Raw genomic sequence first — 72089 nt, 5'->3', positions numbered from 1 at the left:
GACTAGGAGTTGTATTGATTATCCCGCCTCCACGCGTGATCATGTTGGGTACCTAGCGTTGGAAATTGATCTGGTGGGGCGCGCCTATGCAAGATAATTGCAGCCATATCTGAACCGCATAAAAAACAAAATTTCTACACCATCAAGTCCCGAGGCATCTCAGCATATGTTGCTGCTACTACTTCCTAGCGGGGAAATGAAAGGAAAAAAATACAACTTATAACTAGTACGTGATGTGAAGCTACGCATCAAATTGTTTAGTCTTCAATTACTTCCTCTGACAAAGACATGCGAGCAGAAGCGTCAATGCAAGCCGAGTGAGCATCCACAATTGTAGCACCAGCTGTTTGCAAGTCGCCATCGCGGCCTCACCATGTCTCTGCCAGAGTCCACCATCACTGGTCTCTGCCTCAAGATGACCAGCACCTTTGTGGCCTCATCCACGCCATCCAAGTCACCTCGGCCGCTTCCAAGCTGCTGAAAACCGCCGCTGTCATCGCAGTGACGCTCCAGCGAGTCGTCACCACCTAGCCAAGCCACTGGAGCCACATCTTCCTTCCCATCATGGACATGCGCCTCTGTTGGGCCGCCTTCAAGCCGTTGCGCCCTGGGACGAAAGCCGCCCCTATGGCTGCGGCCTTGTTCACGAGCCGGACACCATCAAGCCGCCGTCTCCACGGCCCTGCCATCTGTCTCTCTCGTTGCCTCCGAGCCGCCCCTAATGATGTGGAACTGAGCCGAGGCCTCGGCCATGCGGCTGTCACCTTTGCTCTCATGCTGCATCCACTGTGGCCGTGTTGAACAACCTACCTCTAATGAGCTGCCCCCATGGGTTCATCCGCCTTGATCGACCCCAATTCATCAAACCATGCCACAGCTAGCTTCACCCTGGTCTTGTACTGCTGTTGCGCGAGCTTCCGTGCATGGTGCCTCTACGTTGAGGCAGCCCTGCTTCAACTCGCCTCTGCCGTGCGTCGCTGTCGTGCCGGGTCACTGCTCCAATATCGAGCCGTAGTTTCCGACTAACGCTGACTTGCGCCTCCCACTGCTGCTTCCGTTATCGCCGAGGATCAGGTCTTGAGGCCGAAAATCACTTCAAGTTACGAAGTAGTACTCCTTGAGTACTGTTTACATAAAGGCCAAGTTGACAAAGACAACCAAGTTCGATGCGCTGCTCGAGGGGCATGACTCACTTAAAAATTGGATGGATGCGTGGTTATTTGTTTGGACGTGAAGACCAGAAAATTGTCATGCGGTCACTTCATCTGAAAGAATACATCAGGTGATACCCATCCTATCTATTTCATCTGTATATAATAATATGTTTGCGAACAATTACTCTGGCTTGCAATATTTTATGCAAGACAATTATTCATGACAAAGGGGATGTTATGCCACGGATACAGAGCACGCACCAGTATTATTCTGCATTGGTGTTCGCCTGTGCCGCGTTGTTCAATGAATGTGCGCACACCGCAGCCTCTGCGGCCCAATTTACATCAACACGACACGTCTAACTCGCCCGTCCGCACGGCTTACCGTGCCTGCGATTGACTCGCCCGTAGTTGATTTCAGCTTCACTGTGGTAATCACCAACTCCGAGGTGGATAATTTCTGTCTTAACATATCAGGTGAAATCCATCCAATATATTTTTATACTATATATTGCTTTCTTTAAAAGAGCAATTACATTGGCTTGCAAGTACTCTAAATGCAGGACAAGTTGTCTACTACGAAAGGGACTATTATATCATTGAGCTATTGAATGACTCGTACCGGTTTATATCACGGTCAAATATGGAGAATCTCACGCCAACTCTTTGAGTCGCCTTGAGACTTGGGGGCTATGATGAGACGGCTCAGTAAATGATTGCCAGTTTAAAGCAGATTCAAGAACTTCGGGTCAGTGGAGGGAAGATAACCCGGTCTCGGAGGATACTGCTATATTGATGAAAATTTTAAAGGCCGTCAGAAAATTTCTGGTTGGAAATGAAGAATGCCAGTTTAAAATCCGGTTCAAGAGAAATCTGTCTCTCACAAAGCTTTGAAGCTCTCAATATCCGGTTTAAAATTCCGGCTCAAGAAGAATTTATCTCTCGCAAAGTTCGAGTTCTCAGGAAAAAATAAAGGGACCAAAGAGAGTCTGTTGCAAAGCACAACTCAAACATAGGTACCTTGCTTCAATGGTCACTTGGGGGCTTCCTGTTCAAACATAGGTATATTCACCAAAGAGAACATAGCTGTCGGTACCCTCTTGATCGGCGCAATGCCAAAACTCATGGTCATTTGGGGGCTTCTTTTTCAAACATAGGTGTATTCACCAAAGATAACATAGCTGTCTGTACCCTCTTGATCGGCAATGCCAAAACTTATGGTCATTTGGGGGCTTCCTATTCAAATATAGGTGTATTCACCAAAGAGAACATAGCTGTCGGTACCTAAGGGAGTTCCGGACTAGGGGGTGTCCGGATAGCCGGACTATCGTCATCGGCCGGACTCCAAGACTATGAAGATACAAGATTGAAGACTTCGTCCCGTGTCCGGATGGGACTTTCCTTGGCGTGGAAGGCAAGCTTGGCGATGCGGATATGTAGATCTCCTACCATTGTAACCGACTTTGTGTAACCCTAGCCCTCTCCGGTGTCTATATAAACCGGATGGCTTTAGTCCTTAGGACGAACAACAATCATACCATAGGCTAGCTTCTAGGGTTTAGCCTCCTTGATCTCGTGGTAGATCCACTCTTGTAACACACATCTTCAATATTAATCAAGCAGGACGTAGGGTTTTACCTCCATCAAGAGGGCCCGAACCTGGGTAAAACATCGTGTCCCTTGTCTCCTGTTACCATTCGCCTAGACGCACAGTTTGGGACCCCCTACCCGAGATCCGCCGGTTTTGACACCGACATTGGTGCTTTCATTGAGAGTTCCTCTGTGCCGTCACCATCAGGAAGGATGCCTTTTCCCGTCTTTAAAGACGGTGCCATCGTCAAGGGAGCTTTGGCCGCCGGCCAGACTATCCGGCTTGGCGGTTTTCTCATGACCGCCTGTTCGGCCACCGCCCCGACAATGACCTCTCAAGTCATTAAAAGCGATCTTCACGTCAGCTCGGAATTCGCCGAACAGCGAGATCCGATTCAGCTCTCCTCCATAAACGAGCTCTTGGATCGCATCGACGCCCTGGGAGTCGCTACTGACTACGATCAGATTGGGCTTAAAACCGATCTGAGAGAAATAAACTCTCCCCAGGTTACCCACCATGTTGTCGTGGTAGAGGAACAATGCGGTGACTCTTCTTCTATGTTAAAAACAAACTACGTCCGGATTCCAGATCCCTCCATGGTGGATTCCCGCGGAGGGATGGATGCTAATCAAATACTGAACCTAAAGTCAGGCATCGGACCAGATTTGTTGGAAAGCGCTCAGCAAACCAAGCTTCCGAATCCGGAAGCTTCTTGGCCTTTGAGCCTCAGATCGGGTGGGGTTCCGAACTTAATTCCACCCGCCCACCCAAACATAAGCGATCTATCTCAAATACGGCAAGAGCCCGATGAAACAGTACATCATTACTGGGCCAGATTCCTCCTGGTTATGAACAGGATAAAGGACTGCCGTGAAGAAAGCGCGATTTCAATGTTCTACAACAACTGCACGGACAAGGGAATCATAAACGCCATGAGTCATCGCGAAGTTACACGCTTCGCCGACCTAGCGACCATTGTACAAAAAATGCACGATGGAGAGTGCCTGGGAAACCGAAACTAGGTTTTGGGACAATCCGTCCCTGAATACAACCCCAGTTCGAAATAAAAGGGTGCGTCATACTCAAGCACCTAGGTTAAACACCAAAAAGCAAAAACCCCCTAAAGGGTACGGAACCGTACTGGAGGGATGACTCAACGGACCCTGCAAAATCCACAGCATGGAGGGTGCCACTCCAACACATAGCCTTCGAGCATGTTGGATACTACGGCAGGTGGCCAAAAGTGGCGTAGGCTTTTTAGCCTCGGGCAACCAACCCAGCAGTACCAGTACGGTACTAACAGTCTTGGAGACTTTCGCATCAAATAACATGCGGAAACGAACAATCCGCAGCCCCGCCGAAGTCTACCAAGTAGCAACAACAAATCCATGGAGCGACACGGCTATCACCTTCAATGCCAGCGACGAACCTAAATTCCAAATAGCTAGAGCACCAGCCGCATTGGTCCTCAGTCCGATAGTGGACGGTTTCCGTCTTACTAAGGTGCTCATGGATGGCGGCAGCGGATTAAACCTCATCTATGAGGAAACCCTTCAAAAAATGGAAATTGACTGGAACCGCATTGAGCGAAGCACCACAACCTTCAGAGGAATAATCCCTAGTCGAGAAGTATGCTGCACAGGAAAAATCACACTAGATGTAGTGTTTGGCTCACCGGACAATTACAGGTCCGAAGAGGTCACGTTCCAAGTGGCCCCATTCGGTAGCGGATATCACGCTTTGTTAGGGCGAGAGGCATTCACAATCTTCCAAGCTATACCCCATTACAGGTACATGAAGCTCAAAATGCCCGGACCCAATGGAATAATCACTCTCGCCAGCGATCCAGATACAACACTCCGCGCTGAAAATAAGACAGCCGCACTTGCCCTAGAGGCATTGTCCGAAGCCCTAGTGGCAGAGGAACTAACTGCGCTGCGCTCCACGGTGGATAGGGACGATGTGATACTCGATAAGAGGTCCAAGTCCACCTCTTTTAAACCAGCAGACGAAATAGTCAAATTTCAGGTCCCTCCAACAGACCCCACAAAGACGGCCTCCATTGGGGCACAATTAAGTCCTGATGTCGAAGCCGCACTACGAGAATTCCTTCGGGAAAATTGGGACATTTTTGCCTGGCACCCTTCAGACATGCCAGGAATCCCACGCAGGCTGGCAGAGCACAGCCTAAATATCCTAAAAGGATTCAAGCCAGTCAAACAAGCTCTTCGGTGATTTTCCGAACCCAAAAGACAGGCAATGGAGAGGAGCTAGCCAAACTCTTAGAAGCCGGATTCATCAGAGATATAAAACATCCGGACTGGCCAGCCAATCTAGTAATGGTACCAAAAAAGGACAAATCCTGGCGCCTCTGCGTCGATTTTAAAGACCTTAACAAGGCCTGTCCAAAAGACCCTTTCCCTCTCCCCCGCATCGACCAAATCATTGATGCCACCGCAGGACACGATTCATTGTGCTTCCTCGACGCATACTCCGGATACCATCAAATCAAGATGGCGGAGAAAGACCAGGCCGCAACGGCATTCATTACTCCATATGGGCCATTCTGCTTCAACACAATGTCGTTCGGACTCAAAAACGCTGGCGCAACATATTAGCGCATGATTCAAACATGTCTGGCTACCCAGATATGCAAAACAGTAGAGGCATACGTAGACGATGTGATCGTCAAGACCAAACACGTCGAAACTCTGGTAGAAGACTTGAGGGTCACATTCGACAACCTCCGAGCATATGACATTAAGCTCAATCCGGAAAAATGCGTCTTCGAGGTACCAGCCAGAAAGCTCTTGGGCTTCATTGTATCCGGTAGAGGAATTGAAGCAAACCCGGCCAAGATCCAAGCTCTGGCACAATTGGATATTCCAAAAGACCTCAAGCAAATAAAAAAACTAACCGGATGCGTAGCGGCCTTAAGGCACTTCATCTCCCATTTGGGAGAAAAAGCTTTGCCCCTCTACCGCCTCCTACGGTGCACCGAACGTTACGAATGGACGGATGCTGCCACAGCCGGACTCGAAGAAATAAAGGCCATACTGGCAACAAATCCGGTCCTGGCCGCGCCCAACCTAGGCGAACCTATGTTATTATACATCGCAGCAACACATCAAGTCATCAGCGCGGTACTCGTCGTCAAACGAGAAACAGAAGGGCACAGATTCCCTCTTCAAAAACCAGTGTACTACATATCCACTGTTCTAACTCCATGCAAGTCCCGGTACCCACATTATCAAAAGATAGCGTATGCGGTGTTCATGGCATCCCGGAAACTGCGACACTACTTTCAAGAGTGTTCCATAACGGTGGCCTCCGAAGTACCTCTCAACGATATTATAAACAATCGCGACACAACGGGCAGGATTGCAAAATGGGCTATTGAGCTCTTACCATTTGACATAACCAACAAACCACGGCGAGCTATAAAGTCGCAGGTTCTGGCTGACTTTGTCGCCAAATGGACCGAAGCCGAACTCCCTAAAGAGTACGGTGCGTACTCCAACTGGATCATGCATTTCGACGGATCCAAAATGTTGGCTGGCTTAGGGCTGGCATCGTCTTGACGTCCCCAACTGGAGACACAATCCAATACGTACTTCAAATAATGTACATGGACTCCAACAACGTAGCCGAATACGAGGCCCTTCTACATGGCCTCCGGATGGCAATCTCCATGGGCATTCAACGCCTAGAGGTGCGCGGGGATTCAAACCTCGCAATATCCCAAGTAAATGGAGACTTTGACGCTAAAGATCCAAAAATGGCAGCTTACTGCAACATTGTCCTAAAAATGTCAGCTCGGTTCGAAGGACTCGAATTCCACCATGTAGCCCGGGATAATAACTAGGCAGCAGACGTGTTAGCACACATCGGCGCGAAACGAGATGCCGTCCCTCCAAACATCTTCCTGGAACGTCTCTTTAAGCCATCCGTATTATGGGAAGAGGAGTCCGGAAACAACAATCCGGAGCCAGCTGCATCACCTAACTCAGACCATTCTGACACAATCGGCGGCTCAGCCAATGAAATAACACGTTCAGCCCACGAAATAATGGCAGTAATTGCCCCATGGACAGAACCATTCCTAGCCTACTTAATCCGGCAGGAACTTCCCGAAGACCAAAATAAGGCCCGCCGCATAGTTCGGCGATCTAAAGCCTACGAGGTTCATGAGGGAGAACTTTATAAGAAAAGCACAACTGGAGTCCTTCAAAGGTGTATCTCCGAAGAGGAAGGGCGAAATCTCCTGGCTGAAATTCACGCCGGACTCGGCGGGCACCACGCTGCAGCCCGGGCCTTTGTAGGCAAGGCCTTCCGCACAGGATTTTATTGGCCAACAGCCCGGGCAGATGCCCAGGACTTAGTCCAACGATGCGTCGGTTGCCAGCTCTTTGCTAATCAGGCAGCCACATGCCACCCACCGCCCTCAAAACTATACCCATCACCTGGCCATTCGCGGTCTGGGGGCTTGACATGGTTGGACCCCTTAAAGGGGGAACCCACAAGCACAAATACTTATTGGTCATGGTGGACAAATTCACCAAATGGATTGAGGCCAAGCCGGTTAAAACGGCAGAATCCGGACCTGTGATAGACTTCATATCCGGGGTAGTACACCGTTTCGGCGTCCCCCACAACATCATCACCGATAACGGCACGAATTTCACGGCCGACGAGGTTAAACTCTGGTGCAAAAACATGGGCATCAAGCTCGATTACGCTTCAGTCTATCACCCCCAAACTAACGGTCAAGTCGAGCGAGCAAATGGTCTAATCATGAGCGGCATCAAACCCAGACTAGTGCGGTCCCTCAAGGAATCTAACACGCACTGGGTAGAGGAGCTCGACTTCGTACTCTGGGGGCTGCGGACCACGCCAAACCGAACTACTGGATTCACACCATTTTTCATGGTATACGGCGCAGAGGCAGTTCTGCCCTGCGATATAATTCATGACTCACCTCGTGTGCGCATGTACGAAGAAAGAGAAGCTTAGTTGGATCGGCAGGACAGTTTGGACGCCTTCGAGGAGGAGCGGGACGTGGCAAAGGCTCGTTCCGCATTTTATCAGCAGCAGGCTCGAAGATGTCAAAGCAGAGAAGTATGGGCCAAAACTTACAATGTTGGGGAACTTGTTCTACGCCTGCCGGACAAGAAAAAGGACAAACTTAAGCCCAAGTGGGAAGGTCCCTTCATCATCGACCGAGTCTAGACTGGCAGAGCATACCGTCTACATAACGCATCTGACAACCAACTCGAGCCAAACCATGGAACACAGCCCGTCTCCGGAGATTCTACGCCTAACGCCGGACTCAGAGTTCGTCTCACTCCCCCGTCCACCTTCTTATATTTTTTACTGTCTCTTGTCCCCCTCCTTCTTCCCACTTTTTTTTCAATACCTGTTTTAGCCTGATTTGCACTTTGTTCGCACACACTTGATGTGCTCCTAGCACTCATTATACCTGGGGGCTTCTTTAACAGAAGCTTATTCACACGGGCTTCATGCCCAATACATGTGTCATACTTCCGCATGTACCTTTTATTCACCATTATATGCATCGATATGACTTAAGTTTTGGCCAAGCTGGGTTGCCTGGCTCCTGTGCTTACCCCTACGTTCCCGATTGTTCGCCTAGGAGGTAAAGGGAGCACCTCTGCGATTGTTACTGCCGGGTCAGCCAGATGTGTACCTCAGACTGGGTGAAGCCGAAAGCTAGCGTTCTTAAGAGAATATTTGGTCGGTGACTTGAAAGATGATTTGTTACTTACTTATTTATCTGCCCCGAGATGCTTTTTCTGCTATTTTCGCAGTCCGGCATTGCACTTTAGGGCATGCCTCCCAGGGAAAGGAACCCTTAACGGAACTATTCTCCCTGGAAGATGTTTCTTACTAACCATGTAATATAACATAGCTAGTTGGGCACTTGTCTGATAAAGCAATTATGACCCCGACGCCTTGTCTCCATGCATGCCCCGGTTCTTTTATAACCGTAAGGGTATTCGGACACACTCCGGACTGTTGGGTCCCGAGGTTGAAGCAAAACGGTCCGCAAAGACAAACGATCTACAATCCGGCTAGAAGGCATTCTAAATGTCATTTAAAAAAAATTACATCGTCAAACTGACTGATTGTACTCCTCTTCAATCCCATCTAACAGGCTGTCTAACTTATAGTCCTGTTGGGAATATTTCGCGGCCAGCTCTACCTGGCCGTACATCAAGCTCACAGGGATCTCCTTCCGATCAGGCCCCGCAGGTCCGACCTCGGCCATGTGGTTCGGGTCAGCCTTCGATTACCGCGTCTTCACCATGGCCCAGGCCTCCCTGGCGCCTTGACGGTAGGCCGATATCTTCCACAAACGGAGGCGTCGCCGTGCTCCCTGAAGCTTCTCAGTAAGCCCTCCAAGGCCCTCGGGTAGGGAGACGGAAGGCCATAAGGCCTGAACGATGCCACTCATCGCCTACCGAACACGTTCGAGCAGTTGCACCAGCTCGGGAAGTTGGTCACCCGTTGAACCAGGCATTTCCTCCGCAGGGCGACCTGTGAGCACACCTAAAGACACATTTTTGTCAATCGACTTCCTCGCTGAATTCTTCTTTTCAAAGGAATTTGCTCAAGCACTTACTATAAATGCCGCGACAAAGCCGCTGATTCTTCTTCACGGAGCCAGACAGCTGGGCCCGAACACCTTTCAGCTCTTCTCCTAGCTGGGTGGGGGCATCTTGGAGCTTGTTTCTCTCCTGCTGCACCTTCATAAGCACCCTCTCGCCGGCCTTTAGCTGATGCAGTAGTTTTTGCTTGTTCGGATCTAGTCCGGCGCCCTCTGCAATATTATTGTCAGATTTACGCACACGCCACACTTTGTTAACTACTTATCTTTTCGAAGTACGTATTACCAGCGGGGGCCTTTGTGGCTCCCCCTGGGCTGGCTAGTGCGGCCTCAAGTTGGGCCTTGCACTCTTGAAGCTCCTGGGTGGGTATTATTCTCTGTAAGATCCTGCATAATAAATGATCCTTAAATCAGTTGTTTTAACTATTTTAAGTCTTGGGGGCTACTAGCATATATAACTATTAAAACTACTTACCCGTATGTCCTTCACATACTACTTCGTGGCTCTGGTTAAACCATCTTGAGCAGCACGGACGTGCGTGTTTCCCGCATCAAAGGCATTCAACGCCTCCGGGGAAAAACATGCGTCACGAAGAACTGTCCGGCGACGCCTGTGATTCATGGCGCTCTCCACCTCAGATCGGGTGGCGGACAGCCTATCGGCATCCTCTGTCGGAGGAGCATCCGGCTCTTCCCTTGTGTTCGCCTCCACTTCTGGACCACGCGATGGAGCATGGCTGGCGGAGGCTTGATTGGCCACCTCTCTGGACACTGTTCGGCGAGCGCTCTTCCTCCTGGAAAGAGTTATGAGTGTTAATATACCTCATAGGGATCCTTGCCTTAAAAACAACGGTGCGCCGTACCGTTGCGGTGACGTTTCGATTTGTGTCGCACTCCTCTTCCGCCTGCTGGGCCGAACTGACCCTTGCTGGTCAGCCGCTGCAGGTTCGGCTTCCCACCTTAAAGGCGCCTCCTGCGATGCACCATCAATATAGGATGGTCAGAATTAAGCATGGATCAAATGATGGTGTCAAGACCTAGGTCGTAGTCAGCTGGGAGGCCGGAATCAATCCGGGGTAGTCAGCCGTAATGGCGACTAGAGCATTGTCCATGCTAAGTTGGTGGAACACCCCATCAATCAGCTCCACCTTTATGTCTGAATCCTCTTCGGAGGTCGGATCAAGGGATCGTTCCGGATCCTCGGGCTATGGAGTTAGGCTTCGTATACCCTCCACATCTCGGCGCAGCTCCTGCGCCGAAATAACAAAGTAAAATACTTGACATTGGAAGTATGGATCGGGTAGATAAAACGCCCGCTTACCCAACTCCGAGGGTTATTCATGGAGAATCCGTTCAATGGATTCGTGCGGAGAAAGTCCTCCTCCTCCCCCTTGTACAAGCTGGACAGGATCTTTGCCAGATCGGCTGCCGAGCTCGGCCCTTTGCGGCCATGACGGGTGGCGTCGTCTTCCCTGTTGAAGTCCCACATAGGGTGGCCCCTATATTGGAGTGGCTGCACCCCTCGCATAATGCATGTGGCCATGATTCCAATCATGGTCAATCCGGAGTGGGCCAGTAACCTAATCCGGCCCATCAGATAATGGACGCTCCCATCCTCCTCCCATTGAGGGCTCCGCGGGCACCAACTTAGGCGTTTCTTCAAGGGAGCATTGCTGAACTCCGGGAGGCCGATCCGAACTGGATCCGACAGAGGGGCGTCCTCCATGTAGAACCATTCCGAAGGCCAGTCTTCGGACGCCTTCTTCGGGGTGCCGGATAGATATCCGGTCCCAGCGATGCGCCATATTTCGGCTCCGCCCACTTGATATATCGATCCCTCGTAGGAACGGGGTACGAGGCAAAACAATCTCTTCCACAGCGCAAAATGGGGCTCGATGCCCAGGAACAGCTTGCAAAGAGCTACAAAGCCCGCGATGTGCAAAATGGAGGATGGCGTGAGCTGGATCTAGATCCTCGCCTCTCTTATAGGCGGCTCGTTCGCACGGCTAGGGGGTAAAATGTAAAGATACCCTAGCTTTTCGCATTCATATGACACGTGGAAGAAGGCCATTATTGGGCGTAGAAGCCAAGGAGCACAACATTTATAAGGAAGCCGGACACTATCTAACAGGAACATGAAGTTTGAAGGAGAACCCGCCTTGCAACGCCGAAGATAATATACGCGCCGGACTCGTCGTCGCTAAAGCCCGGTTCGGGGGCTACTGAGGGAGTTCCGGACTAGGGGGTGTCTGGATAGCCGGACTCCAAGACTACGAAGATACAAGATTGAAGACTTCGTCCCGTGTCCGGATGGGACTTTCCTTGGCGTGGAAGGCAAGCTTGGCGATGCGGATATGTAGATCTCCTACCATTGTAACCGACTTTGTGTAACCCTAGCCCTCTCCGGTGTCTATATAAACTAGATGGCTTTAGTCCTTAGGACGAACAACAATCATACCATAGGCTAGCTTCTAGGGTTTAGCCTCCTTGATCTCGTGGTAGATCCACTCTTGTAACACACATCATCAATATTAATCAAGCAGGACGTAGGGTTTTACCTCCATCAAGAGGGCCCGAACCTGGGTAAAACATCGTGTCCCTTGTCTCCTGTTACCATCCGCCTAGATGCACAGTTCGGGACCCCCTACCTGAGATCCGCCGGTTTTGACACCGACAGTACCATCTTGATCGGCGCAATGCCAAAATTTATGGTCACTAGGGGGCTTCCTAATCCTATTCGAATCATAGCTGTCGGTACCCTCTTGATCTGCGCAATGCCACAAACCACTTGGGGGCTTCCTGATCGTATTCGAATCATAACTATTAACCCTTTTGGTCCGGCTTCCTGCTCATATTCGAAGCATAGCCTCGTTTTTTCTCTTTTTGCTTGGTTTTTTGAATGTTGTTTCCGGTTTATCTTACTACCATCTTGACATATGATTTAAAGTGATTTAGGCCATGTAGCCTTAATTCTCATAGCTCATATTTGAAGCATACCTGTGGTTTCTGTTAACCTAGCCTGGCTTTGGACGATAAGCCGCCAGTATATGATGATATTAAATACTTGGAAGTATTGGTTTCTAAGTTTTGGGTTATCACCCTTACTGCACTGGCATGATAAGCCGGCAATGTTCATAAATATCGCAGGATGATATTTTTTTTGTTATCTGAGGTTTGATAAACCGCCCTGGCTTTTGACGTTAAGTCGCCAAGGCATATATTTGTTTAAACTCTGTAGGATTTGCAGAACTATGACTTATTGAAATGATTAAGTTCAAGCTCATCACCAAAATTGATGTTTCAAAAGGGTTATCCATTCTAGATTTTCTCAAAGGCTATAAGCCGTCGGGTTACAAAAATTCCGGCTTACAATGAATGCGCATTAAGTCACCATCGGCCAAGAGCCACCGGGTATTTAAACTATAGATTTACTTGTCAGTCAATAAGGTATTCAAATCTTTAATAGCCAAACTCGGCTGGATTGTCATGATAATATTGAATGATTGAGGTTTTCATACTGGATTATATTATTCAAATCTTAAATAGACAACATGGCTTTATTATGGTTATCAATAACCAGTATTATGACTGAAGTTTTCAAAGTCGCTTTAGCACAATGGCTATTATTTTATCAATGGATATGATTTATTCTACAATGGAAGGAATAGTCCCGAGTCGCTGCAGGCTTATGAACCGACACTTGGGGGCTACATATTCAAGTTGAGATTACATCAAATATGCAAGTCTCATGTCACTGCCAGCATGCACCATGGCACTTGGGGGCTAATGCAAAGTCATATTTTGCGCACCTTATTGAAGACCCGACTCATCACATTGTAATGAGCCGGCCCTTGCGAACTACCAATTGCTCCTGTAAAAAATTCAAGGTACACAGGCCTTAATTCATTATATTGAAGGGTCCACTCCTCAGTTGGTAGAGTAAAAATCTCTTAACCTTATGGACGTGGATTCTAGCCCCATGGTGGGGGTTACATCATATGATGTTATTTTCAATGAAGTATATATAAAGTCCCAACTTAGTATTATCTTATTGAGCCGGCCCTTGGGGGCTACACGTTGCTGCTCAAGTCTACATGATCATATTTACAAAGTCCCTGCTCATTATTTCATAATGACCCGACACTTGGGGGCTACACATGGGAAGTCCAAAATGTGTAGTCTATGATTGGCGGCTTATAGGAACAACCCGGATTTCTCCAAATTGCAGCATTTATATTAAAGCAAGTCTTGAGCTATCACTATGTTCTCCCCTTATGACTTGGGGGCTACAGGTTATATGCATATAAAGGAGGAACGTCTTCAAATTCTCAGTTTTGAGCAAATCAGGAAGATCAAGTGTGACCCGGCATTGGCAACAATCATGAACCGAAATCATCAGTTTTTATAACCAGACGATTTTGGAAATCATAATTCAGCAAGTTCTACAAGCCGGCTGAATATCAGTTGAATATTTCAAGACCAATATTTTTGTCAAGTCAGAGCATTGAAGGCCGACTCAAGTGGATTCTTTATTCACAATATTTATTCTACACGCAAATTGATTATAAAGTTGGTCTATTGACCCGGACTTTCCAGAAGGAGGAAATGACAAGGACTTAAGGATGATCAGGGTCAGTTTAACATGGATAAATCAAAATTAAACTGGGGTCTAATGTCGGGGATATACCCCGCAGTACGACCCGGCTGGGACTTGGCATTTCATTGGTAACCCGTCGGAGGATGGGTGACTCACGAGTCTGGCGGCTCACTAGTCTGACGACTCATGAGCCTGGCGACTCACTAATGGCCCCGACGGCGGGTAAGTTAGAGGACTAGGCCCAGGGCCCAGAAGTCCGGCTCATGTTATGGTGGGCCAGCTTAAGATGAAAGCGTAAGGAATGTTCCCTTACAAAGGAAGCAAGACTAGGACTCCACTTGTAATAGAGTAATCCTAATCCTACTAGGACTAGTCATGTAACCCGCCCCTTCAACTTATATAAGGAGGGGCAGGGCACCCCAAGAGGGAGAGGCAAGAAATAATCTGGAAGGCTAGACACAACTAAAGGGGAGCCAGCTTATGCGGCAGCTCCCTCATGAGCATAATGAGACCTAGCCACAAACAACATGGAGGGCTATTACCGGATGATGTTTCCCGGGGCCCGAAGATGTCTAAATCCTTGTCTTGTGTGTTGATCCGCCTCGCGTCTCTCATCGCAATCAACCCCTCGAAAGCTACCGCATAGATGCGTTGGCCTCACGACTAAGTCCTCACACTAGGACATCTCCCGTGACAAATCCACGACAATACTCCTTTGATTTTTGAACTAAGATATGTTCGGAAACCAAAAAAATTACCGAGGAGGCCGGGTGATCGCAGTCGAGGCTGATGCCGTCGGTCATCTCCGGCCATGACTTCTAAGCCTTGAAAAGCAGCTTCCAGATCTCTTCGTGCGTCGTGCCGAAGAATTGCTGCAGGGTCCGCGGCCCTTCCGAATTGAACCCCACATATGGAGAGGACGTCGTTGGTAGGGAAGGGTCCGACGGAATAGCATCACCTGGATCACGTCAGTTAGGCTGGTGTTCTTTTCTATAATGTTTTTGATGAGCTTTTGCAGCATCAACACCTCATCGGTTGAACCCCAGTCCAGACCCTTGTTGATCCACGACGCGAGCCGCATCGGGGGTCCGGATTTAAACTCAAGAGTAGCCACCTAGTTGGCGCCACGGGGTTTGGTGATATAGAACCACTCCTGTTGCCATATCTGGACAGTTTCCATGAAGGCCCCTTTGGGCCAGATGACGTTCGAGAGCTTGCTCAGCATAGCACCTCTGTAATCTGCGTGCTGCCCGTCAACCACCTTCAGCTTCACGTTGAAGACTTTGAGCCATAAGCCAAAGTGGGGAGGGAATGCGGAGGAGCACTTCGGACACGATGATAAACGCCGAGATGTGGAGGAAGGAGTTTGGGGCTTGATCCTGGAAATCTAGCCCGTAATAAAACATGAGGCCACGGACAAAAGGGTGGAGTGGAAACCCTAGTCCGCGGAGGAAGTGGGAGATAAATACCACCCTTTCGCCGGGCTCCGGAGTGGGGATGACCTGCTTCTTAGCAGGGATCCTGTGCACAATGTCCGCTCTCAGGTACCCCGCCCCCGGAGCTCCTTGATGTCCTTCTCCATGACGGAGGAGGCCACCCACTTGACTTAAGAGCCGGATCCGGAAATGGCCGGAGAGGTTGGTGGCGGTGGGGAAGATCGAAGCTTGGGCACTGGAGCTTGAAGATGGGAAGGCTGAGGAAGGAAGAGGGCATGGAGTAGAAAAGATGGATCTTTATCCGCTTATATAGGCTGTGAATACCAAGCGCCCGCCCCACTAGCCTTAAAACCTCGCCTGTTTCCGATGCGAGTATGTGCTGCAGTCGGTTGGATAACCCAAAATCTTATTGATGACACGACCCCGTAATAAGTGGGGACGATCTCTATTTTGACGGGATGTGCCAACGAAGCATGGCCTCAAAACACGGGACGCGGGGTGTGAAAACAGTTCAAAATGCCGAAGGGTCAAGTCTAACGCCTCGCTGAAAAAGGTGTTAGTAAAATACACTGTTCTCATTTTTTTATATATCCTGCCTTCGCGGCTAAGGGTTGTGATCATTATGAAAAGCCGGATACAATTCTTTTACAGAGGAAAGCCAATGTGTATTCGTCAAGGAACCCGCCTTGCAATGCTGAAGACAATCTAAACACTGCATATATCATCATTGAAAACTAGTTCAGGGGCTACTGAGGGAGTCCTGGACTAGGGGACCCTCGGGCGTCCGGTCTATTGATGTGGGCCAGACTGATGGGCTGTCAAGGTACAAGACAGAAGCTTTTCTCTCTTGTCCAGTGGGGACTCTCATATGCGTGGATGGCAAGTATAGGTGTCCGGATATGTTATTCCTTTTTGTAAAACCGACTTTGTACAACCCTAAGCCCCTCTGGTGTCTATATAAACCGGAGGGTAGATCGGAGGCAGGATCACAACGTTGCTAGGCTAGCTGATCTAGGGTTAGCCAAATCGATCTCGAGGTAGATGAACTCTTGTAACCCCTATACCCTCGAATATAATCAAGAAGGAGTAGGGTTTTACCTCTATTAAGAGGGCCCAAACCTGGGTAAACACTGTGTCCTTTGTCCATAGTTACCATTGATCCTCAAACATATAGCTTGGGCCCCACCTGAGGGAGTCATGGACTAAGGGCTTCTCGGGCGTCCGGGCTATGTGATATAGGATGGACTGATGGACCATGAAGATACGAGATAGAAGAACCTTCCCTGTGTCCAGATGGGACTCAACTTTGCATGGATGGCAAGCTTGGCGTTCGGGTCATGTACCTTCCTTTCTCTATAACCAACCCTATACAACCCTAGATCTCTTCGGTGTCTATATAAATCGTAGGGTTTAGTCTGTAGGCCAGGATCACAATCATACAGGCTAGACATCTAGGGTTTAGCCATTACGATCTCGAGGTAGATCAACTCTTGTAACCCCTATATTCATCAAAGTCAATCAAGCAGGAAGTAGGTTATTACCTCCATTAAGAGGGCCCGAACATGGGTAAACATCGTGTCCCCTGCCTCCTTCTTACCTTCGATCCTTAGACGCACAGCTTGGGACCCCTACAAGAGATCTGCCAGTTTTCACACTGACATTGGTGCTTTCATTGAGAGTTCCACTATGTCGTCACCAGAAGGCTCGAGGCTCCATCAACCATCCACAATAATTCCGCCCTGAGGGAGACTTTTCTCCCAGGGCCAAATCTTTGTATTCGGCGGCTTCGCACTGCATGCCAATTTGATTGGTCATCTGGAGCAGATCGACAGCTACGCCCCAGGTCATTAGGTCAGGTTTGGAAACCTAAGCTACATCGCTGATATCCGGGGAGACTTGATCTTCCAAGGGTTTGCGGACTCAACCAAGGCTCCAACCTCAAATCCAGAGCACCTCATCAAGTCCGAAGACGGGAGTTTAGAACCCGACAGACTCTCTGTAGCCATAGAGCTCAACACCGAAGATACGGTGGGGATCGTTTCACCAGCTAGCCCGGAGTCACTCCGGGCTCCCTCTATCCCCATCGAGCCGGACTCACCTCCGTACACCAACTCCGAACTCTCGAGGTCCCTGTTATATGAGCTTGGCGAGGGAACTCCTGTCCCGCCCCGCTCCATGGATTCTCGCTTCCCTGTCTAGACCCCACTCTGAAACGAGGCTTTTAGCTTAATGCGATCTCTTGCCATTGGAGAAGAAACGCTGCCAAACTATGCCCAGCTCGCACTAGGGGCTGAGAGCTGGTAATTTTACGTCCCACCCACCACCCACTTCATAGCCACTGTCAAGGACTTAACCGACATGCTTTATTACGCTTCTGAGGACATCGACGTCATGGACGACGATGCCAGAAAAGAATAAAGCCAAAACCCGTCGCTTACCGTACGCTACACGGCCACTTCCACATACGACGTGTATATGGTGGACACATCCAAAGAGGATGACGACGAAGGCGGGAGATACCCAGTCGAGAATAATGCTCATGTGGCACCACCAAAGCATCCTCGTCAGCGGTGCCGCTCTCAACCGCACCGAGAAAAAGAAAGTAATACCGGCACCGGAGACAACAATACTCCGGATAACGACGAAGACCAAGAAGCCCCTGTCGAACCAGCATCCGAGCAGGATGATTGGGCAGAGGGGCAAGTTGTCACGCCCAATATGCAACCCTATCCTAAAGGAACTCGAAGGTCCCACCAAGGATAGAAGCACATATTGGAGACGCTTTTGCAATGTGGATATCATTACATCATACCATTACATAATAGTTGGGGATACATACAAAAGGCATACAATGCCACATGAATACAACAACATCATACATAGGGCAACATCCGACTACGGAGGGAAACACAAATAGAAACTCAAACGACATCCACCCTGCTAGCCTAGGCTGCCGACCTGAACATATCCCCTAATCAAAGAAGAAGCAGAAGAAGAACTCCAAAACAAATAAACATCGCTCTCGCGTCATGATCATCGCATTACCTGTAGCTGCAATTGTTGTTGTAGTAATCTGTGAGCCACGAGGACTCAGCAATCCCATTACCATGGGTATCAAGACTAGCAAAGCTTAATGGATAAGGAAAGGATAAGTGGGTGAGGTTGCAACAATGACTAAGCATGATATGGTGGCTAACTTACGAATACAAGAATATAATGAGAAGCTACGCAAACGTTCGCCAACTAGTAATGATCAAGAAGTGATCCGGAAACTACTTACGTCCAAACATAACCCAAACCGTGTTCACTTCCTGTACTCCGACGAGAAGAGACCATCACGGCTACACACGCGGTTGATGCATTTTAATTAATTCAAGTGTCAAGTCTCTACAACAGATATTAACAAATTCCCATCTTCCACATAACCTCAGGCAGGGCTCTCAAAAGTTTATACCCTGCAGGGGTGTCCGAACTTAGCCCATCATAAACTCTCACGATCAGCGAAGGATATTCCTTCTCCCGGGAAGACCTGATCAGTCTCGGAATCCCAGATACAAGACATTTCGGCAATGGTAAAACAAGACCAGCAAGACCGCCCGGATGTGCCGAAAAATCCCGATAGGAGCTGCACATATCTCATTCTCAGGGCACGCCGGATGAACACTGCGTACAGCTAAAACCAGCCCTCATGTTTCCCCGAGGTGGCGCTGCAAGTGGCTCTAATTCGGACCAACACTTAGAGAAGCACTGGCCCAGGGGGGTTAAAATAAAGACGACCCTCGGGTTAATTACTCCCAAGGGAAAGGTCATAGGTTGCTAGGCAAATGTAAAACCAAGGTTGGGCCTTGCTGGAGGAGTTTTATTCAAAGTGAACTATCAAGGGGTTCCCATAAACCCGACCGCGTAAGGAACACAAAATCAAGGCACATAACACCGGTATGACAGAAACTAAGGCCACAGGAGTGGAACAAAACACCAGGCATAAGGCCGAGCCTTCCAACCTTTACCAAGTATATAGATGCATTAATTAACTAAGAGATATTGTGATATCCCAACATAACCAGGTTCCAACATGGATCAATCTTCAACTTCACGTGCAACTAACAACGCTATAAGAGGGGCTGAGCAAAAGCGGTAACATAGCCAAACAACGGTTTGCTAGGAAGGGTGAAAAAGATTAGAGACTGACATGGCAATTTGGGAAGCTTGATAAACAAGTGATAGGTAGCGCAGCATAGCGATACAACGAAGCAACTAGCATAGCAATGATAGTAGTGAGATCGAGGGTAACGGTCATCTTGCCTGAAATCCCGCTCGAAAGAGGAACGAGTCCATGAAGAAGACGAATGGGCGAAGACGAACCAAGCGTAGTCGAACGAATCCTCACGATCGCAACAAAACTAACGAGAAGAAGCACAACCGGAAAGAAGCAAACGACATGGTAAACACACAACACATAAACATGATGATGCACAACCAAGCATGACGCATGACAAAGTCTATATGACGCTACTCATGGCAAGAGATGATGCATACAAGAATATCACATCAAAGCAAGTTTAAATGAGGTTGGAAACAACATATAACAAATCCAGTAAGTCCTCATATGCAAATGTAGAAATTGGTCCAAATCTGAATAAACCTTATGTTCAAGTTGATAAACAGCAATTTAAGATGCACCAAGATGATCTGCACGAAATTCTTGTAGAGTTTCATATAAAGTTCATTTAGTTCGGAGCTACGACCTAGAAGATATGAGCAAAACAAGTCAAACATGGCATTGATGCAAAATGCATTCAAACATCAAGCAATCACTCTCAAATCACGGATTCAACATGAGATGAAACTACATGCAATTCTAAGCAATTTTCACACAAAACGGAGCAACGATGCAACACATACACTCCAAACAAGATATAACAACAATCGGCCCAAAACAGCAAGTAGACACTTTGCAAACATCAAAACAACATGCTACAGGAATCATAAGAGCACAAACTTGACATGCACTTCATTTACAGATAACATACTTCAAATATCATTAAGGTTCAGGTTCATAGGCATCAATACTAAACCAATATGATCAATGCAAAAAAACAACTTTATAACACAGGAGCATATGCATGAGTAGAGTTAATATCATGGCATGTTGAGAGCAAGAAATAGACAATCTACAGCAAGTAAACATAGAAACCAAGGGCATGGCATCAAAGTAAACATAACAAAGAGCAAATAACATCATGGCGTCATATACATATGGCTCATGGATTAGTGGGAACCAACATGACAAGATTGAATGTTCAAACAGTTTCAGCGTGAAAAACAACAATATTATGATAGCATGTTTGCAATCATGGAACACAGGAATATGACATCCAAAATTAACAACCAATGCATGTGAAAAAATTATTCATAGCATAGTTCAAAACATGTCATTGGAGCATCTCCAGAAGAGGCATCGATCTCTCAATAACAAGCTCACAACAAGGCATCATGAAATTAACAGAAATCTGGAACATTGTATAAGCATGTTCATGGAAATGAAAACATATGCTACATGACATATATAGGGCATCAAAAGGCACATCGTGGTATATCATAGCATGTACATCAATACATGTCAACTAAGCATCTCCAGATTATGCATGGATTAATTGGTAGCATCAAGCAAACAAGGCATCATGATATGACAGAAACAGACTTGACAAAACATTAACAGCAAGTAGCCCACTTCACAAGCTTGTTGCACTCGCTACAAGTCACAAGCTTGAACCCATGTAAAGATGGCATAATTATGCTCCTAAAACATGTAGACATCATACTCATAGGGTGCACACACAAAAAGCAATAAAAAAGACAATCAGCAAGTTACAACAGTTTTCAGCAGTTACCAAGAACATGCACTTTTGCAACTGATATTAAGGTATCAAGATGCACCGTAACATGAATGCAAAGCACATCAACATGTACAGCATGAAGAGCAGAACATGTTCATGTCAAGATCATCATCATAGTATCCACAGAGACAAAGTTATAGTACTCATAAGATGCACAAATGATGTTGACAATCAGCAGATTCCAGCAATTTATATCACTTAGAAGTTTTGCGACGAATACTAAGACATCAATATTAACAAGAACATGCATGCAAACTACTCCATCATGAAGAGCACTCTGAGATGAACATTTTGACATATCATACATTAGCATAGGGTAGACATGCACAAAGATATCATCACTCAAACATGCACACATAATGCTCACAATTTCAGGAACTTGGTCAAAATTCGCAGATCTGAAGAAAAAACTATGTTGGACCGAAAGTGGGGATTGTGGAGCTGCTCACATTGGGCCAAGCCCAGGAAGGAAGCACGCCGGTTGGGGCGGGCGCTGCTGGACCGGGGCAAGGCGAGACCACGCGCGGGCGCTCGTCATCTCCCCCGACAGGAGGAGGCCTAGTGAGGTCATGGCAAGATCCGGCCACCGGTCGCCGAGGAGGAGGCCTGGACGGCGGGAACCAGGCAGGGATGGGCGGATCTGGCCGCGGCCAGGCCGGATCTGGCTAGGGAGACGGTCGGCGGTGACCTGGAGAGAGAGAGGAAGGCGAGTGAGAGAGAGAAAGACGAGGGTAGGAGGAGGAGAGAGTGACGGGGCGGGGTCCAGCCTGGGAGGAACTTCGGCGGGCGGTGGAGCTCTAGCAAGCTGTGGGGAGACGCGGAGGGGATGGAGGCGCGCTGGCGGCGGGGATGGAGGCACGGGCGAGCGCGGCGGCGGCGGGATCTGGCGGGCCGCGACAGAGGAGGGCGTGGGGAGGACGGTGGGGTGACACTTGGCGACGCGGGGTTGGTCCAGGAGGCGGCGGGGCAGAGGTGGAGGCACCGGATTGGCTCGGGCGACGTAGAGGCGGCTGTGGATGCGTCCGGTGGCACGGTGGACATGTCCGGCTACGGGAGGAGGAAGATGGCTAGGGTTTCATCCGCGAAAATGGAGAGGGAGGACGTATTTATAGGTAGAGGGGGCTAGGAGAGTCCAAATGGCGTGCGGTTTTCGCCCACATGATCATGATCCAATGACAGAGAGCATGGAGGGGAGTTTGGTGGGCTAGGTGGGCTGTGTGGAGGGGTGCTGGGCTGCAAAGAGAAGGGGGGTTTTGCGGCTACCCGGTTAACCGTTGGGGCATCAAACGACCTTCAAATGGAACGAAATTTGACAGGCGGTCTACTGGTGATATACCAAGGCCACTCGGCAAATCTCTGCCCATTCTGAGAATGTTTTTCTGCGGCTCATAAAATAAGGTCTGAGAGGGGCAGCGAGATGCAAGTGAGTATGGTTGGGCTCAGAACGGACAACGGAGAGAACCAGGGGCACCCGAACGGATGCAAGTTATGAAAAACATGCAGATGAAAAGCAGACGATGACATGGCAAAATGCAACACGCAAGCAAATGACATGGCAACGACGGTGAATAACTGGAAGACACCTGGCACATCGGTCTCTGGGTGTTACAAATCTCCTCCACTAACAAGAGATCTCATCTCGAGATCTTAGGAACGAGAAGGAAGAGAAAGAGGAAGAGGTGAAGTAAGAACACAAGAGAAAAGATGAACCAAGTCGTGAGCACTCGGGTAGAAAGAGGAACGGCGAATATGAAAAGAATCAAAAGCTCATGGAAACAAGATAGACTCTGAAACCACATCGGTTAGAACAGATAGAAAAGGAATAAGAACATAAGAATTTAGGCAGCACTCCGGCTGAAAATGGAAGGATTAGAACACGAAATTCACCCAATGAGATGATACTTGACGAGATCAACAACGCAATGCCTCCGGAAGAATTGAAAGAATGGAATGAAAAGAACTTAGAAGGAAGGATTGAATGGAGTTGTTGAGAAAATGAACAACGAAAGAATAAGCTTGTTGTGGACTTATCAAAAACATGTCAAAACTTGAGGTGAAATTATACCACAACAAAAGTCTGAATATCTTAGAAGAACGAAGAAATGCAAAACTCCACTTCAGAAGAATACGGAGAATTAATTGCACTTTGAGACGCGAGAAGAAAAGATACTTGAACTCTTCCAACAAAAACTTGATGAACTATTGAAGAATGAATTAAATCATGAAGAACCACCATGAAGAATGCCGGTAACAAAAGGATGACGAGATAGAATGAAGCATGAAAGAATAAGATGAGCCTTGCGGTGATTTAGATGGAGGTTCCGACGAAATGGCCGAGGAAATTTGAAGTCTGGAAAAGAAAAGATGAAAACACTTCGAACCACGAAATTATTCATCATGAAGAAACTCCAAAGGAAGGGATTAATCACTTGGAAGAAATAAGAATAAGATTTATTGTATGCTTAACCTTCATCAAATTAAATTGATGACAAGCAATGGATTTTTGTGTACTACTTATTCTTATTGGAAACGGATTATGGGGGATATAGCACAAAACTTGAGAAAGTCTTCATGAACCACCGGTAGGATTGAAAAGAACGAATGAATTGATATGATAACAAAGGAAAAAGAATCTGAATGAACCACCATAAGAATTCGAAAATGACTGATGGAAGAGAATGAATCACCGGGAAGAATTAGAGGAACAAATATGCTTGAGGGGATTTAGATACAAGAGAATGGGAAGAACTCGAGCTGATTAAAGAACACTTGAACGAAACAACGGGATCATAGGATAACGGTAGCTGAAATGTGAGGACGAAGAATTCTTCTGGAATGATGGCCTCCGGTGAAAAGAAACGGAAAACAACTCGTGACATACACCGGATGGGTAAGAAAACTATATCTGACAAATGTAATAATTCGATAGGATAACATGAAGCTAGAACCACGAATCTTCGAGAGAACGGGCAAGATTTAGAGGAAAAACTCTTCTTCGATCTTCAAATGTAGAGAATGAAGACGAGAAACACCATCAAAATTACTGAGATACTCCGGGAGAATGAAAAGCAAAGAGGTTGAGCCAACAATGAAATGATTTGAAATCGATCTTGGACAAGCTTCTGACTGATGAAATTCATTCTTACATCAAACCCCGAAAAGAATTAGGAATGGCTCCACAATAACTAGAAGAGTCAGGTAAGATCCTGGGAAAAGACTTGTGGGTTAGGGCCCACTGACGATAAAACACCATTGAAAAAGGAATGTTGAAGAGATAGATGATGCACCGAAACAATTGAAATATTTGAATGAGGTGATAACCTCGAATTAATTCAAACACAGACAAATCTCCTGAGATGTCTTGAGCACTCTGAAAGGATAAACTGGCGAGAGGCGAACGAGTAGGGAAAACACTTGATCCAAGGAAAGGAATATGATCAACCCGAAAAACTTGAATTGAGTCCACCGGAGAAGAAAAAGAGATGAAGAATGTCAAACGAAACGAGGATTCACCGTTTGAAATAATTGAGGGAAGATTGAAGAGGCTCCACACGAATGAAATTGAAGCTCGAAAGAGACTTAAGCTCTAGGAAGAAAAAGGGGCGGGAGGGCAGGAAAAACAAAGGCAACTTGGAAGGGAGAACTGATGAATAGCTTGAAGAGAAAACACTGGTTGAAATAATTGAGGAAAGAATGCAAATACTTCGCATGAGTAGGATGGATATTCGATTATGGACTCCGGGTCCAAGAAGAAAAAAGGTGGGCGGGTGGGAAAAAGAAAACACTGAGGATTGAACTTGGCAAACATGAAAAGGCTCGAATCAACTTGACGAGAAATGCACCGGATGAAAAGAGCTGAGAACCAACGAACGAAAAAAACTAACCGCGCGATCCTAAAGAATGTTTGAAGGGGAAGCAGAGTAATTCAAAACACCTACATCAAGATTCCTCACCAGAGCGACGAAGGAGCTGAGGAGTAAAAAGAATTCCTACTCTCAGATATAACTAGACTCAGAAATAGTTTTCTTCTAGACTCGACAACGGCCAAACTACGAACAATCAAGGGGGGCTCCTATGGTCGGTCGAGGCTCTGATACCAACTTGTCACGCCCAATATGCGACCCTATCCTAAAGGAACTCGAATGTCCGACCAAGGATATAAGCGCATATTGGAGACGCTTTTGCAAGGTGGATATCATTACATCGTACCATTACATAATAGTTGGGGATACATACAAAAGGCATACAATGCCCAATGAATACAACAACATCATACATAGGGCAACATCCGACTACGGATGAAACACAAACAGAAACTCAAACGACATCCACCCTGCTAGCCTAGGCTGCTGACCTGGAACCTATCCCCTAATCGAAGAAGAAGCAGAAGAAGAACTCCAAAACAAATAAACATCGCTCTCATGTCATGATCATCGCATTACCTATACCTGCAACTGTTGTTGTATTAATCTGTGAGCCACGAGGACTCAGCAATCCCATTAACATGGGTATCAAGGCTAGAAAAGCTTAATGTGTAAGGAAAGGATAAGTGGGTGAGGTTGCAGCAGCGACTAAGCATGATATGGTGGCTAACTTACGAATACAAGAATAAAATGAGAAGCTACGCAAATGTTCGCAAACTAGTAATGATCAAGAAGTGATCCTGAAACTACTTACGTCCAAACATAACCCAAACTGTGTTCACTTCCCGGACTCCGCCGAGAAGAGACCATCACGGCTACACACACGGTTGATGCATTTTAATTAAGTCAAGTATCATGTTCTCTACAACCGGATATTAACAAATTCCCATCTGCCACGGGAACGGCTCTCGAAAGTTTATACCCTGCAGGGGTGTCCCATCTTAGCCCATCATAAGCTCTCATGATCAACGAAGGATATTCCTTCTCCCAGGAAGACCCGATCAGTCTCGGAATCCCGGTTACAAGACATTTCAGCAATGGTAAAACAAGACCGGTGTGACGCCCAGATAATTAGGCTACAGTAATCACACGTTAATGATGCCATATCTCCATGGTTACTGTTGTTAATCTCTCGTTAGTTCAAACCCGATTCAAATTCAAATTCAAATTTAAGCCAAACAATAAAAGTTTCCAAACATTAAAACTAAAATGCTCTAAACGCGTTCAGTAGTTCATGGGTAATAATGGTGGAGAAACCACATTTTTAAAAACTTGTTTAAATGCTCAAAAGTAATTCACGCATTGTCTAAAACAATTAAATAAATGATTTTTGTATTTTGTAAATCCTAAACTAATTTACTTGGTAGTCAAACTTTTTATGGTAGAGGCATAATTTACAACACTAATTTAGGCGCTAATTAATTATCTTAATAGAGTTAAAATAAATTGGAAATTAAAAACAAAACAGAAAATAAAATAAATAAAAGGTGAACGATAAAACAAAAAAACAAAAGGATTCCCCCGGCCCAACTGGGCCTCGGCCCACTAGGCCACCAGGCCACCAAGCCGACTAACCCCACACCCCTGCCTACTAACCCCCCGGTCCACCCGACCAAAACCCTAATTGCCCCACTTCTCCTCCCAATCCCCCACTCCCCCCACTCGTTCCACTCCTCCTCTGCCCCCTCCCCGATCCAGATCAGGATCGGGGGCGTTCGCCGCCGCTGCCGCCCAGAACCCCCGCTGAAGCCGCCCCGCCACCCGTTGTTCTGGGTGCCGCCTCCCCGTCTTCGTCGCTCGTCCTCGCCCTCTCCTCACCGGACGCCATCCACGCACGTAGCAGCCGCACACCGTCGCTGCCTCGTCCCGGCACTGCTTCGCCGGAGTCGCCCAATGTTGCTGTCGCCTCCTCGTCCTCCTCCCCGAGCACGCCTCGCTCAACTACAGGGCCCTATGAGCCCCCCTTCCCTTTCCCTCTTCCTCTCAGGCAGATCTGCCGCCGTGCTCGTCCGAGCCTCGCTCTCAACGTGCTCACTTCACACGCTGCATGCCCGTCGCGCCGCGTATCCTCGTCCTACGCCGGTTCCCTCTCCCCTCTGTCCCCGCGTGAGCACCACCGCAACGACTTGCCCGTCGGCTTGCCACTGCATGCGCCAAACGCGCCGTCCCGCACCGACGCACCGCGTCGCCGTGGTTGTGACCTGTGCCCCTTGCCGCAAGCGCTTTGGCGCCCGCTCGTGGCCGTCACCACCTACATCGTTCCGCTACTCCCTTGACCGCACCGCCACTGCCTCCGCCGAATAGCACTCCCCCTCCTGCGCACACCGCCTCCGCCACAGCCTCACCGGCGCTCCCTCCACCCTGGTCGGCGCTCTCCTTCGCCCCAGCCAGCCGGGCTGCGCCCGCCTCCAGTACCCGTTAGTGCCCGAGCGCCCGCTAGTGCCCGCACGCCCACGCGCCCGATAGGCCCTCTGGCCTATGACAGTGGGGCCCCACGCCCCAACCCCCGCGAAAGTTTTTAGAGATAATAATAATAATAACAATAATAAGTAAATTAATTAATAAACTAAATTAATTAACTTAGTTAATTGTGTTTAATAAACCTAATTAAATAACTAACCTAACTAATCTGTTAATTAATCTAATTAACTTGGTTAATCAGTTAACAAACAATGACATGTGGGACCGAGTGGTCTGTTGACTAGTCAAAGTCCACAGTTGACCGCTGATGTCATGTTGACATCATGATGATGTGATCAAATGATTTTCGATTTAATTAATTCTGTTAATTCTAAAAATGAAATACAACTTTGAAAATTAATATAAAATAAATCGTACCTCAGATGGAAAAACTTTGTACATGAAAGTTGCTCAGAACGACGAGACAAATCCGGATACGCAGCCCGTTTGTCCGCCACACATCCCTAGCATAGCGAACATGCAACTTTCCCCCTCCGGTTCATCTGCCCAAAATGCGAAACACCGGGGATACTTTCCCGGATGTTTCCCCCCTTCACCGGTATCAACTACTACCGCGTTAGGGCACTCTGAACACCGCGTGTTGTCTTATTACGCTTTGTGATGCTTTGATTTCTCCGTTATTTATTGTGTTCCCTCTCTGTTACTTCTTTCCGATAGACCCCGAGACTGTCGGCGACCCCCAGTTCAACTATGGTGTTGACGACTCGTCCTTCTTGCCAGAGCAACCAGGCAAGCCCCCCCCCCTTGATCACCAGATATCGCCTATTCTTCTCTCTACTGCTTGCATTAGAGTAGTGTAGCATGTTACTGTTCGGTTACTCCTATTCTGTTGCATAGCCTGTCATTGTTGCTACAGTTGTTGATACCTTACCTGCAATCCTAAATACTTAGTATAGGATGCTAGTTTATCATCTGTGGCCCTACATTCTTGTCGGTCTACCTTGCTATACTATCGGGCCGTGATCACTTGGGAGGTGATCACAGGTATATACTATACATATATACATACTACAGATGGGGACTAAAGTCGGGTTGGCTCGAAGAGTACCCGCGAGTGATTCACGGATTGGGGGCTAAAAGGACCTTTGTCCCGACGGCCCTCTGTGTGGATCTTTGTGGCGGAGCGACAGGGCAGGTTGAGACCACCTAGGCGAGAGGTGGACCTGGCCTTGGTCGGTGTTCGCGGTTGCTTCATAATAACATGCTTAACGAGATCTTGTTATTTGATCTGAGTCTGGCCACTGGCCTATACGCACTAACCAACTACGCGGGAAAGATATGGGCACTCGACTTCGTTGTATCAGCCGAAGCCTTCTAGACCTCAGCGACTGAGTGGCGCGCGCCAGATTGGAACGTAAGCCTGCTCTTGTATTAAGGGGGCTAGTTCTGCTTTCGGCCGCCCACGCAACATGCAGGTGTGCAATGGGCGATGGGCCCAGACCCCTGCGCCATAGGAGTTAGACCAGCATGCTGACCTCTCTGTTAGGCCTAGGAGGGGCTGCGATGTGTTGATCTTCCGAGGCCGGGCATGACCCAGGAAAGTGTGTCCGGCCAAATGGGATCGAGCGTGTTGGGTTATGTGGTGCACCCCTATAGGAAAGTTTATCTATTCGAATAGCCGTGTCCCTCGGTAAAAGGACAACCCAGAGTTGTACCTTGACCTTATGACAACTAGAACCGGATACTTAATAAAACACACCCAGACAAGTTCCACAGACAACCCGGTGATCGCTTTTCCACAGGGCGACGAGGGGAGGATCAACCGGTAGGATTATGCTATGCGATGCTACTTGGAGGACTTCACTCTACTCTCTTCTACATGCTGCTAGGCGGAGGCTGCCAGAAGCGTAGTCTTCGATAGGACTAGCTATCCCCTCTTATTCTGGCATTCTGCAGTTCAGTCCACTCATATTGCCTCCTTACACATATACCCATGCATATGTAGTGTAGCTCCTTGCTCGCGAGTACTTTGGATGAGTACTCACGGTTGCTTTGCTCCCTCTTTTCCCCATTTTCCCTCTTCTTCCCGGATGCCGCAACCAGACGTTCGAGCCCAGGAGCCAGATGCCACCGTCGATGACGACTCCTACTACACTAGAGGTGCCTACTACTACGTGCAGGACGCTAACGACGACCAAGAGTAGTTAGGAGGATCCCAGGCAGGAGGCATGCGCCTCTTTCGATCTGTATCCCAGTTTGTGCTAGCCTTCTTAAGGCAAACTTGTTTAACTTATGTCTGTACTCAGATATTGTTGCTTCCGCTGACTCGTTTATGTCGAGCACTTGTATTCGAGCCCTCAAGGCCCCTGGCTTGTAATATGATGCTTGTATGACTTATTTTACTTTTAGAGTTGTGTTGTGATATCTTCCCGTGAGTCCCTGATCTTGATCATACACGTTTGCGTGCATGAATAGTGTACGATTGAATCGGGGGCGTCACAAGTTGGTATCAGAGCCGACTGCCTGTAGGAATCCGCCTTTCCAACTCCTTGGCCGAAGTTGAGTCTAGTCATTGCAAAACTTTTACTAACATGGCCGTGTGGCTTACGGGCCCACGTCACCATTTGGGTGGTATTAGGATCTTTTATTCCTCGCCTTTACTCTGGGACTCTGATCTCTCTTCTATTTGGGTTAAATGGTTTTGCTAACTCTAACTCTAGGTTCTTGTAAATACTTTCTCCTGGAGAGCCCCTTCATTCCAGATGATGGCCTGCTTCACCAAAAGATTTCGAAAATACTCTTCGATATTCTCTCGAGACTTTGTGCCCACCACTTTTGCTATTCCCGACCACCGATAAATCCTTATGGATAACTACTTACACTTGCCATTCATACGATCGTCCCCGTTGATCTTGTTATTACAAGATACCACAAAGTTTTCTCTATTGTTCTGAGAATACTTTGTGCCTACTGCCTTGCAGTTTCTTGTCGCTTGAATACACCTACAAATTAATCATCACACTTACCGAGGATTTGTTTCTCCCTAGTTGTTCAGGTGTTTCACAAAATGCTTCGAAATATTATTCGATTTTTCGAGAATCCTCTGCAGCCTATGACTCTAGAAATTCTTGTCTGCCTGCATTATGGTTAAATCCAAATGCTTAGCATTATTCATTGACATCCTTTCCACTATCATTTTGAGACCGCCGATTCAATATGATGCGGATTTTCGCAATCGTCAGTCGCAATTAGAATTCATCCTTCCGGCTCAGACGTCATTTTTGAACAAGAGCTGGTTCTCGACCAATCAATTGCCGTTGGTTGTACCCCTAAGTCTATTCAGCTTATCCATCCTTAATCAGAGCGTCTGCTTCTGATCCTTCATTTTGGAAATCATAATTCCTTTGTTATCTAAGCATCGAATTATTCAGATGTTCCATAATTAGATGCCTTTGCCTTGTTTCTTTATCCAATTGTGTGCTGATGCTCACATTAGCTCTGCTATGGACCGTCAAATCCTTTGTTGGATTATTATTCGACAGTGTCCTTCATATTTTACCGCCCTATGAATCCTCCCTGATACATAATGCCATTGGTAATTTGTATCCTCTCCTTTGGTCAAACATGCTCTACTTCCGAGCTGGAGTTATTTACCCCTGAAGTTTGTGGTATATGTTTCTAAGAAGCCCCGATGGGTTGAGCCTATGCCTTCCTTAATTGTGTGAACCCGAGAGTTTTCACGAGTCATACTCTTCTGGTATTTTACCAGATAAAATTCCAACATTACAGTTTTATCAAAGCGAGAGGTGAATGAAATGATATGCATTAAAGAAGTGGGAGTCGACCTTGAACTTTGTGTTCATGCCCATGAAAATGATGTAGACCGTCTCGGAAGCTTCTTGCAAATGATTATCCAACTGTATAAGTCTTTCGGTATTCTTGAAATTGATTCCTTACAGTTATGGTTCCGACCATGCTGTCCTGATCTGATATATCTGATGGGAATTCATTCCAGTGCCTCGTCTATTTGTGGCAAGGTTGAAGTATCTAGTGTCATGGGTCAATGACCCGGTTCTACTTCTATCATGGTCTACCTTCGAGTATTACCCCTGGTATCTCGAAGATGTCTTGCCATTGCACCACATCTTACTAACTTTGTTGAAGTAATGTCTTTCCTTGTCGTAGTCACTCTACGGGTTCTGGGTTGTTATCAACTGAGGACACCGACTAGTGAAATTATTCCGCACTACAAATAAATACCCCTAGTATTTTTACTAGGAAATTCTGAACTCAATCTGGTCATTCCTAGACTATCGGCTGCATCCTGGTCTTGCTATCTTTGACTGTGCTTGCTCATCCTTCTCTGGTGCACGAATTCTGTAGTGTGTGAGCATGACTTACGTCGAGCCTTCAACATCATGTTACTTGTCTTGAAAGGCAACTTTGGTTCCGAGCTTGCATCTTATAGATTGATCCTATAACTTGCCACTTCGTCATTTCCTTGCTTGTTGCCGTTGTTGTTTGATTGCATCCTCTTGAAACCTCCCGGCAAATGTGTGAGATTACTTTCAACACTTTGACTTCTTCCGAGATGTGAACTGTGTTCATGATGAGAAATACCTCCTTGCCCTCGATGATTTTTTTTATCATCGACAACACCCTTGACTTCCTTTCATCGTGAACTTGTCCACATTATGAATACAACTTGCTCTCCAGCTAGTGTTGTGTTCTGCCTTGAAATATTACCACCTTTTATGTCAAGAATGTCATGGGAATTTCACCACCTCTTAAGAATTCTTGGTATGGTGATACTTCTCACCATCACCATTCTTTCTTGGGTCCTCGTGTCGATTCCAACCGGGGTATCAACAAGTGAGCAGTGATGTTTGGATTCTACCCTTCTAGCAACCCTCTTGTTTTGAAGTTAATGATCGGTCGTTCATTCTCAGACTATTGATTATTGAATCACCATTCCAACGTTGGTCGTGCAACCCAGCCCATATTCGGGTGCACCTTTCAACCAATGTTTAATTGTGTATGTTTTCCTCGAGCATACATCATTATACCATTTGATCTGACAAATGTTATCTCCTTGTACACATAATTATGGAAATCCATCTTTTGTTAATCTTGATGAATTGCTGCTGATTCAATCAGCCACCTCCTCATCCTCTTGTTGGTTTACTGATTAACTCTTGTTTTGGAACTCGCCTCCATAGTTCATTTCTCGAGAATTTTACAATGTCATCTTGTCAATTTGTATTACACCTTTTCCTCTGAGGCATCCTGAGTCTGAGGTATTTTGACACCGATCAGATCTAAATCTTGGTCAGATATGATGGTTGGAACATTTTCCAAGAGTCACAACATTGGTCTTTATATGACCCGGTAAGGTGATGTCATGCCTAGCACACCTGGCCGGAGGACCTATTATTATAGTTTCCATCTTAGCAAGGTTAACCATTCTTCCAAGAGGAAATTGTGAGACTTATTCCATGAGTTGTTCCTGATGAATCCTTTGTATATCCAAGTTTGGCCCTTGATTGAAACACCATATCATTGCTACCTCAAAGCATGACTATGATACCCCGCTCATCAACAAGAACATTGGAGGCGCGATGCTAAATGTTTCTTGGTCAGTTATCCATACACCGTTGTATGGGTAACATCTTGATTAATCCTTGCCTATTATCTGAATGGTTGGGTACTTGCTCTCCTACCCTGTATGTCATGTTCTGCTTGTACATGGGAAGGATATACTCCTAATAATTGTGTGTAATCACAATTTTCCTTTCCATTGTTCTGTTTAATCTGATAATCAAGTTTTCCTTTCCATTCTTTTGTTTAACCTTTCCTGAATCTAACTTAACTGAGCAAAGATAATTCCCTGCTTAGGTAGGCACCTTGTTGTACCACTCTGTCTATAAGACCCTGTTACTATTGATGATGACATTCCGGTAACCACCGATGGGTGATAACTTTGCCAATTGGTTCGCCTCGTTCCACAAGCAGGAAAATTGCTCTCTTCGTTCCCCGTCCTTGGTACCGACATTGTTGCCAGCATAGCTGACAAGCTGTTCGCTGACGTGCCTCCCTGTTGCGGTTGTGCAAGATGTCACCACCCTTCCTATTTTCAACCCACATGGTGGGCCCATAACCCACAGCTCCACTGGATCGAAACCAGACTCTTCTTTACAACCCGGATTCTAATGTATCCTGTGCACCTGGCTTTGTATGTGATTCACGAGCTAAAATCTATACATTATTCATCCTGGAATCAAACACCATGTTATTCTCGCTGTTCAAACCCCCATTCCAGCTTCTGTCTAGTCATCGAATGATTGCCTACCCATTTTTTACTTTGGTACCATCGTATATTGCACTCAGGGAATTCACTGAAATACAACTCATGGGGTACTTTGTGTATTTCCCATTGAGTTCACCATCAGATGCCCAGCTTTTGTGGAGATGCGTTCTTCCGGAGTTTTTCCCCCTTGGTCGCGTTCGTAGGACGATGGAGATCCCAAAGAAAGGATGACGATTTGATCACGGTGACTTGAAGCAGAGAAATGAAGACATAAACGAAAGGGGTCAACCTCTTCGAGAAGAGCAAGCCAGTATGAGAAAACCTGCTAGATTCGTTACCAAACCTTCCCCCCTTTCACTACCTCTTAAATCTCGGGACGAGATTTCTTGTAGTGGAGGAGAATTATGACGCCCAGATAATTAGGCTACAGTAATCCCACGTTAATGATGCCACATCACCATGGTTACTGTTGTTAATCTCGCGTTAGTTCAAACCCGATTCAAATTCAAATTCAAATTTAAGCCAAACAATAAAAGTTTCCAAACATTAAAACTAAAATGCTCTAAACGCGTTGAGTAGTTCATGGGTAATAATGGTGGAGAAACCACATTTTTAAAAACTTGTTTAAAATTCTCAAAAGTAATTAACGCAGTGTCTAAAACAATTAAATAAATGATTTTTGTATTTTATAAATCCTAAACTAATTTACTTGGTAGTCAAACTTTTTGTGGCAGAGGCATAATTTACAACACTAATTTAGGTGCTAATTAATTATCTTAATAGAGTTAAAATAAATTGGAAGTTAAAAACAAAACAGTTTGTCCAACATCGTTTGAGATGGTTTGGGCATATTCAGCGCAGGCCTCCAGAAGCTCCAGTGCATAGCGGACGGCTAAAGCGTGCGGAGAATGTCAAGAGAGGGTGGGGTCGACCGATTTTGACATGGGAGGAGTCCGTTAAGAGAGACCTGAAGGATTGGAGTATCGACAAAGAGCTAGCTATGGACAGGGGTGCGTGGAAGCTTGCTATCCATGTACCAGAGCCATGAGTTGGTTGCGAGATCTTATGGGTTTCACCTCTAGCCTACCCCAACTTGTTTGGGACTAAAGGCTTTGTTGTTGTTGTTGTTGTTGTAAAAACAAAACAGAAAAGAAAATAAATAAAAGGTGAAAGATAAAACAAAAAAACAAAAGGATTCCCCCGGCCCAACTGGGCCTCGGCCCACTAGGCCACCAGGCCACCAAGCCGGCTAACCCCACGCCCCTGCCTACTAACCCCTCGGTCCACCCAACCGAAACCCTAATTGCCCCACTTCTCCTCCCGATCCCCCACTCCCCCCACTCGTTCCACTCCTCCTCTGCCCCCTCCCCGATACAGATCGGTATTGGGGGCGTTCACCGCCGCTCCCGCCCGGAACCCCCGCTGAAGCCGCCCCGCCACCCGCCGTCGTCGGTGCCGCCTCCCCGTCTTTGTCGCTCGTCCTCTCCCTCTCCTCGCCGAATGCCGTCCACGCACGTCGCAGCCGCACACTGTCGCCGCCTCATCCCGCCACTGCTTCACCGGAGTCACCCACCATCATCGTCGCCTCCTCGTCCTCCTCCCCGAGCATGACTCACTCAACTACACGGCCCTGTGAGCCCCCTTCCCTTTCCCTCTTCCTCTCTGGCAGATCCGCCGCCGTGCCCGTCCGAGCCTCGCTCTCAACGTGCTCACTTCACGCGTTACACACCCGTCGCGTCGCGTCTCCTCGTCCCGCGCCGGTTCCCTCTCCCCTCTATCCCCGCATGAGCACCACCGTGCCGGCTTGCCCATCGGCTTGCCACTTCATGCACCAACTGCGCCGTCCCGCACCTGCGCACCGCATCGCCGTGGTTGCGACCTGTGCCCCTTGCCGCAAGCGCTCCGGCGCCCGCTCGTGGTCGTCGCCACCTGCATCGTTCCGCTACTCCCTTAACCGCACCGCCACTGCCTCCGCCGAATACCACTCCCCCTCCCGCGCACAACGCCTCCGCCAGAGCCTCACCGCGCTCCCTCCGCCCTCGCCGGCGCTCTCCTTCACCCCAGCCAGCCGGGCTGCGCCCGCCTCCGGTGCCCGTTAGCGCCCGAGCGCCCGCTAGTGCCCGCACGCCCACGCGCCCGATAGGCCCTCTGGCCTATGACAGTGGGGCCCCACGCCCCAACCCGCCAAAACGTTTTTAGAGAAAATAATAATAATAAAAATAATAAATAAATGAATCAATTAATTAATTAACTAAATTAATTAACTTAATTAATTGTGTTTAATAAACCTAATTAAATAACTAACCTAACTAATCTGTTAATTAATCTAATTAACTTGGTTAATTAGTTAACAGACAATGACATGTGGGACCGAGTGGTCTGTTGACTAGTCAAAGTCCACAGTTGACCGTTGATGTCATGCTGACATCATGATGACGTGATAAAATGATTTTCGATTTAATTAATTCTGTTAATTCCAAAAATGAAATAAAACTTTGAAAATTAATGTAAAATAAACCGTACCTCACATGGAAACACTTTGTACATGAAAGTTGCTCAGAATGACGAGACGAATCCAGTTACGCAGCCCGTTTGTCTGCCACACATCCCTAGCATGGCGAACATGCAACTTTCCCCCTCCGGTTCATCTTCCCAAAACGCGAAACACCGGGGATACTTTCCCGGATGTTTCCCCCCTTCACCGGTATCAACTACTACCACGTTAGGGCACACCGAACACCGCATATTGTCTTATTACGCTTTGTGATGCTTTGATTGCTCTGTTATTTATCGTGTTCCCTCTCTGTTACTTCTTTTTGATAGACGCCGAGACTACCGGCGACCCCCAGTTTGACTACGGTGTTGACGACTCGTCCTTCTTGCCAAAGCAACCAGGCAAGCCCCCCCCCCCCCCTTGATCACTAGATATCGCCTATTCTTTTCTCTACTGCTTGCATTAGAGTAGTGTAGCATGTTACTGTTCGGTTACTCCTATTCTGTTGCATAGCCTGTCATTGTTGCTACAGTTGTTGATACCTTACCCGCAATCCTAAATACTTAGTATAGGATGCTAGTTTATCATCTGTGGCCCTACATTCTTGTCGGTCTGCCTTGCTATACTATCGGGCCGTGATCACTTGGGAGGTGATCGTGGGTATATACTATACATATATACATACTACAGATGGTGACTAAAGTCGGGTCGGCTCGAAGAGTACCCGCGAGTGATTCACGGATTGGGGGCTGAAAGGACCTTTGTCTCGACGGCCCTCTGTGTGGATCTTTGTGGTGGAGCGATAGGGCAGGTTGAGACCGCCTAGGCGAGAGGTGGGCATGGCCCTTGTCGGTGTTCGCGCTTGCTTCATAATAATACGCTTAACGAGATCTTGGTATTTGATCTGAGTCTGGCCACTGGCCTATACGCACTAACCAACTACGCGGGACAGATATGGGCAGTCGACGTCGTGGTATCAGCCGAAGCCTTCTAGACGTCAGCGACTGAGCGGCGCACGCCGGATTGGAACGTAAGCCTGCTCTTGTATTAAGGGGGCTAGTTCTGCTTTCGGCTGCCCATGGTGTGCAATGGGCGATCGGCCCAGACCCTTGCGCCATAGGAGTTAGACCGGCGTGCTAACCTCTCTGTTAGGCCTAGGTGGGGCTGCGACATGTTGATCTTTCGAGGCCGGGCATGACCTCGGAAAGTGTGTCCGGCCAAATGGGATCGAGCGTGTTGGGTTATGTGGTGCACCCCTGCAGGGAATTTTATCTATTCGAAGAGCCGTGTCCCTCGGTAAAAGGACGACCTGGAGTTGTACCTTGACCTTATGACAACTAGAACTGGATACTTAGTAAAACACACCCAGACAAGTTCCACAGACAACCTGGTGATCACTTTTCCATAGGGCGACGAGGGGAGGATCGCCGGGTAGGATTATGCTATGCGATGCTACTTGGAGGACTTCACTCTACTCTCTTCTACATGCTGCAAGGCAGAGGCTACCAAAAGCGTAGTCTTCGATAGGACTAGCTATCCCCCTCCTATTCTGGCATTCTGCAGTTCAGTCCACGCATATTGCCTCCTTACACATATACCCATGCATATGTAGTGTAGCTCTTTGCTTGCAATTACTTTGGATGAGTACTCACGGTTGCTTTGCTCCCTCTTTTCCCCCTTTTCTCTCTTCTTCCCGGATGCCGCAACCAGACGTTGGAGCCCAGGAGCCAGACGCCACCGTCGACGATGACTCCTACTACACTGGAGGTGCCTACTACTACGTGAAGGCCGCTGACGATGACCAGGAGTAGTTAGGAGGATCCCAGGCAGGAGGCCTGCGCCTCTTTCGATCTGTATCCCGGTTTGTGCTAGCCTTATTAAGGCAAACTTGTTTAACTTATGTCTGTACTCAGATATTGTTGCTTCCGCTGACTCGTTTATGTCGAGCACTTGTATTCGAGCCCTTGAGGCGCCTGGCTTGTAATATGATGCGTGTATGACTTATTTTACTTTTAGAGTTGTGTTGTGATATCTTCCCGTGAGTCCCTAATCTTGATCGTACACGTTTGCGTGCATGATTAGTGTACGATTGAATCAGGGGCAACACAAGTTGGTATCAGAGCCAACTGCCTACATGAATCCCCCTTTCCAACTCCTTGGCCGAAGTTTAGTCTAGTCATTGCAAAACTTTTACTAACATGGCTATGTGGCTTACGGGCCCACGTCGCCATTTGGGTGGTATTAGGATCTTTTATTCCTCGCCTTTACTCCGGGACTCTTATCTCTCTTCTATTCGGGTTAAATGGCTTTGCTAACTGTAAGTGCATCTAGTGCCACCCCTAGTTGGTTTTGGAGTATTGACGACAAAGTTGGTTGAGGGACTAATGCATTTGTGAGAATTGCAGGATAACGCAGGTAGTGTCCCTCATTGATTTGGTTTACCTACCGGAGATGACCCCTAAAAATGTATGAAGACATTGAAGACAATGGTGGTATGTGAAGATATTCATATTGAAGACTATGACATGAGAAGACATTGAGTGAAGATTATGGAGCGCGAAGACTATGTTGTTTCGCTGTTTCCTTTTCTTCTTTCTTGAGTCATAGGAACCACCGTACTATTAAGTGGGATTAAAGTGAACTAAGTCAGAATGACTGAAGTGATGCTCAACCCAAATCCTATGTCTTCGAGCGAAGACAATGAGAGCAAATCTTATCCTGAGCTGGATAAGTCAGCTTTTCTTGTAGCCCAAGTAAAGTTGTTGTGTGTGTTTGAAATCTGACCGTTGGAACACGTGTCAGTTCCTTAGTGACCCAGGGTCATTTCAGACATATCAGGTCGGGTTGCCCAGTGGCTATAAATAGCCCACCCCCTACACCATAAATTGGTGGCTGCTCAGAGTTAGTGCACGGCTTTTGTCGTTTGAGAGCAACCCACCTTGAAGCCTTTGAGAGAGAGAAATCCTTGCGAGGACCAAGCCCAAACACCCAGAGCCAAAGAGTGTTAGGCATCAGTGAAGTCTTTCTGTCTATGTGACCTGAAGACTTATTACACTTGAGGACTATGTATCCTCCAGCCGGTTAGGCATCGCGTTCTGAGCATCCAAGATTCATTGTGGATTGCCGGTGAACGAAGTCTGTGAAGGTTTGGAAGTCTACCTTGAAGACTTACCAGAGTGATTGGGCGAGGACTGTGTGTCCTTAGCTCAAAGAGAATACGGTGAGGACTTTGTGTCCGGGACTGGGTGTCCTCGAGTTTAAATACTCAGCCGCTCCAACCAGACGTACAGTTGTCACAGCAACTGGAACTGGTCCAACAAATCATGTGTCTTCAACAAGTGATTGGTTCTATTCTCTCCCTTCCTTTACTTAAGTTTGTCTTCGTGAAGTCATTGCCTATCTGTGTATCTGTTTGACTTCATTGCTTGACTACTACTGTTGATTGGCTTCATACTATCTTCCATCCTGATCCTTACTACTTAGCTGCTATTAGTCTTGTACTTTCACATCATCGCATACTTGACTATGGTTTGCTTATGGTAGTTTATCTTCCGCTGCATATCAACTAGGTCATTTCTATTGTTTGTCTTCGAAACTTCCAAGTTTTGAAGACTTTCATAAAAATCGCCTATTCACCCCCCCTCTAGTCGATACTAGCACTTTCAATTGGTATCAGAGCAAGGTACTCCCTTGTTCTGTGTGATTCGGTTTAACCACCTGGAGTTTAGCTATGTCGACTGCAGGGATAATCAAAGTCTCCGCTGCTTGCCCCGTGTTCGATGGAACTGAATATCCCTACTAGAAGAATAAGATGCGCATGCATCTTGAAGACATTGATGTCGACCTCTGGTATGTCGTCAAGAACGGCGTTCCTAAAACTGGTGAAGGTGTCACCCCCACTGATGTGAAGAAGTTCATTCAACTAGACTCTACTGCAAAGAACATGATCTGTGGTCATCTGACCAAAGGGCAGTATGGCCGTGTGAGTGCTCTGGAAACGTCGAAGCTAGTCTGGGACTGGCTATCCAAGGTCAGCGAAGGCGTCTCAACCCAGTGAGATCAAAGGATCAGTGTTCTTCGCAACCTCTTCAACCACTTCAAGAGAAACGACAATGAAAATATCCAGCTCACGTTTGATCGTCTGACTGACATCACAAATGAGCTTCAGGCTCCCGGCGCCACTGAGATTACCAAGCATGAAATCGTCAAGACACTACTGAGATCACTTGACAGCTCCTTTGACACCCTTGCCCTCATGATACAAGAACGCCCTGACTTCAAGACACTCGATCTGTCTGATATACTTGAGAGGCTCAACACACATGAGTTCCAAGTTTCTGAGAAAAGAGATATCTATGGTCCCAACTATGGCCGAACTCACGCTTTGAAGGCAAAAGTTGTTTCCTCATCTGAAGAAGAATCTGACTGCGGTTCTGATGATCCTGAAGACATTGGAAAGGAACTTTCTATGCTTGTGAAGAAGTTCCAGAAGTTCACTAAGAAGAAGGGCTTCAGAAATTCTTCACGATCCAGCTCAAGAAATGATGAAGCATCCATTCATGACTACAAGAAGATATCATGTCACAAGTGCAAGAAACCTTGTCACTACATAGCTGAGTGTCCACAGTGGGACAATGAGAAGAAGAAGAAGAAGAGCAAGGAATATGATTTTGATGACAAGAAGAAGATGAAATCCTCAAAGTCTTCTTCTAAGTCTTCTTCCAAATCTTCATCACACAAGAAGAGCTCATCTGGCAAAGCTCGTGCCTTTGTTGGCAAGGAAATGGATTCAGAGGAGGAATCTGCTTCTGAGGAGGCGGAGGTGGAGTCTAGAGAGGAGTCCGACCCTGGCGTTGCAAGTCTGGCTCTAGCCACAGCTTATGTTGCCAAGTCCATCTTCAACAATGAAGACAATGAGTTCCACACCAACGCTGAAGCTGATGACGAAGACGATCCTATTCCCACCTACTGCTTCATGGCACGTGGTGCCAAGGTAAAATCACGTGATGCTTACTTTTAAACATCAAGTGAAGATGACTCCGATTGTGAATCCAAACCTAGCTACAAAACACTTGCTAAAATTGCAACTGAACAACAAAAGGCTATGGAACATACTCAAAAACTGTTAGACAAAAGCGATGACCTATTGGATGCGGAAATGACTCGTTCACAGTCCTTAGTTGAAGATATTAAAAATCTTCATGCTAAGTACCAAGAACTTGAAAGTCGTCATGAAACGCTCTCAACTACTTATGAAAGGCTCTCCTATGATTATCTTCAAAGGAAACAAGAGCTTGAGAAATCGAGAGCGGCTCATGAAGATCTTCAAAAAGAGAATGAGTCACTTCGCGCTCAACACATCAGTCCCGCTCAGGATGGATTTGAACCACCATGTCTAAAACGCATTGAGCGTGATAACTCTACATCTGTTGCTGAATGTTCCACTGCTGCTACTGTTTCATTGTCTTCAACTACTGATGTGGTAACTAACCCCTCTACGGAGGATACCACTACTATTGCTGATGAAAATGCTAGGTTGAAGACATTGCTTGAAATAGGGATGTACAAAAGTCTGAAGGGACATCAGACACCCTGCGATGTTCTCAAAAAGCAGATTCTGAACCGAAACCCTAGGAAAGAGGGTGTTGGGTTCGAGAGGAAAATGAATGTTGATGGCTTTTACTGGAAGCCTGAGCAGTATCCCAAAACCACATGGGTTGCTGCAAAGGAACCTTCAATAGATCCATCCACCTTATCTGGCTTTACCTGCGCTAACCCCATTATCATTGATGAATCCTTTGATGCAAACTATAAGCTGTTCAAAAATCAGAATGGTGAAGTGTTTGCCACGTATATTGGTACTAACTGCAGGAATGGACCACCTATGAAGAAGATTTGGGTACCTAAGCAGTACATTGAGAATCTTCCCGTGAATGTCATCATGACACCACCAAGGAAGAAGACAAACCCCAGACCTATGGCTTCATATGGACCAAAGGCTTCATACAGATACAGGACTCACCTGAGTCACCCTAACGCCAATGTTTTGCAGGGAAATCATACTCAGACTCATGAATATGAGCATGTGTCTTCAAACCGCTATGTTCATAGAACTAAGAACTTTTCTGCTTATTCATATGAGTATCATTCATCTCCTGCAAGGCTATTTGCTAGGGCTCCAAAGCCAAAATTCTCAGATGATGCACTTAGACTCATTGCTTCTAAGCCACCCCTGAAGATGTGGGTGGCAAAGAAGAATTAACTTTCTTTTGCAGAGAAAGGTCTCCAGCCTGTAATCAATGGCGTCCGATGCTATTGCTGGGGACCTAAAACACATTAAGGACGCATGATAAAATGTCTTACTATATACTTCACATCTGAATCACTTACCAGTCATACTATGTGTCCCAACTTTGATCTAAGTTGTGACAATCCTTGTATGTGTCAAATGCATATGCTTCACAACACTCTTTGTGAAGCCTATCCTCCTAACTGCACTGTAGGGCATGTCACCAAAAGCTTCAGAATGGATTATGGACAGTGGATGCACAAATCATATGACTGGTGATCGAAGTCTTCTCATGGACTCAACCTTACGTCCATCCGACAAGAGTCACATCACATTTGCTGACACTGGTAAAAGCAAGGTATTGGGCCTAGGTAGAGTTGCAATCTCAAAGGATCAACACATGGATAAAGTGATGCTTGTTGAATCCCTTGGTTTCAACTTAATGTATGTCTTAATGCTTTGTGACTTGAACATGATTGTGCTATTCGGAAACTATCGCTGCCTTGTACTAATGGAATCTGAGAAGTCTCTAGTCTTTGAAGGGTATCGAAAAGATGATCTATACATGGTAGATTTCTCAGCAGGTCCACAGCTTGTTGTATGTCTTCTCACAAAAGCTTCAGAATGCTGGCTCTGGCATCGAAGGCTGGGGCATGCTGGCATGAGGAACTTACACACACTCATCAAGAAGAAGCATGTCATAGGCATCGAGGATGTCAAGTTCAAGAAGGATCATTTGTGTGGTGCCTGCGAAACTGGAAAGATGACTAGGGCAAAGCACCCCTCAAAGACAATCGTGACAACATCTCAACCCTTCGAGCTGTTACACATGGACTTATTTGGACCTACTCACTACTCCACCCTAACAACAACTACTTGTCTCTATGGCTTTGTCATTGTTGATGACTACTCAAGATACACATGGGTGCATATAATTCTCTACAAGACTGAAGTGCAAGATGTCTTCAGACGCTTCGCCAATCGAGCAATGAACAATTATGGCGTGAAGATCAAGCATATCAGGAGTGACAATGGCACTGAATTCAAGAACACTGATCTTGATCTTTATCTGGATACAATGGGAATCACTCATGAGTTCTCTGCTCCATACACACTTCAGCAAAATGGCATCGTTGAGCGCAAGAACAGAACTCTCATTGAGATGGCTCGAACAATGCTCGATGAGTACAAGACACCTAGAAAGTTCTGGCCTGAGGCTATTGATACAGCATGTCACATCATCAACCGTGTTTACATCCATAAGCTTCTGAACAAAACATCATATGAGCTCCTCACTGGCAAGAAGCCAAATGTAAGCTACTTTAGAGTATTTGGAGCTAGATACTGGATCAAGGATCCCCATCACAAGTCAAAATTTGCACCTAAGGCTCACGAAGGCTTCATGCTTGGCTATGGAAAGGACTCGCACTCCTACAGAGTCTTCAACCTCTATCTCTACAAGATCGTCAAAACTGTGGATGTGAGATTTGATGAAACCAATGGTTCACAAAGAGAACTCCTGCCAAGTACACTTGATGGAGCTCCTCCAAGCGAATCTATCAAGCTTATTGGAACTGGTGAAATCATGCCCTCTGAAGCACAACCTAAAGAGGAACTTATCATTTCTGCACCTAACCAACCTGAAGACAATGCTTAGACTGAAGATAATCCTCCCAATGATGACAATGATCAGCAAGAGCAAAGTCTTCGTCCTGTTCATCCTCGTGTTGCAAATGAAGTACAAATTGAGAAGATAATTGACAACATCAATGCACCTGGTCCACTGACTCGCTCAAGAGCAACACAGTTACCAAACTTCTATGGGCACTTTTCATTTGTGTCAATATCAGAACCCAAGAAACTTGCTGAAGCCTTTATGGAACCTGAATGGATTCAAGCTATGCAAGAAGAACTTCAACAGTTCAAGCTGAACAATGTTTGGGAACTTGTCAAGCGACCTGACCCTCGCAAGCATAACATTATTGGAACAAAATGGATATATCGAAACAAGCAAGATGAGCATGGTCAAGTCGTCAGAAACAAAGCACGTCTTGTGGCTCAAGGATATACTCAAGTAGAAGGAATCGACTTCGATGAAACATTTGCTCCGGTGGATAGGCTTTAAGCTATTCGTATACTGCTAGCCTACGCTAACCATCACAACATCTTGCTATATCAAATGGATGTGAAGAGTGCATTTCTCAATGGCAAGATTGAAGAAGAAGTATATGTCTCTCAACCACCTGGCTTTGAAGATCCAAAACATCATGATATGATGTACAAGCTAAACAAAGCACTGTATGGCCTCAAACAAGCTCCTCGCGCATGGTATGATACGATCAAAGACTTCCTGAAGAGCAAAGGCTTCAAACCTGGATCCCTCGATCCCACACTCTTCACGAAGACATATGATGGTGAACTGTTTGTGTGCCAAATATATGTGGATGACATAATCTTTGGCTGCACCAACCAGAAGTATACTAATGAGTTTGGATACATGATGCAAGAGCAATATCAGATGTCCATGATGGGTGAGCTGAAGTTCTTCCTTGGTCTTCAAATTTGTCAGCAAAGGAATGGCATCTTCATATCTCAAGAAAAATACCTCAAAGATTGTGTGAAGAAGTTTGGAATGGAAGAATGCAAAGGTTACACGACGCCAATGCCAGCCAAACACCATCTTGGTCCTGAAGACAATGGTAAAGAGTTCGATCAAAAGGTATACCGCTCCATGATTGGTTCTTTACTTTATCTATGTGCATCTAGGCCAGATATTATGCTTAGTGTTTGCATGTGTGCTCGATTCCAAGCGGCACCAAAGGAATCGCATCACTTAGCTGTGAAGCGAATTCTTCGATATTTGGCTTACACCCCAACACTCGGATTATGGTATCCCAAGGGCTCAAAATTTGATTTGGTTGGGTTCTCGGATGCTGATTATGCTGGTGACAAGTTGGATTGCAAGTCTACATCAGGCACATGTCACTTTCTGGGTCGATCACTTGCCTGTTGGTCTTCAAAGAAGCAGAACTGTGTATCACTCTCAACTGCTGAATCTGAATACATTGCTGCTGGATCTTGTTGTGCTCAGCTTCTCTGGATGAAGCAAACTCTCAAGGACTATGGCATCAATCTGAAACAAGTACCTCTCTTCTGCGACAATGAAAGTGCCATCAAGATAGCCAACAATCCAGTCCAGCACTCGAAGACAAAGCACATTGAAATTCGTCATCACTTTCTCGGAGATCATGTCATGAAGAAAGATATTGACATCATTCATGTCAACACTGAAGAGCAACTGGCAGATATCTTCACAAAGCCCTTGGATGAGAAAAGGTTTTGCAAGTTACGGTGTGAGCTAAATATCTTGGAATCCTCTAATGTCCTGTGATCAGGCACACATCCTAACACTTATGCATGTTGATGACTTAGATGTGCAACACACAAACTAATGTATATCTTCAATCAATGAAGACTTACACTCTGAGTGCGAATACATTAACATGAAATTTGACTTCGGAGCGCCACGATAATTGTGCGCCTTATCTGGGTCTAATACTTCCTATACGGTGGGTAACGCCACCACCAAATTTCTCTGTTTGAAGTGTTTCACTCATGGCGTTATTTTTGCAATGACTTCGCATTTGGTTTGTCTTCAGTTTCAATTTATCTTCATGATTTTCTTCACTATGATGATTTGATTGCTTTCTGATATATATATATATATATATATATATATATATATATATATATATATATATATATATATATATATATATATACTAGTGTTCGGTCCTCTACAGCATTCACTTATAGCTATGTCTTCAAGTTGAATCTTTTGAACTAAGTGAATGTGATCGGACCCTAACCTCTCTATGCTTTCAATCTCAAACTCTATCTGTCCAAATCATATGCATTCTATTGAAACTGTCGAATGTCTTCTCTGCGTCCTAGTCAGCAGAAGGCACAGAGACAAAACATTAAGTCTGTTTTAAATAACTCATCTTTATTATTGAAATCCGGAGAAGCCGGAACAACCATCCGACATGCCTGGCAGCGTGGGAACGTGGGACAACTCTGAGTATGTTGCATGCTTTCCACGTGCCCCTCAGATGTGAATCGCGAGGGGCACCAGCGTAATTGCGCTGTGCCGCACGCCTACTTATAAATACTTGTCCCCTGCGGTAAAGAAATCCTTCTTCCACCTCTCCACCTCGTCAAAACCCTAGCGCCTCCGCTAGCTCTCAACGACACCAGCGATGAAGCGCTTAGCTGCCGCGACTTCTCTGACGCCGTCCTCATGCCGGCCGCGGACATCGTCCTCTCCGCCGTCGCCGTAGGTGTCCTCCGTCGCCAAGTTAGGGCACGGTGGACTGAACTGCTTGGTCTCCTATTCATATCATCTAGTAGTTCTTCATGCGGTAATTATAACTCTTATTTTACCACCTTTTTGATCTTCAAGATTTATCCTATTTACCAAAAGTGGTTTCTGCCTACACAATGTTAGATCTATACTGTCTGCATCTCATACTGCCTAGTCAATTCACTTAAATTTCATATCCAGTTTGATTCCTCACTTGTACTTATTCACGGATTCGTACAAATCTGGAACCAACTCACAACATATAAGTGAATGTCTTCGCGTCATGAGGTCAATGTCTTCAAACTGATTTATCTTCAAAACTTTCTGAGAATGCATATGACCTCTTCCCCTTCCCTCGCATCTCTAATGCTGTCACAAGTACATGTCCGTGGGAGAATCCCTTAGTTCTCATAGTCTGCATTCGTTTGCAGAATACTTACAACATCACATTAATTCTCCTGAAGCCAGCTCCTGCTTGACCAGCAAGCGTAAGTCTCTGAAGCCTTTGAACGTATTGAAGCCATTCAGTTTGATGTTCATGGCTTCAGAGAAATCAGTAAGGAAGGGTGGCAGATAGCGTCGAGGGGTGAGGGAGTCCCGGACTAGGGGGTGTCCGGGTAGCCGAACTATCATGGTCGGCCGGACTCCAAGATTATGAAGAAACAAGATTGAAGACTTCGTCCCGTGTCCGGGTGGGACTTTCCTTGGCGTGGAAGGCAAGCTTGGCGATATGGATATGTAGATCTCCTACCATTGTAACCGACTTTGTGTAACCCTAGCCCTCTCCGGTGTCTATATAAACCGGATGGCTTTAGTCCATAGGACGAACAACAATCATACCATAGGCTAGCTTCTAGGGTTTAGCCTCCTTGATCTTGTGGTAGATCTACTCTTGTAACACACATCATCAATATTAATCAAGCAGGACGTAGGGTTTTACCTCCATCAAGAGGGCCCGAACCTGGGTAAAACATCGTGTCCCTTGTCTCCTGTTACCATCCGCCTAGACGCACAGTTCGGTACCCCCTACCGAGATCCGCCGGTTTTGACACCGACATTGGTGCTTTCATTGAGAGTTCCTCTGTGCCGTCACCATCAGGAAGGATGACTTTTCCCGTCTTTAAAGATGGTACCGTCATCAAGGGAGCTTTGGCCGCCAGCCAGACTATCCGGCTAGGAGGTTTTCTTATGACCGCCTGTTCGGCCACCGCTCCGACAATGACCTCTCAGGTCATTAAAAGCGATCTTCACGTCAGCTCGGAATTCGCCGAGCAGCTAGATCCGATTGAGCTCTCCTCCATAAACGAGCTCTTGGATCGCATCGCCGCCCTGGGAGTCGCTACCGACTACGATCAGATTGGGCTTAAAACCGATCTGAGAGAAATTAACTCTCCCCAGGTTACCCACCACGTTGTTGTGGTAGAGGAACAATGCGGCGACTCTTCTTCTATGTTAAAAACCAACTATGTCCGGATTCCCGATCCCTCCATGCCGGATTCCTGCGGAGGGACGGACGCTAATCAAATACTGAACCTAAAGTCAGGCATCGGACCAGATTTGTTGGAAAGCGTCCAGCAAACCAAGCTTCCGAATCCGGAAGCTTCTTGGCCTTTGAGCCTCAGATCGGGCGGGGTTCCGAACTTAATTCCACCCGCCCACCCAAACATAAGCGATCTATCTCAAATACGGCAAGAGCCGATGAAACAGTACATCATTACTGGGCCCGATTCCTCCTGGTTATGAATAGGATAAAGAACTGCCGTGAAGAAAGCGCGATTTCAATCTTCTGCAACAATTGCACGGACAAGGGAATCATAAACGCCATCAGTCGTTGCAAAGTTACACGCTTCGCCGACCTAGCGACCATTGTACAAAAATATTGCGCGATGGAGAGTGCCTGGAAAACCTAAACTAGGTTTTGGGACAATCCGGCCCTGAATACAACCCCAGTCCGAAATAAAAGGGTGCGTCATACTCAAGCACCTGGGTTAAAAACCAAAAAGCGAAAACCCCCTAAAGGGTACGGAACCGTACTGGAGGGATGGCTCAACGGACCCTGCAAAATCCACAGTACGGAGGGTGCCACTCCAACACATAGGCTTCGAGCATGTTGGATATTACGGCAGGTGGCCAAAAGTGGCGAAGGATTTTTAGCCCTGGGCAACCAGCCCAGCAGTACTAGTACGGTATTAACAGTCTTTCAGACTTTCGCATCAAATAACATGCGGAAACGAACAATCCGCAGCCTTGCCGAAGTCTACCAAGTAGCAACAACAAATCCATGGAGCGACACGGCTATCACCTTCAATGCCAGCGACGAACCTAAATTCCGAAAAGCTAGAGCACCAGCCGCATTGGTCCTCAGTCCGATAGTGGACGGCTTTTGTCTTACCAAGGTACTCATGGATGGCGGCAGCGGATTAAACCTCATCTACGAGGAAACCCTTCAAAAAATGGAAATTGACTGGAGCCGCATTGAGCGAAGCAGCACAACCTTCAGGGGAATAATCCCTAGTCGAGAAGTACGCTGCACAGGAAAAATCACACTAGATGTAGTGTTCGGCTCGCCGAACAATTATAGGTCCGAAGAGGTCACGTTCAAAGTGGCCCCATTCGGCAGCGGATATCACGCTTTGTTAGGGCGAGAGGCATTCACAATCTTCCAAGCTATACCCCATTACGGGTACATGAAGCTCAAAATGCCCGGACCCAATGGAATAATCACTCTCGCCAGCGATCCAGATACAGCACTCCGCGCTGAAAATAAGACAGCCGCACTTGCCCTAGAGGCATTGTCCGAAGCCCTAGCGGCAGAGGAACTAACTGCGCTGCGCTCCACGGTGGATAGGGACGATGTGATACTCGATAAGAGGTCCAAGTCCACCTCTTTTAAACCAGCAGACGAAATAGTCAAATTTTAGGTCCATGCAACGGACCCCACAAAGACGGCATCCATTGGGGCACAATTAAATCCTGATGTAGAAGCCGCACTACGAGAATTCCTTCAGGAAAATTGGGACATTTTTGCCTGGCACCCTTCAGACATGCCAGGAATCCCACGCAGGCTGGCAGAGCACAGCCTAAATATCCTAAAAGGATTCAAGCCAGTCAAACAAGCTCTTCGGCGATTTTTCGAACCCAAAAGACAGGCAATGGGAGAGGAGCTAGCCAAACTCTTAGAAGCCGGATTCATCAGAGATATAAAACATCCGGACTGGCTAGCCAACCTAGTAATGGTACCAAAAAAGGACAAATCCTGGCGCCTTTGCGTCGATTTCAAAGACCTTAACAAGGCCTGTCCAAAGGACCCTTTCCCTCTCCCTCGCATCGACCAAATCATCGATGCTACCGCAGGGCACGATTCATTGTGCTTCCTTGACGCATACTCTGGATACCATCAAATCAATATGGCAGAAAAAGACCAGGCCGCAACGGCATTCATTACTCCATATGGGCCATTCTGCTTCAACACAATGCCCTTCGGACTCAAAAACGCCGGCGCATGATTCAGACATGTCTGGCTACCCAGATAGGCAAAACAGTAGAGGCATACGTAGACGATGTGGTCGTCAAGACCAAACACATCGAAACTCTAGTAGACGACTTGAGGGTGATATTTGACAACCTCCGAGCATATAACATTAAGCTCAACCCGGAAAAATGTGTCTTCGGAGTACCATCCGGAAAGCTTTTGGGCTTCATTGTATCCGGTAGAGGAATTGAAGCAAACCCAACCAAGATCCGAGCTCTGTCACAATTGGATATCCCAAAAGACCTCAAGCAAATACAAAAACTAACTGGGTGCGTAGCGTCTCTAAGCCGCTTCATCTCCCGTTTGGGAGAAAAGGCTCTACCCCTCTATCGCCTCCTTCGGTGCACCGAACACTTCGAATGGATGGATGCTGCCACGGTCGGACTCAAAGAAATCAAGGCCATACTGGCAACAAATCTGGTCCTAGCCGCGCCCAACCTGGGCGAACCTATGTTATTATATATCGCGGCAACACATCAAGTTGTCAGCGCGGTACTCGTCGTCGAACAAGAAACAGATGGGCACAGATTCCCTCTTCAAAAACCAGTGTACTACGTATCCACTGTCTTAACTCCATGCAAGTCCTGGTACCCACATTATCAAAAGATAGCCTATGTGGTGTTCATGGCATCCCGGAAGCTGCGACACTACTTTCAAGAGTGTTCCATAACGGTGGCCTCCGAAGTACCTCTCAACGATATTATAAACAATCGTGACGCAATGGGCAGGATTGCAAAATGGGCCATTGAGCTCTTGCCATTTGACATAACCTACAAACCACGGCGAGCTATAAAGTCGCAAGTCCTGGCTGACTTCGTCGCCGAATGGACCGAAGCCGAACTCCCTAAAGATTACGGCGCGTACTCCAATTGGATCATGCATTTCGACGGATCCAAAATGTTGGCTGGCTTGGGGGCTGGCGTCGTATTGACGTCCCCAACTGGAGACACAGTCCAATATGTACTTCAAATAAGGTACATGGACTCCAACAACGCAGCCGAATACGAGGCCCTTCTACACGGCCTCCGGATGGCAATATCCATGGGCATTCAACGCCTAGAGGTGCGCAGGGATTCAAACCTCGCAATATCCCAAGTAAATGGAGACTTTGACGCCAAAGATCCAAAAATGGCAGCTTACCGCAACACCGTCCTAAAAATGTCAGCTCGGTTCGAAGGACTCGAATTCCACCATGTAGCCCGGGATAATAACCAGGCAACAGACGTGTTAGCACGCATCGGCGCAAAACGCGACGCCGTCCCTCCAAACATCTTCCTGGAATGGCTCTTTAAGCCATCCGTATTATGGGAAGAGGAGTCCGGAAATAACAATCTGGAGCCAGCTGCAGCACCTAACTCAGACAATTCTGCCACAATCGGTGGCTCAGCCAATGAAATAACACCTTCAACCCACGAAATAATGGCTGTAATTGCCCCGTGGACGGAACCATCCCTAGCCTACTTAATTAGGCAGGAACTTCCTGAAGACCAAAATGAGGCCCGCTGCATAGTTCAGCGATCTAAAGCCTACAAGGTCCATGAGGGAGAACTTTATAAGAAAAGCACAGCCGGAGTCCTTCAAAGGTGTATCTCCGAGGGAGGAAGGGCGAAATCTCCTGGATGAAATTCACGCCAGACTCGGCGGGCACCACGCTGCAGCCCGGGCCCTTGTAGGCAAGGCCTTCTGTACAGGATTTTATTGGCCGACAGCCCGGGCAGATGCTCAAGACTTAGTCCAACAATGCGTCGGTTGCCAGCTCTTTGCTAATCAGAGCCACATGCCACCCACCGCCCTCAAAACTATACCCATCACCTGGCCGTTCACGGTCTGGGGGCTTGACATGGTTGGACCCCTTAAAGGGGGAACCCACAAGCACAAATACTTATTGGTCATGGTGGACAAATTCACCAAATGGATTGAAGCCAAGCTGGTTAAAACGGCAGAATCCGGACCTGTGATAGATTTCATATCCGGGGTAGTACACCGTTTTGGCGTCCCCCACAGCATCATCACTGATAACGGCACGAATTTCACGGCCGACGAGGTTAAACTCTGGTGCAAAAACATGGGCATCAAGCTCGACTACGCTTCAGTCTATCACCCCCAAACTAACGGTCAAGTCGAGCGAGCAAATGGTCTAATCATGAGCGGCATCAAACCCAGACTAGTGCGGTCCCTCAAGGAATCTAACACGCACTGGGTAGAGGAGCTCGACTCCGTACTTTGGGGGCTGCGGACCATGCCAAACCGAACTACCGGATTCACACCATTTTTTATGGTGTACGGCGCAGAGGCAGTTCTGCCTTGCGATATAATTCATGACTCACCTCGCATGCGCATGTACGAAGAAAGAGAAGCCGAGCTGGATCGGCAGGAAAGTTTGGACGCCTTAGAGGAGGAGCGGGACGTGGCAAAAGCTTGTTCCGCATTTTATCAACGGCAGGCTCGAAGATATCAAAGCAGAGAAGTACGGGCCAAAGCTTACAATGTTGGAAAACTTGTTCTACGCCTGCGGGACAAGAAAAAGGACAAACTTAAGCCCAAGTGGGAAGGTCCCATCATCATCGACCAAGTCCTGACCAGCGGAGCATACCGTCTACGTAACGCATCTGACAACCGACTCGAGCCGAACCCATGGAACGCAGCCCGTCTCCGAAGATTCTACGCCTAACGCCGGACTCAGAGTTCGTCTCACTCCTCCGTCCACCTTTTTACATTTTCACTGTCTCTTGCCCCCTCCTTGTTCCCACTTTTTTTCAATACCTTTGATAGGCTGATTTGCGGATTGTTTGCACACACTTGATGTGCTCCTAGCACTCATTATACCTGGGGGCTTCTTTAACAGAAGCTTATTTATACGGGCTTCATGCCCAACACATGTGTCATACTTCCGCATGTACCTTTTATTCACCATTATATGCATCGATATGACTTAAGTTTTGGCCAAGCTGGGTTGCCCAGCTCCTGTGCTTACCCCTACGTTCCCGATTGTTCGACTAGGAGGTAAAGGGAGCACCTCTATGATTGTTACTGCCGGGTCAGCCGGATGTGTACCTCAGACTGGGTGAAGCCGAAAGCTAGCGTTCTTAAGAGAATATTCGGTCGGTGACTTGAAAGATGATTTATTACTTACTTATTTATTTGCCCCCAGATGCTTTTTCTGCTATTTTCGCAGTCCAGACATGCACTTTAGGGCATGCCTCCCAGGGAAAGGAACCCTTAATGGAACTATTCTCCCTGGAAGATGTTTCTTACTAACCATGTAATATAACATTGCTAGTTGGGCACTTGTCTGATAAAGCAATTATGACCCCGACGCCTTGTCTCCACGCATGCCCCGGTTCTTCTATAACCGTAAGGGTATTCGGACACACTCCGGACTGTTGGGTCCCGAGGTTGAAGCGAAAAGGTCCGCAAAGACAAACGATCTACAATCCGGCTAGAACGCATTTTACATGTCATTTTAAATTACATCGTCAAACTGACTGATTATACTCCTCTTCAATCCCATCTAACAGGCTGTCTAATTTACACTCCTGTTGGGAATATTTTGTGGCCAGCTCTACTTGGCCGTACATCAAGCTCACAGGGATCTCCTTCCCATCAGGCCCCGCAGGTTCGACCTCGGCCATGTGGTTTGGGTCAGCCTTCAGGTACCGCGTCTTCACCATGGCCCAAGCCTCCCTGGCGCCTTGATGGCAGGCTGATATCTTCCACAGACAGAGGTGTCGCCGTACTCCCTGAAGCTTCTCAACAAGCCCTCCAAGGCCCTCGGGTAGGGAGACGGAAGGCCATAAGGCCTGAACGACGCCACTCATCCCCTGCCAAACACGTTCGAGCAGTTGCACCAGCTCGGGAAGTTGCTCACCCGTTGAACTAGGCATTTCCTCCGCAGGGCGACCTGTGAGCACACCTAAAGACACATTTCTGTCAATCGACTTCCTCGCCAGATTCTTCTTTTCAAAGAAATTTGCTCAAGCACTTACTATAAATGCCACGATGAAGCCGCTGATTCTCCTTCACGGAGCCAGACAGCTGGGCCCGAACACCTTTCAGCTCTTCTCCTAGCTGGGTGTGGGCATCTTGGAGCTTGTTTCTCTCCTGCTGCACCTTCATAAGCACCCTCTCGCCGGCCTTTAGCTGACGCAGTAGCTGTTGCTTGTCCGGATCTAGTCCGGTGCCCTCTGCAATATTATTGTCAGACTTACGCACACGCCGCACTTTGTTAACTACTTATCTTTTCGAAGTACGTATTACCAGCGGGGGTCTCTGTGGCTCCCCCTGTGGTGGCTAGTGCGGCCTCAAGTTGGGCCTTGCACTCTTGGAGCTCCTGGGACAGGTGGGTATTCTATTCCGTAAGATCCTGCATAATAAATGATCCTTAAATTAGTTATTTTAACTATTTTAAGTCTCGGGGGCTACTAGCATATATAACTATTAAAATTACTTACCCGTATGTCCTTCACATACTGCTCCGTGGCTTTGGTTAAACCATCTTGCGCAGCACGGAGGTGCGCGTTTCCCGCATCAAAGGCATTCAACGCCTCCGGGGAGAAACACGCGTCACAAAGAACTGTCCGGCGACGCCTGTGATTCATGGCGCTCTCCACCTCAGACCGGGTGGCGGACAGCCTGTCGGCATCCTTCGTCGGAGGAGCATCCGGCTCTTGCCTTGTGTTCGCCTCCACTTCCGGACCACGCAATGGAGCATGGCTGGCGGAGGCTTGATTGGCAACCTCTCCGGACACTGTCCGGCGAGCGCTCTTTTTCCTGGAAAAAGTTATGAGCATTAATATACCTCCTAGGGATCCTTCCCTTAAAAACAACGGTGCGCCGTACCGTTGCGGCGACGTTTCGATTCGCGTGGCACTCCTCTTCCGCCTGCTGGGCCGAACTGACCCTTGCTGGTCAGCCGCCGCAGGTTCGGCTTCCTGCCTTAAAGGCACCTCCTGTGATGCACCATCAGTATAGGATGGTCAGAGTTGAGCACGGATCAAATGATGGTGTCAAGACCTCGGTCGTAGTCACCTGGGAGGCCGGAAACAAACCGGGGTAGTCGACCGTAATGGCGACTAGGGCATTGTCCATGCTAAGTTGGTGGAACACCCCGTCAATCAGCTCCACCTTTATGTCCGGATCCTCTTTGGAGGTCGGATCAAGGGATCGTTCCGGATCCTCAAGCTGTGGAGTTAGGCTTTGTATGCGCTCCACGTCCCGGCGCAGCTCCTGCGTTGAAATCACAAAGTAAGATACTTGACTTTGGAAGTATGGATCGGGTAGATAAACGTCCGCTTACCCAAGTCCGAGGGTTATCCATGGAGAATCCATTCAATGGATTCGTGCGGAGAAAGTCCTCCTCTTCCCCCTTGTACAAGCCAGACAGGATCTTTGCCAGATCGGCTGCCGAGCCCGACCCTCTGCGGCCATGACAGGTGGCGTCGTCTTCCCCGTTGAAATCCCACATAGGGTGGCCCCTATATTGGAGTGGCTGCACCCCTCGCATAATGCACGTGGCCATGATTCCAATCATGGTCAATCCGGAGTGGGCCAGTAACCTAATCCGGCCCATCAAATAATGGACGCTCCCATCATCCTCCCGTTGAGGGCTCCGCGGGCGCCAACTCAGGCATTTCTTCAAGGGAGCATTGCTGAACTCCGGGAGGCCGATCCGAACTGGATCCGGCAGAGGGGCGTCCTCCATGTAGAACCATTCCGAAGGCTAGTCTTCGGACGCCTTCTTCGGGGTGCCGGATAGATATCCGGTCCCGGCGATGCGCCATATTTCGGCTCCACCCACTTGATATATCGACCCCTCATAAGAATGGGGTACGAGGCAAAACAATCTCTTCCACAGCGCAAAATGGGGCTCGATGCCCAGGAACAGCTCGCAAAGAGCTACAAAGCCCGCGATGTGCAAAATGGAGGCAGGCGTGAGGTGGTGAAGCTGGAGTCCGTAGAGCTCCAGGAGCCCCGGATGTATGGGAAATCCGAGTCCCCTTATTAGATAAGGGACGAAGCATACCCGCTCTCCTTTGGAAGGGTTGGGGACGCTCTTCGCCTGCTTTCCACCCTTGAAGGTGGCTAGTCCGGCTCGAACCGGGACCATGAAAGCTGGGGGAAGATATCCCTCGGTTTGGAGCGCCACTAGCTCGCTGTGTGGAACTGATCATCTCCCCCAATCTTATGGCTTAGGGCCGGGAGCGTGAGAGGAGGAGCCGCGTCGACTATCCATGATGGAATGGATTTTTGTCAAAGGCGCTTCGATGAGAACTTGCGGATGGAGGATGGTGTGAGCTGGATCTAGATCCTCGCCTCTCTTATAGGCGGCTCGTTCGCATGGCTAGGGGGTAAAATGTAAAAATACCCTAGCTTTTCACATTCATACGACACGTGGAAGAAGGCCATTATTGGGCGTAGAAGCCAAGGAGCGCAACATTTATAAGGAAGCCGGACACTATTCGACAGGAACATGAAGTTTGAAGGAGAACCCGCCTTGCAACGTCGAAGACAATATACGCGTCGGACTCATCGTCGCTGAAGCCCAGTTCGGGGGCTACTGAGGGAGTCACGGACTAGGGGGTATCTGGATAGCCGAACTATCATGGTCGGCCAGACTCCAAGATTATGAAGAAACAAGATTGAAGACTTCGTCCCGTGACCGGATGGGACTTTCCTTGGCGTGGAAGGCAAGCTTGGCGATACGGATATGTAGATCTCCTACCATTGTAACCGACTTTGTGTAACCCTAGCCCTCTCCGGTGTCTATATAAACCGGATGGCTTTAGTCCATAGGACGAACAACAATCATACCATAGGCTAGCTTCTAGGGTTTAGCCTCCTTGATCTCGTGGTAGATCTACTCTTGTAACACACATCATCAATATTAATCAAGCAGGACGTAGGGTTTTACCTCCATCAAGAGGGCCCGAACCTGGGTAAAACATCGTGTCCCTTGTCTCCTGTTACCATCCGCCTAGACGCACAGTTCGGGACCCCCTACCCGAGATCCGCCGGTTTTGACACCGACAAGGGGTACATCAAAAGATCCGCCTGATGACCTAGCAGAGCTCTACAAGACAGATCCTGAAGAGAATTATCATCAGCACAAGACTCGAATCCAATGGATTCCACACTATTGGATTGAAGAATGGTTCAAGTACAAGTTCATAACCAAGGAATATGCAGAGAAGAATGCTATCAAGAGTCCTTGGGGTGATATTCTCTATCGAGGCCTTCAACCCAAGAACAGAGCTGAAGCTATTGCACAAGGTTTCTATCCCTGCATGGTCCGAGGACCTCAGCCTGAGAATGCTGATCCCTCATCATTACTCTGGTGTCGTGATGATGCTCTCTTCAAGCGCAACTTCTAGCATGCAAAGGCTTAGGCCAAGGAAAACAAGAAGTCATTGGGATTAGACTTCAACCCTGGTCCCTCTGCTCCCCGTGCTGACGGCTCACGTGATGCAGAACCAAATGTCATCGGCCCCTTCTCCAACCTTGATGGCGTCATCACTTACATTTTGGTCCATGGTGCCAAAGTGGATCATTCTGATAATGATGCTGACACTGATGAAGCCCCAGCTCCTCCTCCAAAACCGCAAAAGCAAAAGCAGCCAAAAGCTTCAAGATTAGCTGCTCCAAAAGCTTCACCTGCGAAGCCTCTGGCCACTGCACCTCCTGAAGACAGTGTGCAGTCTGAAGATCAATCCCGAATCTCCAAGAAGGCGGAGAAGAAAAAGCAAATCGTCAGGCATACTAATCAAACCTTGACTCCTGCTGCCATTCTGCATGAAGAACCCATTGATCTGTCCAGTGATGAAGATCTTGCAGATGATGCCCTTGAGCAACTGATCAAGAGCAAGGAAGAAGCAGAGATCTTCAACAACCTGCCTCTCTTCGATGTGGCAATCATTCATAACTTCATTGATGAGTGGTTTGACACACCAAATCTCAGCTTTGAAGATCTGCAGCTTCCCATTGGCCTCAGCGTCTCCTTTAATGGCGCCATTGCTTCTAAGCTAGCTCTCGCTCAGCGCATCGTTGAGCTGAAAAACAAAATTGATTATGAGAAGGCTCAGTTCAAGAAGCATGTGGAGAAGCTCAGCGTGCAAGATGTCAGAAACTTCAAGGTCATGCTGCATGAGCTCAAAGAAGCCTTTCTCCAGAAGCGCCAAGAAGCCCAAGTCTCTCGCGAGCGTATGAAGAGTTTGGATGACAAGTGTGTGCTTGCCTACAATGAGGCTGAGAAGCGCAAGTCTCTTGGCCATCCTGGCATTGACCCCAGGATGGCCGCAAAGAAGAAGAAGCTCTCTACTGCCCAACCTGCACCTTCAAGTCAAGAAGCACCTCGCATTATCTTCCCAAGCAGCATGACTAGCTCGAAGCCAAAGGTCACGACTACCGCTTCAGAATAGAAGAAGACGAGGGCTGCCAAGGCTGAAGCCAGAAAGAGAAAGAATACTGAAGCCTCTGATGCCGCTCCCTCCAAGAAGAAGCGCAAAACCAAGAAGAATTGGGCTGCTCCCACAGAGCCCTTGGTTGTTGAACCTATCTCAGTAGTTCGCTCTGCGTCTGAACATCAAGAAAGACAGATGATAGTTCATGAGCCTGCTCCCACAGAGGCTCATGAAGCTGAAGATATTCCAGCAGTTGAACCCACCACTGCTGAAGACATTGGTCAAGATGACAATGTTGAAGATGATGAAGTTCTTCCTCAGATCGAAAACAACGTGGTATCATCGCCTGTTCTCACGAACAGCAAACTCATCAGCATTGGTCGTCCTCTGACGCCAATTGCTCAGGATGCATCATGGGCTGATCACCCACAGTAACAAGACTCCCCAAGTACTCCCCAACAACAACAACAACAACAACAAGTTACCCCACCCGTGCATGAAGAAGAAGAAGACTTTGAGGCCTAGCCAACTCCATCTCCAAAGGCGTTGCCAGCATTTCGCAGGCTTCGCAAAGGACAAATGCCTCAAGTACCTCTTTTGAGCGTTCCAGAAGGAGAAGTGCATCATCAACCTGAAGCCACTCCAACTGAGAATGTCTCCGCGTCTGAAGCCCAAGCTGCTGAAGACAATCCGGCTGCATCAGCCAATGAAAGACAAGAAGACGTACGTGTCACTACTCCCCCAGTTATTGAAGAAGTTGTTCCTGATGTGAACGTGCCAGTGCCTGACCCTCCAGCTCGTCAAGTGGAGGTTGAAAATCCTGAAGCTTCCTATACCAACGCAAGTGACGCCAATGACATAGTCATGGATGAAGCTAATGTGGAGCTTGAACCAACCAGTGTGCCTGAAGCCAATGAGGCAACTGCTCCCAAAGCACCTATTGTGCAGCCTGAAGCCTCAGCTCCTGCCACTGCTCCTGTTCTTCCACCAAGGCCCTATACAATTGAGCAAGCATACAATCATGGTCAGCTAACCACTGTCCGATGGCCCATTCTGGTACCTCCACCTACTGCCTCTGGACCTCAATTTGATTATCATGTTGAGCATAGGCCTCAGGTCCAGAAATCAAAGCCAAGACTGCCAAGGTTCCCAGGCACTGTTATTCTACAGGGTCCTTCAATGCAAATGGCTTCAAAAGCCACAATACCTTCTTTGATAGCGCCAAGAACCCCTACTGAAAGCCAAGGATATCATCAGATCCTTTCTGGAGCTATCAACAGCGAAGCTATTACTCCTGCGTTCTGTATGATCAAGGGCGCATTTTCCCTAATATGCGCCTTGACACTGAAGCCATTGCTGGACTGCCGTGCTTAGAAGAAGCACTTGACTGTTTTCGTGATGTCGATCTGCTCAGCTTTGTGACTGACAAAGAACATTGGAATGAAGAACTTTTGCTTCAATTCTATGCTACCCTCCACATTCGCGGCTACAATAGAGATATCAAGACCTGGCTTCTTGAGTGGATGACCGGAAATGTTCATCATGAAGCCAAAGCTCTTGATGTCATCGAGCTTACAGGCCTATCCACTCCCGGAGAGCTCTATGAACCTGACTGTCAACTACACCGCAATGCACTGGAGAGCATCTTCCACAAGCCTGAACCCAATATGAGCCAGATGTTGAGCATGATGAAGTCCTTGCCATCTAACGCTGAATATCCAATGGAATTCTTTGTTGATGACCTTGAGTATCTGCCTCGCACCATATATCACATCATCAGGCGAACTCTATGGCCTATCAAAGGACATTCATCAGTTGCTAAACTTGAAGGAGCCATGAAGACTTTGGTGTTTTACATCCTCAATGGCATCAGCTTCAATTCCCAAGAATTCTTCATCTGGCAACTTGCTGCTTCTGGATCTGATCTTTTTGGTCTGAAGTTTTATGCTCCATGGGTCATGCGCCTCATCAAGCGACACTCTTCTGTCAACTATCAGCCCTCTGCTCCCAATCATCTGATCTTTCTACCAGAGGTTGATATGTCAGTTGAAGCTATATACCGTGAGCCTGCCAAGGAGCCTCTTTGTCTTCAAAATGCTGATCACCAAAGCTTCACTCAGTCCATGGAAGGCATTCAAGCAGTATCACATATCTATCCAATGGCTGGAAATACTCGTCTGCCTCATCGTGCGCCAACTGAAGCCACTGAAAGCACCATTGCCCAAAGGCCTAAGAAGCGCTCTCGTGTTCTAACTGACCGAGAACTTCTTGTGGCACTACATCAGAAACATGATAAGCATCACTATTAGCTCAAGAGACAGATGCAAAGCCTCTTGGTGGACGTCAATCGTATTCGAAATCTTGCCACCAAGAATGCATTTGTTGCTCATGAGACTTGTCGGCAATCATGGAAGAGTTTGACGCTGCTTAGTGCAGAAGCAGATCTTCAAGACGATGGCTTCACTGAAAGATTCAAGTTTGACTCCACTCCTCCATGGACTCCTATCCTACATCGAACTCCATCACTTGAAGACTCTGACTATTCTTCCTCCGCGGCAACTGTGAATGCAAAAGTGAACGATGATGAAGATGATGCTACTTCATCGCCTCCTACTTCTGCACGTATCGACACTGCACCAAGTACGTCTGCACTGCCAAGCAACAACGACAACCCTGCTGCTTCACCTACTCATGAGGACAAGTAGATGCTCTATGTCTTCAAACCTTTTTGGTCCTTACTGACAAAAGGGGGATAAGCATATGAGTTTGATAGTCTTCAAGCGGGTTCATATGGGCGGTTGCTTTATATTTTGCCTCGTGTTTACAACTCTCGCTTTTGAAACATTTGGTTCTTTGAGTTGTAACACTTAAACTCGATGGTCGTCTGCTACCTATTTGCTTTACTGTGATGCGATGATAAATTTCGCTTGTCCGATGATAACTTCCGCACTTAGATCATTCTGCAGACATCCATTTTTCATTATGCATGTCATTCTATTTGCTATATCATTTCATGCATGATGAATTATCTTCATAAGTTGAAGTGGATCTCCACAAGTACAACCTGACATGTGCATTTGCATTCCAAAAGCAAATTACTTATATGCACATCTTCAGGGGGAGCCCTTGCTACATATGAAGACAATACCCTATCCTTTACAATTTCACATACTTTATCCACGTTGAAAATTTCAACCAGTTTATCATCAATCACCAAAAAGGGGGAGCTTGTAAGTGCATCTAGTGCCACCCCTAGTTGGTTTTGGAGTATTGACGACAAAGTTGGTTGAGGGACTAATGCGTTTGTGAGAATTGTAGGATAACGCAGGTACTGTCCCTCATTGATTCAGTTTACCTACCGGAGATGACCCCTAAAAATGTATGAAGACATTGAAGACAATGGTTGTATGTGAAGATATTAATATTGAAGACTATGACATGAGAAGACATTGAGTGAAGACTATGGGGGGCGAAGACTGTGTTGTTTTGCTGTTTCCTTTTCTTCTTTGTTGAGTCATAGGAACCACCGTACTATTAAGTGGGGTCCAAGTGAACTAAGTTAGAATGACTGAAGTGATGCTCAACCCAAATCCTATGTCTTCGAGCGAAGACAATGTGAGCAAATCTTATCCTGAGCTGGATAAGTCAGCTTTTCTTGTAGACCAAGTAAAGTTGCCGTGTGTGTTTGAAATCTGACCGTTGGAACACGTGTCAGTTCCTTAGTGACCCAGGGTCATTTCGGACATATCAGGTCGGGTTGCCCAGTGGCTATAAATAGCCCACCGCCTACACCATAAATTGGTGGCTGCTCAGAGTTAGTGCACGGCTTTTGTCGTTTGAGAGCAACCCACCTCGAAGCCTTTGAGAGAGAGAAATCCTTGCGAGGACCAAGCCCAAACACCCAGAGCCAAAGAGTGTGAGGCATCACTGAAGTCTTTCTGTCTGTGTGACCTGAAGACTTATTACATTTGAGGACTGTGTATCCTCCAGCCGGTTAGGCGTCGCGTTCTGAGCATCCAAGAGTCATTGTGGATTGCCGGTGAACAAATTCTGTGAAGGTTTGGAAGTCTACCTTGAAGACTTACTAGAGTGATTGGGCGAGGACTGTGTGTCCTTAGCTCAAGGAGAATACGGTGAGGACTGTGTGTCCAAGACTGGGTGTCCTCGAGTTTAAATACTCAGCCGCTCCAACCGGACGTACAGTTGTCACAGCAACTGGAACTGGTCCAACAAATCATGTGTCATCAACAAGTGACTGGTTCTATCGTCTCCCTTCCTTTACTTAAGTTTGTCTTCGTGAAGTCATTGCCTATCTGTGTATCTGTTTGACTTCATTGCTTGACTACTACTATTGATTGGCTTCATACTATCTTCCATCCTGATCCTTACTACTTAGCTGCTATTAGTCCTGTACTTTCACATCATTGCATACTTGACTATGGTTTGCTTATGGTAGTTTATCTTCTGCTGCATATCAACTAGGTCAGTTCTACTGTTTGTCTTCGAAACTTCCAAGTTTTGAAGACTTTCATAAAAATTGCCTATTCACCCCCCTCTAGTCGATACTAGCACTTTCAATATTATCGCTTGATAAGTTCCCAAACATTGTTCAGCTTGAACTGTTGAAGTTCTTCTTGCATAGCTTGAATCCATTCAGGTTCCATAAAGGCTTCAGCAACTTTCTTGGGTTCTGATATTGACACAAATGAAAAGTGCCCACAGAAGTTTGCTAACTGTGTTGCTCTTGAGCGAGTCAGTGGACCAGGTGCATTGATGCTGTCAATTATCTTCTCAATTTGTACTTCATTTGCAACACGAGGATGAACAGGACGAAGACTTTGCTCTTGCTGATCATTGTCATCATTGGGAGGATTATCTTCGGTCTGAGCATTGTCTTCAGGTTGGTTAGGTGCAGAAATGATAAGTTCCTCTTCAGGATGTGCTTCAGAGGGCATGATTTCACCAGTTCCCATCAGCTTGATAGATTCGCTTGGAGGAGCTTCATCCAGTGTACTTGGCAGGAGTTCTCTTTGTGAACCATTGGTTTCATCAAATCTCACATCCACAATTTCGACAATCTTGTAGAGATAGAGGTTGAAGACTCTGTAGGAGTGCGATTCCTTTCCATAGCCAAGCATGAAGCCTTCGTGAGCCTTAGGTGCAAATTTTGACTTGTGATGGCAATCCTTGATCCAGCATCTAGCTCCAAATACTCTGAAGTAGCTTACATTTGGCTTTTTGCCTGTGAGGAGCTCATACGATGTTTTGTTCAGAAGCTTATGGATGTAAACACGGTTGATGATGTGATTTGTTCAGAAGCTTATGGATGTAAACATGGTTGATGATGTGACATGCTGTATCAATAGCTTCAGGCTAGAACTTTCTAGGTGTCTTGTACTCATCGAGCATTGTTCGAGCCATCTCAATGAGAGTTCTGTTCTTGTGCTCAACGATGCCATTTTGCTGAGGTGTGTATGGAGCAGAGAACTCATGAGTGATTCCCATTGTATCCAGATAAAGATCAAGACCGGTGTTCTTGAATTTAGTGCCATTGTCACTTCTGATATGCTTGATCTTCACGCCATAATTGTTCATTGCTCGATTGGCGAAGCGTCTGAAGACATCTTGCACTTCAGCCTTGTAGAGAATTATATGCACCCATGTGTATCTTGAGTAGTCATCAACAATGACGAAGCCATAGAGACAAGAAGTTGTTGTTAGGGTGCAGTAGTGAGTAGGTCCAAATAAGTCCATGTGTAACAGCTCGAAGGGTTGAGATGTTGTCATGATTGTCTTCGAGGGGTGCTTTGCCCTAGTCATCTTTCCAGCTTCGCAGGCACCACACAAATGATCCTTCTTGAACTTGACATCCTCGATGCCTATGACATGCTTCTTCTTGACGAGTGAGTGTAAGTTCCTCATGCCAGCATGCCCCGGCCTTCGATGCCAGAGCCAGCATTCTGAAGCTTTTGTGAGAAGACATACGGCAAGCTGTGGACCTGCTGAGAAATCTACCATGTATAGATCATCTTTTCGATACCCTTCAAAGACTAGAGACTTGTCAGATTCCATTAGTACAAGGCAGCGATATTTTCCGAATAGCACAATCATGTTCAAGTCACAAAGCATTGAGACAAACATTAAGTTGAAACCATGGGATTCAACAAGCATCACTTTATCCATGTGTTGATCCTTTGAGATTGCAACTCTACCTAGACCCAATACCTTGCTTTTACCAGTGTCAGAAAATGTGATGTGACTCTTGTTGGATGGACGTAAGGTTGAGTCCATGAGAAGACTTCGATCACCAGTCATATGATTTGTGCATCCACTGTCCATAATCCATTCTGAAGCTTTTGGTGACATGCCCTACAATGCAGTTAGGAGGATAGGCTTCACAAAGATTGTTGTGAAGCATAGGCATTTGACACATACAAGGATTGTCACAGCTTAGATCAAAGTTAGGACACATAGTATGACTGGTAAGCGATTCAGATGTGAAGTATATAGTAAGACATTTTATCATACGTCCTTAATGTGTTTTAGGTCCCCAGCAATAGCATCGAACGCCATTGATTACAGGCTGGAGACCTTTCTCTGCAAAAGAAAGTTAATTCTTCTTCGCCATCCAGATCTTCAGGGGTGGCTTAGAAGCAATGAGTCTAAGTGCAGCATCTGAGAACTTCGGCTTTGAAGCCCTAGCAAATAGCCTTGCAGGTGATGAATGATACTCATATGAATAAGCAGAAAAGTTCTTAGTTCTATGAACATAGCGGTTTGAAGACACACGCTCATATTCATCAGTTTGAGTATGATTTCCCTGCAAAACATTGGCGTTAGGGTGACTCAGATGAGTCCTGTATCTGTATGAAGCCTTTGGGCCATATGAAGCCATAGGTCTGGGGTTTGTATTCTTCCTTGGTGGTGTCATGATGACATTCACAGGAAGATTCTCAATACACTGCTTGGGTACCCAGATCTTCTTCATAGGTGGTCCATTCCTGCAGTTAGTACCAATATACCTGGCAAACACTTCACCATTCTGATTTTTGAACAGTTTATAGTTTGCATCAAAGGATTCATCAATGATGATAGGGTTAGCGCAAGTGAAGCCTGATAAGGTGGATGGATCTACTGAAGGTTCCTTTGCAGTAACCCATGTGGTTTTGGGATACTGCTTAGGCTTCCAGTAGGAACCATCAACATTCATTTTCCTCTCGAACCCAACCCCCTCTTTCCTAGGGTTTCGGTTCAGAATCTGCTTTTTGAGGACATCGCAAAGTGTCTGATGTCCCTTCAGACTTTTGTACATCCCTGTTTCAAGCAATGTCTTCAACCTAGCATTTTCATCAGTAATAGTAGTGGTATCCTCCGCAGAGGGGTTAGTTACCACATCAGTAGTTGAAGACAATGAAACAGTAGCAGCAGTGGAACATTCAGCAACAGATGTAGCGTTATCACGCTCAATGCATTTTAGACATGGTGGTTCAAATCCATCCTGAGCGGGACTAATCTGTTGAGCGCGAAGTGACTCATTCTCTTTTTGAAGATCTTCATGAGCCGCTCTCAATTTCTCAAGCTCTTGTTTCCTTTGAAGATAATCATAGGAGAGCCTTTCATAAGTAGTTGAGAGCGTTTCATGACGACTTTCAAGTTCTTGGTACTTAGCATGAAGATTTTTAATATCTTCAACTAAGGACTGTGAACGAGTCATTTCCGCGTCCAACAGGTCATCGCTTTTGTATCACAGTTTTTGAGTATCTTCCATAGCCTTTTGTTGTTCAGTTGCAATTTTAGCAAGTGTTTTGTAGCTAGGTTTGGATTCACAATCAGAGTCATCTTCACTTGATGTTTGAAAGTAAGCATCACGTGATTTTACCTTGGCACCACGTGCCATGAAGCAGTAGGTGGGAGTAGGATCTTCTTCGTCATCAGCTTCAGCGTTGGTGTGGAAGTCATTGTCTTCAGTGTTGAAGATGGACTTGGCAACATAAGCTGTGGCTAGAGCCAGACTTGCAACGCCAGGGTCGGACTCCTCTCCAGACTCCACCTACGCCTCCTCAGAAGCAGATTCCTCCTATGAATCCATTTCCTTGCCAACAAAGGCACGAGCTTTGCTAGATGAGCTCTTCTTGTGTGATGAAGATTTGGAAGAAGACTTAGAAGAAGACTTTGAGGATTTCTTCTTCTTCTTGTCATCAGAATCATATTCCTTGTTCTTCTTCTTCTTCTTCTTCTCATTGTCCCACTGTGGACACTCAGATATGTAGTGACCAGGTTTCTTGCACTTGTGACATGATCTCTTCTTGTAGTCATGAGTGGATGCTTCATCATTTCTTGAGCTGAATCGTGAAGACTTTCTGAAGCCCTTCTTCTTAGTGAACTTCTAGAACTTCTTCACAAGCATAGCAAGTTCCTTTGCAATGTCTTCAGGATCATCAGAACCGCAGTCAGATTCTTCTTCAGATGAGGAAACAACTTTTGCCTTTAAAGCGCGAGTTCGGCCATAGTTGGGACCATAGATATCTCTTTTCTCAGAAAGCTGGAACTCATGTGTGTTGAGCCTCTCAAGTATATCAGACGGATCAAGTGTCTTGAAGTCAGGGCGTTCTTGTATCATGAGGGCAAGGGTGTCAAAGGAGCTGTCAAGTGATCTTAGTAGTGCCTTGACGATTTCATGCTTGGTAATCTCAGTGGCGCCGAGAGCCTGAAGCTCATTTGTGATGTCAGTCAGACGATAAAACGTGAGCTGGACATTTTCATTGTCGTTTCTCTTGAAGAGGTTGGAGAGGTTGCGAAGAACACTGATCCTTTGATCTCTCTGGGTTGAGACGCCTTCGTTGACCTTGGATAGCCAGTCCTAGACTAGCTTTGCGTTTCCAGAGCACTCACACGGCCATACTGTCCTTCGGTCAGATGACCACAGATCATGTTCTTTGCAGTAGAGTCCAGTTGAATGAACTTTTTAACATCAGTGGGGGTGACACCTTCACCAGTTTTAGGAACGCCGTTCTTGACGACATACCAGAGGTCGACATCAATGGCTTCAAGATGCATGCGCATCTTATTCTTCCAGTAGGGATATTCAGTTCCATCGAACACGGGGCAAGAAGCGTAGACTTTGATTATCCCTGTAGTCGACATAGCTAAACTCCAGGTGGTTAAACCGAATCACACAGAACAAGGGAGTACCTTGCTCTGATACCAATTGAAAGTGCTAGTATCGACTAGAGGGGGGTGAATAGGCGATTTTTATGAAAGTCTTCAAAACTTGGAAGTTTCGAAGACAAACAATAGAAATGACCTAGTTGATATGCAGCGGAAGATAAACTACCATAAGCAAACCATAGTCAAGTATGCAATGATGTGAAAGTACAGGACTAATAGCAGCTAAGTAGTAAGGATTAGGATGGAAGATAGTATGAAGCCAATCAACAGTAGTAGTCAAGCAATGAAGTCAAACAGATACACAGATAGGCAATGACTTCACGAAGACAAACTTAAGTAAGGGAAGGGAGAGGATAGAACCAGTCACTTGTTGAAGACACAGGATTTGTTGAACCAGTTCCAGTTGCTGTGACAACTGTACGTCTGGTTGGAGCGGCTGAGTATTTAAACTCGAGGACACCCACTCCCGGACACTCAGTCCTCACCGAATTCTCCTTGAGCTAAGGACACACAGTCCTCGCCCAATCACTCTGGTAAGTCTTCAAGGTAGACTTACAAACCTTCATAGACTTCGTTCACCGGCAATCCAAAATGACTCTTGGATGCTCAGAACGCGACGCCTAACCGGCCGGAGGATACATAGTCCTCAAGTGTAATAAGTCTTCAGGTCACACAGACAGAAAGACTTCAGTGATGCCTAACACTCTTTTGCTCTGGGTGTTTGGGCTTGGTCCTTGCAAGGATTTCTCTCTCTCTCAAAGGCTTCGAGGTGGGTTGCTCTCAAACGACAAAAGCCGTGCACTAACTCTGAGCAGCCACCAATTTATGGTGTAGGGGGTGGGCTATTTATAGCCACTGGGCAACCCGACCTGATATGTCCGAAATGACCCTGGGTCACAAAGGAACTGACACATCTTCCAACAGTCAGATTTCAAACACACACTGCAACTTTACTTGGGCTACAAGCAAAGCTGACTTATCCAGCTCAGGATAAGATTTGCTCACATTGTCTTCGCTCGAAGACATAGGATTTGGGTTGAGCATCACTTCAGTCATTCTGACTTAGTTCACTTGGACCCCACTTAACAATACGGTGGTTCCTAGGACTCAACAAAGAAGAAAAGGAAACAGCAAAACAACACAGTCTTCGTGCTCCATAGTCTTCACTCAATGTCTTCTCATGTCATAGTCTTTAATATGAATATCTTCACATACCACCATTGTCTTCAATGTCTTCATGCATTTTTAGGGGTCATCTCCAGTAGGTAAACCGAATCAATGAGGGACACTACCTGCATTATCCTGCAATTCTCACAGACGCATTAATCCCTCAACCAACTTTGTCGTCAATACTCCAAAACCAACTAGTGGTGGCACTAGATGCACTTACAATCTCCCCCTTTTTGGTGATTGATGACAAACTGGTTGAAGTTTTCAACGGGGATAAAGTATGTGAAATTGTAAAGGATAGGGTATTGTCTTCGTAAGTAGCAAGGGCTCCCCCTGAAGATGTGCATATAAGTAATTTGCTTTTGGAATGCAAATGCACATGGCAGGTTGTACTTGTGGAGATCCACTTCAACTTATGAAGATAATTCATCATGCATGAAATGATATAGCAAATAGAATGACATGCATAATGAAAAATGGACGTCTGCAGAATGATCTAAGTGCGGAAGTTATCATCGCACAAGCGGAATTTATCATCGCATCACAGTAAAGCAAATAGGTAGCAGACGACTATCGAGTTTAAGTGTTACAACTCAAAGAACCAAATGTTTCAAAAGCGAGAGTTGTAAACACGAGGCAAAATATAAAGCAACCGCCCATATGAACCCGCTTGAAGACTATCAAACTCATATGCTTCTCCCCCTTTTGTCAGTAAGGACCAAAAAGGTTTGAAGACATAGAGCATCTACTCGTCCTCATGAGTAGGTGAAGCAGCAGGGTTGTCGTTGTTGCTTGGCGGTGCAGACATACTTGGTGCAGTGTTGATGCGTGCAGAAGTAGGAGGCGGTGAAGTAGCGTCATCTTCATCATCGATCACTCTTGCATTCACAGTTGCCGCGGAGGAAGAATAGTCAGAGTCTTCAAGTGATGGAGTTCGACGTAGGACAGCAGTCCGTGGAGGAGTGGAGTCAAACTTGAATCTTTCAGTGAAGCCATCGTCTTGAAGATCTTCTTCAGCACTAAGCAGCGTCAAACTCTTCCATGATCGCCGGCAAGTCTCATGAGCAACAAATGCATTCTTGGTGGCAAGATTTCGAATACGATTGACGTCCACCAAGAGGCTTTGCATCTGTCTCTTGAGCCAATAGTGATGCTTATCATGTTTCTGATGCAGTGCCATGAGAAGTTCTCGGTCATTTAGAACACGAGAGCGCTTCTTAGGCCTTTGGGAAATGGTGCTTTCAGTGGCTTCAGTTGGCGCACGATGAGGCAGACGAGTATTTCCAGCCATTGGATAGCTATGTGATACTGCTTGAATGCCTTCCATGGACTGAGTGAAGCTTTGGTGATCAGCATTTTGAAGACAAAGAGGCTCCTTGGCAGGCTCATGGTATATAGCTTCAAATGACATATCAACCTCTGGTAGAAAGATCAGATGATTGCGAGCAGAGGGATGATAGTTGACAGAAGAGTGTCGCTTGATGAGGCGCATGACCCATGGAGCATAAAACTTCAGACCAAAAAGATCAGATCCAGAAGCAGCAAGTTGCTTGATGAAGAATTCTTGGGAATTGAAGCTGATGCCATTGAGGATGTAAAACACCAAAGTCTTCATGGCTCCTTCAAGTTTAGCAGCTGATGAATGTCCTTTGATAGGCCATAGAGTTCGCCTGATGATGTGATATATGGTGCGAGGCAGATACTCAGGGTCATCAACAAAGAACTCCGTTGGATATTCAGTGTCAGATGGCAAGGGCTTCATCATGCTCAACATCTGGCTCATATCGGGTTCAGGCTTGTGGAAGATGCTCTCCAGTGCATTGCGGTGTAGTTGACAGTCAGGTTCATAGAGCTCTCCGGGAGTGGATAGGCCTGTAAGCTCGATGACATCAAGAGCTTTGGCTTCATGATGAACATTTCCGGTCATCCACTCAAGAAGCCAGGTCTTGATATCTCTATTGTAGCCGCGAATGTGGAGGGTAGCATAGAATTGAAGCAAAAGTTCTTCATTCCAATGTTCTTTGTCAGTCACTAAGCTGAGAAGACCGGCATCACAAAAACGGTCAAGTGCTTCTTCTAAGCACGACAGTCCAGCAATGGCTTCAATGTCGAGGCGCATATGAGGAAAAATGCGCCCTTGATCATACAGAACGCAGGAGTAATAGCTTCGCTGTTGATAGCTCCAGAAACGATCTGATGATATCCTTGGCTTTGAGTAGGGGTTCTTGGCGCTGTCAAAGAAGGTATTGTGGCTTTTGAAGCCATTTGCATTGAAGGACCCTGTAGAATTAGCAGTGCCTGGGAACCTTGGCAGTCTTGGCTTTGATTTCTGGACCTGAGGCCTATGCTCAACATGATAATCAAATTGAGGTCCAGAGGCAGTCGGCGGAGGTACCAGAATGGGCCATCGGACAGTGGTTAGCTGACCATGATTGTATGCTTGATCAATTGTATAGGGCCTTGGTGGCGGAACAGGAGCAGTGGCAGCAGCTGAGGCTTCACGCTGCACAACAGGTGCTGCTGGAGCAGTTGCCTCATTGGCTTCAGGCACACTGGTTGGTTCAAGCTCCACATTAGCTTCAGCCATGACTACGTCATTGGCGTCACTTGCGTTGGTAGTGGCAGCTTCAGGATTTTCAACCTCCACTTAACAAACTGGAGGGTCGGGCACTGGCACGTTCACATTAGGAACAACTTCTTCAATAACTGGGGGAGTAGGGACA

This window comes from Triticum aestivum, chromosome 1B (assembly GCF_018294505.1).
Source record: "Triticum aestivum cultivar Chinese Spring chromosome 1B, IWGSC CS RefSeq v2.1, whole genome shotgun sequence".
In the NCBI taxonomy this organism is placed as follows: Eukaryota; Viridiplantae; Streptophyta; class Magnoliopsida; order Poales; family Poaceae; genus Triticum; species Triticum aestivum.
Note: the sequence above shows the minus strand (reverse complement) of the source record.